The sequence below is a fragment of the Lactuca serriola genome, chromosome 6, assembly GCF_051521515.1.
Source record: "Lactuca serriola cultivar US96UC23 chromosome 6, Lser_US96UC23_V15, whole genome shotgun sequence".
Taxonomy (NCBI): Eukaryota; Viridiplantae; Streptophyta; class Magnoliopsida; order Asterales; family Asteraceae; genus Lactuca; species Lactuca serriola.
In genome coordinates, this window is record NC_136413.1 from 181,975,579 (window position 1) to 182,047,667 (window position 72,089).

At 34.8% G+C, this 72,089-nt stretch overlaps 2 protein-coding genes across 2 annotated transcripts; one reads left to right on the forward strand and one right to left on the reverse strand.

The window, feature by feature from the left end:
• The first annotated feature begins 22,375 nt into the window (after positions 1 to 22,375).
• LOC145060465 (importin subunit alpha-1a-like) lies at positions 22,376 to 24,416 on the forward strand. The gene is made up of 9 exons (XM_079008122.1): positions 22,376 to 22,478; positions 22,829 to 22,897; positions 22,956 to 23,047; positions 23,132 to 23,263; positions 23,349 to 23,534; positions 23,634 to 23,797; positions 23,883 to 23,961; positions 24,068 to 24,196; positions 24,285 to 24,416. Exons 1-9 carry the CDS (start codon positions 22,376 to 22,378, stop codon positions 24,414 to 24,416), a joined length of 1,086 nt encoding a protein of 361 aa, XP_078864248.1.
• An 11,213-nt stretch (positions 24,417 to 35,629) lies between these two features.
• Positions 35,630 to 39,346, reverse strand: LOC145057507 (transcription factor bHLH61-like). The gene is made up of 4 exons (XM_079005369.1): positions 38,629 to 39,346; positions 37,148 to 37,303; positions 36,880 to 37,047; positions 35,630 to 35,929 (listed from the first exon to the last, which is right to left on the reverse strand). The coding sequence occupies exons 1-4, from the start codon at positions 39,244 to 39,246 to the stop codon at positions 35,843 to 35,845; spliced, it is 1,029 nt and encodes a 342-aa protein (XP_078861495.1). The 5' UTR covers positions 39,247 to 39,346; the 3' UTR covers positions 35,630 to 35,842.
• Between the last annotated feature and the right edge of the window lie 32,743 nt (positions 39,347 to 72,089).

Sequence of the window (72,089 nt, forward strand, 5' to 3'; positions counted from 1 at the left end):
AGAGAAGAAGAAAGCTAGAAACTAATGTCCTACCACACCATGGATGAGAATCAAGGGTGGACTATGTCGCTGCTTTTCCTTCTGCTAAGGTCCGTTCCCAGTCTGCATTTCACAATTTAGAAAAAACCCATGGAAAGATTTGGATAATACTCCCTCCGTCCCAAATTGATAGTCCACTTTTGATTTTTGAAGTCTTTTTTCTTCAACTTTGACCTTAAATATTTTTATGTGTGTTATATATTACTTGATAAAACTTATAACAATGAAAAAAGATTTAAAATACAATCCATTCATATATTTTGCATTAAGTATTATCTATCAACAACAAAAATAATTAAGGTCAAAATTGAAGAAAAAAGACTTCAAAAGTCAAAAGTGGACTACCAATTTGGGACGGAGGTAGTATTAGAAAAGTGTTAGATAATTTCATACCTGTTGCTAGATCATTTGTATTTTTATGTGGATGAACCTGACATGCCTGCAGTCATACAAGCGTTAAGAATATGATCAATTAGGATTGCTCATAAACAATCAAATTCATGTTCCAGAAGCTATCTTTACAAACAAATTGTGCTACATATTGGGAGTTCAAATACAAATACAATTTAGAACTGCAAACCTTCATTTTTTGGAGACGATCACTCCCCAGTTCCACCGCTTCTCACCGATTATGTTCCTGTGCTCTTCTCCCCTCTCTCTCTCAGCCTAAATCGGAAACTGAAATTCAGACTTGACGAAGGAAACCCTACTGGAAGATAATGTAGGAATACCAAAAAAAAAATGAAAACTAAAAACACTAAACCTGGAAGACGAATGATTCAAACGAAGTATGAACCTGGTAAAGGAAGTCTGAAGAAGTAACAATGGATAATTCGGGGCACCTGAAAAGCGAAGGGGGCCGACAATGGTGCGTTCCTGGTCACCGTTCAGCTCCAAACCAGAAATTTGACCCTATTCCTTCAATCGATTTAGGGCTGAAGTAAATAAGCCAAGGAATATGTAACCTCGTAGTGGTGTTCTTCAAAAGATGAAAGAGTAGAAGGTCCGATGGATTTTGATTTCGACAAAACAAATCGAATCATCATAAATAGGTATGAGAAACAGACCTGATGCGTTTGTCGATGTCTGTATCTTCTTTCTTAAAGACCGAAATCGCCAATGTTGTGGACCTCATAAGGGGAAACACCGATCTGGTCTCCGGCAAAATACTCACCACTGATTCATATGGCGTGCTGGTCATAATCGATAATATCTGCCCTGAATCGGTGGTTCTAGTGGCGTAATGGTGATAATCTACACCTAACCGGCCGACCGAGTGGAGCAAAAAAAAAACGAAAACATCGAAGTCGTTGATGACTTTGACACGGTGTAGAAGACATCAGATGAAAACGAAGACGGTGGAAGGATCGGCTGCGAACAATCTGAAATGAGTCGGAGGTGTGGCAGTTGTGTTTAGAAGTGTCCTTCAGAAATGGAGAAATCTAGAAAGAAGTGGTGGGAAGCACAGGAAGCCAGACAGAACCGGTGGGGGGAGACATGGGAATGACACGTATCGGATTCCATCTTTATCATTACACTGTTTAATAATTCAGGGGACCAAATATCCATTAGCACAAACTTTAGTGCCAAAAATCTAAACCACTAAAAATATGAAAACTTATGAACCAGTTTTGCCAAAAGACCAGCATGTTCACTATTCATAAAGATGGTCATCTTCAATATATATATATATATATATATATATATATATATATATATATATATATATATATATATATATATATATATATATATATAGGTTTAGGTTTTATGGAAAACAAAAAATCCTAAAAAAAACTCTAAAAATCATAAAAATGCATAAAAAAAAATACTTAGAGATTACAAAAGTTTTTTTGAATTTTTTTATGAAAAAGTCACATGTTTTTAAATAAATTCGCTGGTTTTTTTTTTTTTTGAATTTTTTTTATTATGTTTTTTTAAAAAAAATGATTTTTTATTTTTTTTTTCAGCAAATTTATTAAAAAATATGTGATTTTTTTATAAAAAAAAAATCAAAACAAAGTTTTGTAATCTCTAAGTATTTTTTTTTTATGCATTTTTATGATTTTTAGGGTTTTTTTGTTTTCCAAATAACCCTTCCCTATATATATATATATATATATATATATATATATATATATATATATATATATATATATATATATATATATATATATATATATATATATATATATATATATATATAACTTAATACTACAACTTAAGGGTTTATTTTAACATGTTTATACTTAATGGCAGATGGGAAGACAATTTTTTTAGAATGTTCTTCATAAAATAATTTGCAAACCACACATATACACAAATACATGCCCCCACACCCACACTCACACGCACATGCACGTACACACATAGACACACACAAATATATATATATATATATATATATATATATATATATATATATATATATATATATATATATATATATATTCCTTCATACTTGATTTTATTGTCCTTTTGAACTTGTTATCTAAAATGCATATAAATGGAAGAAAATGTATATTTGATAAAATTTACAAAGTGGAAGATGATTAAAAATGACTTAACATACAATATGTAAATGTATATGATTTTTTGCATGAAACATTCTATTATCAATCTCCAAATAATGATGTTATCTTTATTTTTTTCTTTCCATATATTTTTTGCTTCTATTTTCTTTAAATTGAAAATAAAAAGTTCATGGTTGTAAGTGAATGGTTTTCTTATTTTATTTTGAAAAGTTTTATATCATTATAGTTATTTGATTATCCACAAAATTTTATTTAAATTTAATAAAGTATTTAAGTGATACAGTATTGTAATTTAAATGAACTGAATAGACGTTTTAGAAGATACATTTTTACTTTCAAAAGTTCGTAAATAAATTCATTTGAATCTATATTTATGTTTATGGTTTAAGCTCTAAAAATTCAAATGTTTATACAATATGAACGAATGATATTATATACTTATTTAAATATGTAAAAGAAGACATATGAAGAAATAACATTTAGTTTTATACGGCTGGATTGATACAAAGTAGTTATATCATTTTGATTAGGTGAATGTGGCTAGCAACCTCCTACAAGTAAAAAAAAATGTGAATTTATTTTATGCTGTGCATAAATTGAAATTTTAATATGATTGCATATGTAATATAATTAAAAAGCAAACAGTTATTACAATTAACTATTTAAAAAAATGTAATATAATTCAAAAGCAAACGGTTATTACAATTAACTATTTAAAAAAAAAAATCGATATGATAGAAACTTAAAATTTGAAATTGAAACTATATAAATAAATTAGGTAAAACTCATGTGTTATATGGGTTCATTTTAAAGGAAAAAAATATAAAATTCTAAACATTTGAGAAGTTTGAATTTATAAAAAAATATATATATAAAAATATTGAATTATTAAAATTAAATTATTTGTTTTTTCTTTTAAATTAAACAAATAGTTTAGATAAATATCAAAGAAAATTAATAAAACTTTAATTTAGAAAATTTGAAATTAGAAAGAAGTCAGTTAATGAAACTGTATGCATTTATTATTACATTTAAATATTATGTTGAAATTAATAAAACGAAAAAAACCACAAAATGTCATAAAATGTCATGTGGAAAAAAAATTAATTGAAAATAACCATAAAATTATATGTGGCCAAATCAATGAGAATGTTTCATGTCAAAAAAAATATATATTTATTATGGAGGATGACATTAGTTAAGATTAATGTTCACTCAAAATAATTGCATATGTTTAGAAAATTTAAGTCGGTTATTGTATTTAATTTACTAGAAATAAATGTGTTCTCTAAAATACGATAAAAAAAACATAAAAATATATTATTATTAATGAAATCGCATACATACATGATGATATTAACTAAATCTTCATGATAAAATTAATGATTTTTTTATAGCATAATGTTTAAACATAAAAATTATTATAAAAGAATGATGAATTTTAAATTAATTTGTTATCTATTTTTCCGATTTATTTTTATTAAATACCACTATATATCATTTCAATTAATTGTTTTAGTTTCTAGGCATCTTAATATTTTTTGTTCTTATCTGTAACAAGAAAAAAATGATATGGTTTTTCTAAATATGGATAAGTATACAATACACAAGGTTTTGATTTAAAAATACCCTTTTACTCAGAAACGATATGTGAACACCATAAAGATATCTCGAGTCCATATGTGTATACTAATAGTAATGAAATAGGTTATTTATTTGTATGAAAATGAATTCCTACATATATTAACGTTCACTCAAAATGAATTCCTACATACTAACATTCACTCAAAATAATATTAGCCATATAATTTTACTCATGTGAAACGTGTGTTTATATACCTAATTTATTATAAAACTACTTTATAATCCGTAAAGACCACGATTATAAAATTAATTAAACTTTAATAATAAAAACTCAAAATTCTTAATCAATTATTTCGAATAAATTATTAATTAAAAGAAGATATTATTTAATTATATATAATTATAATCGTTGATTTAAATAAATACATGAAATTATATCACCTTATAAAAGATATTAATTTAATTTTTTATTTTAATGTTATTAATATATGTAATTAAAGTGTGAAATTTAAAATTTAAAATTTGAAATGGAGAATTAATAGGTTGACATGTGGTATGATAGGTGTCATATAATGTTGATGATGATTTCTAGTATTGTGACACTTGTCAATAGAAGAATAAACTTATTAATTTATTAGAATACAAAGAAAAGACTAGCAACAAGTTTGGAAAAATATTATAAAGTAATACATAAAAAGAATTTTAAAGCCATAACCCATCTGGCTTTACTTATTTATATTTTTACTATATGCATCATCCATTCGGAAGAATACGACACAAACTATCAAATTACCACTATATTCTAGGTTTTTTCAAACTAAAGCACAAAATGTTTATGTAATTCCAAATCGACCACCATGTAGTTGCAATGATCGCATGAAGAGCATCATTTTTCAATCTAGACAACATCAGAGAATCCATCCAATCGAACATGTGTCTCACTGAAGTGAAATCGGACAACAACAAATCACACCACTTCTAAAATTCATCCACATCTCCTTTGCCAAATCACAAAATATGAAAATATGGTTCTCATCATTAGGATGGTTTTGACAAATAGAACATAAAGTGCACGTAACATCTTTACATTTGTACTTTAAACCAAGCCTAGAAGGTAGTTGACATAGAAGAATATGCCAAATAAAGATATTGACATTTCTTGGCACATAGTTACACAATCTTGTTGCATAAAAACCATTAGCCAACATATTATTGTCGATTTGTTCAATTACCGAATTCACAATAAATAAACCCAAAATTTTTGGCTTCCATTACCATTTATCTGGATTATCCGAGAAATTAATATATTTTAAAAGTTGATGATACAATGAGGTTTCTCTCTTCAATACACCACCTTAATTGACATCGTCATTCCTAGTTCCATCTACAATCAAGCCTTCTATCATTAATGTAATAATTTTTGTGTTGATTAAGTGTATACAATCTGTTGAACTGAAGACCCAAAGGTATGTCTCTAGTCCAGACTTCTTTCCAAAAAAATATAAGTCTTGTTTCCAACATGCTTCATAATATAATTATGAGAAATTATTCCTTTTTCGTGCAAATTCCAACACGCTTCATCATATGATTAAGAGAAAGTATTTCATTTTCATGCAAATTATTTATAAAACCAGCAATCCCACACATCATTAATCTTTATATCATTGTCGTGTTATATTATCCTTCCAATTTCATCGTCTATGGATTTGATTATTTTCACCCATAAGATACCCTTATTCCTAAGAAATCGTCATCTTTATTTTTTTCAAATTTTTTTCAAAGAGCATTATTGAAATTTTTTAAACTGTCAAGATTAATACCACATTTTTTCTTTGGAATCCATCTACATTTTCCAATTTTATCCAACTAATTTTCTATCACACCCCTACTAACGGCGGAAATGTCGGACGGTGAAACGACATCATAAATCACAGTCATTTGCACACACAAAAAAAACACAACAATAACATAACAGTAGAAATATTATTACTGAAAATGAATTACATTAATACTAGTTTAGAGTTACAATACTTTGATGCCTTGAATAGTAGGTTGCTTAATAAACTAAACTATAGGTGATTGTGAGTTCACGACTTTATTCTATGTGTGTAAACTCCCAGTTTCTTAATTCTCTGAGAATACATATATTTTGAAAGAGCAACAACGTAATGTTGGTGAGTTCACATGTTTGAAATGTTTGCATCAAATATACTTTTAATCCAACAAGTATGTTATCGAATATGCATTAAACCATAAGATGTGTACTTTAAAAAAAGTATGTTTTCACTGTATATAATTGGTTTCCCAATTTATATATAAATATATTTTTATATCAAAAAGTATATTTACTAGAAATTTACCTTCTCAACTCAAACTATGTTCGATAAAAATGTACTTTCTTAACCGAACGTATGTTTGTAAAAAGTATACTTTTTAAACAAAAGTATGTGTTATTGCATATAAGTACGGTTTCAACTTTTATATATATATATATATATATATATATATATATATATATATATATATATATATATATATATATATATATATATATATATTATTTGTACGAAAAGTATGTGTGATTGCATATAAATACTGTTTCAACTTATATATTTGTGTATATAGAACGCTCAAAGTTACAATGAGTCCCTATAACCAAACTGTTGATGAGTGTGTTCCCCTCCCGACGCTTCATCGTACGTCGTAAATGTTTAGACAGTTATCACTCGTGACTTGACCGTCGAAGTAGTAGCTAGCAACCGTATGTAAGGATGTCAACCCATATAGATCTATATATAATTCTCCCATTCACTTAAGATTTAATGGTTATAAGTTAGGGGACTTGCTAAGTGTTACACTTAGGTGATGGAATTTCTCTTGTTAACGATTGAGTGTGTGTTGTTCTAAACGTTTGTAGCCTTAACTTAAATGTCAAGTTATGATGACCAAATTTCAATAATGTATATTTATAGTATATATTTTATAATTATAGCGCATAACTACTACACAAGTTCTGTAATTAGAGTAGCGACAATGCATAACTATTATCCAAGTTATTTGGACAATGTTTCAACAATGTAAAAATCAACTTATTTAAATGACAATTTAACGATGGTTTAACTAATGATTAAATAATGGTTTTGATTTATATAAATAATAATTAACAATTTAATTTTATATAAATAATAAATAACAATGTTAAGCATTTATTTCCTTCCCCTCCCCCCCCCCCCCAAAAAAAAATAGTAAAGGGTTTTAAAATGGGGTCATGAACTCACTTTCGTAGTGTGCTTTCACGATCGGGTTTTTGTATCGAAATCATCAGATCACGTCGTAAAACAAATTGGATAGCGTTTCGTCTATGAGAGGTCAGAAAATGGCTCGAGAAGTGGTCAGATCAGATCTAAAAAATGGTTGAAAATTCACTGACGGCGCTGATAGGTGACAACGCTACGATGGATGGTGATGGTTGGGGAAGGCAGCAGCAGCTGTTGGAGCTGCTCTTGGAAGAATGAAGGTTGTTAGAGCTATATCAGATCTAGTTCACCGGTAGAAGGCAATAAGAGGTGGAGCGCGGTTGCCAATGGAGGAATGCGGCGGTGGATGACAGTTCACGAGAGAGAGAGAGAGAGAGAGAGAGAGAGAGAGACGGGGAGAAATAGAGAGAGGTGGATAGAAAACGAGGAATCAAACCTTGTATTTATAGGCCAAAATTTAGGTAGTTCGAGTGGATGAAAACATGCAGTGTGGCACGTTCTTGAACCACATGCACCAGGCCGAGGACATCTGACATCCCGTGAAATTTCGAAAGTCTTGGGTTATAGTATTCAATTTTATATTCCGTAATATGTAAAAATATTTTCCAAACGAGTTCCATAACTAAGGGAACAAAGTGCTTGAAAGTACGATAACGTTTAAATAGCGGTTTTGATTTATATAAATAATAATTAACAATTTAAGTTTATATAAACAATAAATAATGATGTTAAGCATGTATTCTCCCCCGAAAATAGCAAGGTGTTTAAAAATGGGGTCATGAAATCACTTTCGTAGCGTTCTTTCATGATCTGGTTTTTGTATCGAAGTCGTTAGATCACGTCGTAAAACAAATTGGATAGCATTTCATCTATGAAAGGTCAGAAAATGGATTGAGAAGTAGTGGGATCAGATCTAAAAAATGGTCGAAAAATCACAAGAAAAATCACCGGCAATGGCTGTTGGTGATAGCGCTCTGATGGATGGCGGTAGTTGGCAAAGGCAGCAACAACTTTTAGAGTTGCTATTGGCAGAATGGAGGTTGGTTAGAGCTACATTAGATCTAGTTCATCGGTATGAGGCAATCAAAGGCGGAGCACGATCGCCAATGGTAGAATTCAGACGCCGACGACGGTTCACGACAGAGTGAGGGAGAGAGAGTATGAGAAATGGAGATAGGTGGCTAGAAAATGAGGAATCAACCCTTGTATTTATAGGACAAAATTTAGGTAGTTCGAGTGGATGAAAACACACCGTGTGGCGCATTCTCAAACAACATACGTCACGCGAAGGAAATCTAACATCTTGTGAAATTTTTGAAATTCTTGGGTTATAGTAGCTGATTTTATAGTCCGTAATATGTAAAAATATTTTCCAAACAGGTCCCATAACTAGGCTAACAAAGTGTTTGAAAGTACGATAACAGTGGGTTCGCAATTGCTGCAATTTGGCTAAAATCGTGAAAGCGTTATATCTTCTGTAACACCTCACAATATGAAGGTAAAAATTTCATTTTAAAAACAACCAAAACACCCATTTATTATTTACTAAAACACTTAAAGGTATTTTATAATAAATGCAGTAATGAGAGTACAATCCTAAAATCTCAAGGTTGCATAAAATATGGGTATATGAGCTGCAATCAACCCGAGCCATTCCCTTTCGAACTGGAAATACCTGAAATCATAAACAAAAACTGTAAGCACAAAGCATAGTGAGTTCCCCAAATACCACATACCATACATAACATACGAGTCATACTTATCAAACATGCAATAGGATGTGCTATGTGCCAACCATAGTCTTGCCATTATGCCATGAGCTGTATCATGTTCTTTCCTTGCCAGGTCAGGGACCAAAACCCAGGGTCTTACAAACAAGTTCCAGAAGCCACCTCCTGGTCTTTCATACAAATGTTAAGGGCCACCCCTAGCCTTCCTATAATACATAAACCAATAGGTTGGCGTTTGTGCCTCCGACTCAATAGTACAATGAGGAGACTCACCTCAGATAGTTGAAACCCATGGATAAAAATCTGACTACAAATTCTCCAAAATCAACTCGCTATCAAATACCAAAATGAAAACCCATCAATAACTAGATCCTGACTCACACTAAGAGTCCAAATCAGGGTAAAAGATCTTTTTACCCTTCCTTTAACTTGTTCCAATCGCAAAATCCAGATAGCCCAACATGGCCCAAGGCAACCAAGCCTATCCTAGCCCAAAACCAAAGACCAAAACAATGAAACCCAAGCCTATTAAGTACGCAGGGCATACTCAGCCTGTACGCTCAGCATACTTAATGAAAGGATTATACGCGCAACGTACAAACTTGTACGCCTAGTGTACTCAGCAATCATGGCCAACTTTTTCAATTCAACTCTTAATCCATTAAGACTTTGATCCAAACTCGGATCTGACTTTCCTAAGGTGATTAATCACATAAAGTTGTCAACTTTATGTGCATGCATGACTTAATGGGGCTCTAGAGCTCAAAAGAGCTTAAAAAACGACTTAATACATGCATGAGACCAAAACCACCATAAAGTTTGCAACTTTATGCACAAGGAACCCTTAACATGACCGGATCTATAAGGCTAAGCTCCAAAAACGTCCTTAATTCCTAATCACCAACCAAAAGGACCAAAATGACCAAAGAACTGCTCTTCAAGCTTCTTCTTCTTCTTCTTCTAGATATATGAAACCCTCCAGAAAAACTTCACAAGAGCTCAAGATCACCAAACATAGGCTATGGAATGAATTAGAGTTTTTATGATATGGAGGCTGGCTAGGAAATGATGAAAAGAGGCTAACATATGGCTTATATAGGGTACAACTTGAAAAATTAGGGTTTTCTTACCTCCCCCTCATATGCCCAGCAGACTCCTCGTATGCCCAACGTATGAGGCTACGGACCCGCGACCAACATCCACTAGTACGCTAAGCGTACATCATAGGTACGTCCTGTGTACTAGCTTCTCAGCTTGTACGCCAAGCGTAACCTGTTACAAGGGCTATAACAACCTGTTATTTTCAAATCTATAAAAGTCAAACTTGTTAAATAAAAGTCTAAGTTGTTGAACTGTTAGTTCATTAAAGTTAAATTAATACTTTAATTTGTATAGAACCTTTATTAAATAAAGAAAGAAAAATGCTTCAAAACCAAGAAGTTTAACATAGAGCCACTAAGCCTCAGACCGAAAACAGTCTCAACTGAAAACCTTCGCAAGCCTTATTTACTTCGGACCGAAAACCAGTTTTTGGCAGAGAACCCTTGGACCGCAAACGTTCCTCGGACAACAAACCCTCCTCGGTGGTTTTCCCTTTTCAGCCGAAATCATCTCTCTTCGGGTAGAGTTCCACACCGAGAACCCCTTTCCTCGGATTGTGTTCTTGACCGAAAACAACCATTTTATGGCCGAAAACTCTATAAACCGCCTATCTTTCCTTCATATTTAAAGCACACATTGACCATTTCCTACACTTTTAACCGAAATCCACTCTCTTTTTCTCTCAAGATTTCTTTTCATTTAAAAGAACAAAAACAAACTCAAGAAGCAATTTACTTCCATTCTCTTACAACTGTTGGTAAGTTTTACTCCTAAAACTAGTATATTCAACACTTATATTACTTATATCATGTTAATCACACATTATGTGTTTAAAAATCATTAGGATATGACTATCAATACATGTTCTAAACCGAAGGATACTATTTTCTAACCATTAGCAAAAACCGTTATCACACAAAAGGTGAGTTCATACCCCTACGTTTTCATAATTTTTCATTGTTTTAGGGGGGGGGGGTATACAAGTGTAACACAATAAAATTTGTGTTAATATCTAAATGCTTTCAATATTTTATTAACTGTTCCCATTGTTAAAAATATATATTTGAATATGTATAAATTATATAATTACAGATCAACAGATTTAGAATTGATAATTTGGCTCCATTTCCTGTTCCATGTTTGGTTGTGGGTTTGAGGTAGAATTATTTATTCAACTGTTTATTTAATCATAATTATATAGATATTATATTTATATAAGTATAAAATGATTTCAAAGTTGTTAAACAAAAATATAATTTTTGCAAACTGTTTTAGTACCATTTGGACATAAACATTTAATTTCAAGGAATAACCATATTATAGATTTTACAATTTAAACAAAGATTTTCGTTGGACTAAAACACAAACATATAAACTATAATAGGTAGAGTTTATGAAGCTTACATATCGTTTTCAAAGTTCAGATTACAATACGGATAACAAACATATAAACTATAATAAGTATAGTTTATATACCTTATACACTACTTTACATGTTCAGATACATTACGGAAAACAAACATATAAACTATATTAAATATAGTTTATGAGATATACTTACAGTTTATTCATTACAAAGTAACTTTTCATTATTCTACACGTAACCATCAATATAGCATTTGTGAGACACATTTCAAGTACTTATCTAAGTACTAACCAAGTTCTGAAATTATAACCAGAGTCTCATGGAGGGAAAGCATGACACTTGTGTATAGATCTATACGGGACTGAAAATCCCACACCTTAGCTGCTTGCAAAAGCTAGGCCGGCAGGTATGAGGTGACAAATGCCGTACCGATTATGATGCCGGAAGAATGTTGTGTTCAGGCCATCTTAGGTCATCAAGCATGGTTATGATAACTCAAAATTTGGTATTGAACAAAATGATTAGTGTATGAATAAGTAAACAACCTCACATAGTTTTATTTACTAATAAAACTATAATACAATATTTTACAAGTACAAATGGTGAATCCAGACATTTACAATTACACCATTTTCATATAAGTACAAATATAGAATACTATTCCATTACAGATAAAACATACTTTTCATGGTTTCATGTGAACTAAAACTACATTTTACTATCCCAGAGTACAATAACACTTACACGTGTGATTACAATACATTACTATAGAAAATATAGGATTTTCTAGGAAAATATGTTTACATTTTCAAGGAACATATAACAGATTTCAAATACAAACATGCTTATGAACTCAACTACATAACTGTTGACACTCTTCAAAACTACTTGTATTATCAGGAAATCAATAAACAGCTACATCCACGAGTTTTTGAGAAGACAGGGCTTCATTGAATCATGTCTTTTAACTTTTGTCATACATTTTTGGTGTCAATATACAATGATTTGAACACATATGTAACAACTTATACTTTATCAATACATGGTTGTTATATGATTGCTATTATACAATTGTTGTGATATTGTACATGATATCCTCCGCCCCTGAACGTTTTCGTTGTTCCGGTTTGGGGGTGTGACAAGGGCCAAAACATAATTCTTTCAATTCCGAAGGACAAAAAGGAACATCTCCATTTCCAAGAGTTACGAATGCATGAACGTAAAGTTAGATACTTTATGTAATATTACAGCTCAAGGAAGTTAGATCTATGTTTTGGGGCTATGTCTTAAGGGATTAAGGTCTGAAATCGAGTTTTGCCTGAATAGGTGAGTACATTGGGCGTATAAATAGGTACGCTTAGCGTACAAGCCCTCAAGCGAGTATGTTGCGTGTATGTGTTGGGTACTCCCCGCATACTCAATCTAGTGGACTTTGCATGTTTAGGCTTTGGGTTTGGGTTATCTTTTAGGCTTAGTTTCTTGGGGTGTTGTTAGGCAACCTAAATGTAAGTATTTGGACTACGAAAAATTATTTGGCTTTAGGGTAAGGCCCATGCATGGAATTTTGTCCCAATTTGGAAAATAGGCCATGTGTGGGCCTTGGATGGATAATTGGTTTTGGGGCCTTTTAGATTGAAAGTTTGGGCTTTAGTCTTGGACCAAACTAAGTAAGGCGTAAAATGGTCCTTTTACCCTACGTATGGATTGAAAGATATAGATTTGAATCCAATTGTTAATTGGGTGTTATTTGATATTGATAGCTCGGGGATTTTTCGGACCAACAACCATGGATTATCAGTGTGATTCAGCAGTCTGAGGTGATTTTCCTCACCATGTGTAGCGAGTCGAGGGAACCAATGCCGACCCATGATCTGTTATGTTAGAATACCCGTTGGTTGTGTGATACCGGTATGTATATGTGTTTGTCTACTTATTGGGTGGAGCCCAATGACTACTTTGTATGTTATTACTTTTTATGTACATGTGAATTGTATGTGGGTGGGGCCCGTTATCGAGTTAGGGTGGGGCTTGTTATGTGTTATATGATTTGGTATGCGGTATCTTGGGGAACTCACTAAGCTTTGTGCCTACACTTTTCAGTTTGTGTTTCAGGTACTTCCAGTTCCAAGGGGAAAGGCTCGGGATGATTGAAGAGCACACATCACCTCATTCCGCTTTTTGTGATTCACTTTGATTGATATGTTGTTTGACACATAAATTTTATTTGGTTTGTACCTATGATGTTTTGTAAATACTGATTTTACTAAATTAAAAATGAAATTTCCAAGTCTTATTTTTGGGATGTTTCAAGTTGGTAGGTGGGTTGCACCTGATCCTACATTGGCTGGGAAGGAGGACGAAACGTTCCTTAAAGGGGTGCGGAAACCTTCCTTATTAAAATGTGTTTTAAAGCCATGAGGGCAACAGATCCCATAAGATTTTTACAGTTAAGCGTGCTCGGGGGAGAGCAATTCAGGTATGGGTGACCCCATGAGAAGTTTCCATGACGGGAGACCAAAGCGGACAATATTGTGATACGTGCCAAAAGGGGATGTTACAAATGGTATCAGAGCTGGGGCACGGGTCGATGTGTTCAACGGGTAGGTCCTACCCTATAATGGGGGGTGAAGGTGGGTTGCACCTGATCCCGCATCGGTTGGGAAGGAGAACGAAAAGTTCCTTAAAGGGTGTGGAAAACTTCCCTACCACAACGCGTTTTAAAGCCATGAGGGTAGCAGATCCCATAAGAACTCTACAGCTAAGCGTGCCTGGGCGAGAGCAATTCAGGGATGGGTGACCCGTGGGAAGTTTTCGTGTCGAGAGCCCAAAGCGGACAATATTGTGATACGTTTCATATGGTGATGCTACATCTTCGTGAAACAGAAAAGTTATAAAATAAATCAAATACTAGACTATATGTTGATTTGTAAAATGTCCACATGTTTTTTAAACGAGTTGCTTAGCTTAGCTAACGAATATATTGAAGATTCATTAATGGGAAAGTCGGTATTGCACTGTCCAATGCTTAAAGATTTGTCAGTCAAAATGAGTTAAGGATGAAACCAAATATTAGATCATATCATGATCAAGGGAAAATTGTTTAGAGTTGAAATTTCATTATCTAAAGGCCACTAACGAACTGTTTAAAGTTTCGTGCATTACGCTGTTAGGTGGTTGACTTGTATGTTTTCTTCGAAAAATCATAACTTTTGATTACGAACTCTATTTTCGACGTTGTTTATATCCACGGAATCGTAATAACATGTAGTTCTTGATTTGGGTATTATTTTTACAAAATAATAATTAATACATATATCTATTTCAAAAGTGTGTATTAGTTTACCCTTTCTTGTATAACAAGAAGCATTCGTTCACCTAATTCTTTCGTAATTTGATGACTCAAGTGACAATTTAGATGTATTTTAAGTTTAATATCATATTTAAATCAAAGAGTTCAATAATATACATTAGGTCTACCACATTGATGTTTGATATGTTCGTGGTTGACAATTGTTAACCTAATTTTGACGGTTGTCTTATTTTCCTACCATCTCATTCTAAACAAATGGATCTAAGTGCTTCAAGTTTATTCTTCAAATTAATCGACATCCTAGACTTTGACATTTAATAGATACCGAAAGATACCACTACATACTTAATCAAAGGAGACTGAACCCGATAGAAAATATCTTAAATTTCCAGTTAAAAAGATTTTTTTCTTAAATCTATGAATAAGTACACTCCAGTTATGTACCCTCGACATATTTGATCCCTAATGGATACCTAAATAAGTGAAAGGAAGCTCAATAGAAGAACAACTTATAGATTCTACCAATTTGGTTACCTCCACGATACTAACACCAATACCGAGAATGATTTAACTTCTATCAATTAATCTTGAGTCCATAAGCAAGGCAAAAGCAATTTAAAATATGAGCTAGATTATCTATATTATCATGATCATACTTTACCAAATAAGAGTTTCATCTACATAAAAATGAGAAATAGCAAAACCTTAACCTCCAACTTCTACTATTTAAGAAGACCTTATTCCATTACATCTTCAATCGAAACATGAAAACCTTCCAACACTAATGTCAAGAAGAAAGGAGATAGCGGGTCTCACTATGATAAACCCCTTTCAAGTTTGAATTCACGTGACAAGTTTCCATTCATTAATGTCACAACTAGGAATTTTGATGCTTTGTAACAACAACAATGATAACATTTGTGAACCAAAAATGTGAAAGCATGTATGATGCTTATTCAATAACAACAAAATCTCCATCAAACACTCTATACAAACATTCAAATGGTCAACAAAAGGTTGGAAACCCTAGAAATCCCAGTTTAAGTCCATTGTGGACTAGGATTTCCTTATTGGGCCTAATGGACCAATAAGCTTCCAACTTGACTATTTTGGGCTTAGGACTCTTAAATGGGCTCTAATTGGACCCACTTTCATTTATTTTAACATTTTGGGCCATAATGGGCCTAGAATGAAATAAAATACCCTAATGAGCCATAAAACTCATACTTATATTTAAATTGGGCTGTGAACCATCTCCAAAGACCAAATGGGCCGAAAAACCATCAAATTGGGCCCATAATATGGATTTAAGCACAAAAGGCCCAAAACTCCCTTGTCTTTTCTCTAATTCTCAGCCCAAGTTCAAAACAAAATAAAAATAGAAACTAGTGAAATAAGGAGGGTTAGCCACCTCCTTATTACATTTTGGTCTTCCATGCATCAACACATGTCTCCATGAAAGCATCCACTCACTTCTCTCTCTTCTCCTTCTCTTCTTATCACTCTCGGACAAAGGGAAACACACACACACACACACATAATTCACTTAAACATATCTCAAGAACTCACAACAACCTCTCATTTCTTCCTCAAAATTTTGAGATTAAGAGCTTTTTAAGGAGGTTATTCCACAAAAATCATCATCTTAGGTAAGTCGATGCTTGGATCCATAATCTAGACTCTTTGTTTTATCAAAAATCTTTTCTTAACTCATATAAACTCATGATCATCATCTTAGAAACTTCTAAGATCGAAATCAACTCAAGAAAGCTAGCTAGGGCCGAAAAATAGCATCAAACTTCTTCTATTTCTTCTTCAAATCGAAAACAAAAGGCAAAGGTGAGTTCATACCCCTCTATTTTCGGTTTTCATATGTTTTATGGGGGAGAATACAAGTAAAATGTGTAGATCTATGTGCATGTGTATGTTATGTGTGATTTCATGTGTTTATGTGGTAAATGGGTAACAAAAAGAATAGAAATTTTGTGATCTATGGCTCTAAGAGGAATATAAACATGATCTAAGATATATTACACTAAAACAAGTCATGAAAAATTACCCTCTAAGATTAAAATATACATATTGCAATATAAAACTCATTTTTGGGCTATAATTGTCAAACAAACAAAAGTTGGGTTGAAAAACTGCTATTCACGGTTTTCTCAAGGATTAAAAGAGTCAAAACAGTAAAAATAAGTGTTTTTATGAACATCATACTTTTTTAAGGGCTAGAAATCTAATTTGTAGCTTAATGGGCCAAATTTTGGGCTTTTCGGCCCATTGAGCCAAAAATTGCAAAAAATACAACTTTCAAGGGATTGAAATGGTAAATTTCTCAAAACAGGGGGTAAAAGGGTAAATAAAACTAATTTAGGGGTTAAAATGATGTATTTTCCAAACAAGGATAAAAAATGTAAACTTTTTGGATTTTGGGCCAAAATTGTAAAAATTGTGAAAAGTTTGGGCTTAAACTGAATAACTCTTTACTGGAAGGGGTGAAACTGCCAAGGAGTAAATTTTGAACTAAAAACATCACTTAAACAAGTCTATGGATCAAAAATGTCAAGAAAATGATTTAAGGGCCTAAATTGTCTTTTTTGTTATATAAGGGACTAAAATTGTCATTTTTATTAAAGAAGGGTTGAAAAGTCAAACCAATATTTTAAACCAATTATTTTATTATTAAGATATTTGAGTCAAAAATACCAAACTACAACTCATGAAAATGGAAAGATGAATATACGCATAATTCCAAAAATCGTTATAAACAACCGAACGGCCTCGTGCCGATCCAAAAATAACAATCGTTCAATCAAACTTTCCAACAATTATGCAATACCTAAAACAAGTAAACATTCAAATACTTGGGCTTGAAAGTCTCAAATCATGCTTATTGGGCCTTCGTGACCCATTAACATAACTTTTGAGCCCAACGATAAAAATCAATGTTATTGGGCCTCTTGTGACCCAATTACATGTTGAAGGGACCCTCAATGGCTTTCAAGTGCTATTGGGCCTCAGTGGCCCATTAGCATTTCTGGTAAGGTCTGAATAAATCAAATTCGAAATGAGCCTACGTGTCCTTCGTATACCCAACAGCCTTAAATAATACACGTAATTAGCAGGACTTTGTAATCCTCTTCTTCTCGTTTGTTAGGCTTACCATCAATTCAAGTAAACAAATACAGGTCGGTAATCAATAGTAATCAAATTCATTAGGATTTAGTGAGGAATAACGGGCGGCACCAACGTGTTTCGGTCGTAGTCTGTAGTTATAATCAAAGTCTCCTGGAGGGAGAGCGAGAGTTTGTGTATAGATCTACACGAGGGTGACTCCCCCACACCTCAGCTGTTCGCTACAGTTAGACTCGGCCAGTCTAGGGTGACAAAATCTTAAGATCAATTCCGGCGTTCGTTAGAATGCCAAGACAGACGAACTAGTCATTATCATGCATGGTTATAACGACTCACATAAATAAATCCAAATACTATCCGAGTAATCAAGAAAAAGCATAGTCATTTGTTGTGATGGTATAACAATACGAAACAATTATATTATATTATGTTATCGGAAAGCATCGGGTTTTTCAAGGAAATCAACACCATTCACTCGTACTTTTCAATAACTATCATGTAAAACTTCTCATTTATACATGCTTTGAAATCACTCACGTACAAAACTATGGATTTTCACACTTTGGTATAAACAATTGTCTTTTCAGAAAATATCGGATTTTTCTGGGTTTTATAAACTACACAAACATTTTCAAAACAACCATGCTTATGAACTCACCAACATTCCATATTTTGACGTTTTTCAAAATAACTTGTATTCTCAGGTAACAGGTAGGCTGAGGAGTAGTACCAAGTATGTTAGGGTGTTATGCTTTTGAAAACTATCAAACAATTTATGCTATGGATATGTAATGTTTAAACAATGTACTTGATGTGAACAATGTCAGTTGTAATGTATTAATGCATGGTGATGTTTATGTTATGATTCATGTATATTCATTGTGATGATATTCAATTTAAGTCACGCGAGCCCTCGGACGTTTCTGTCGTCTGGTTCGGGGGTGTGACAATTAACAACGAAGCTTTTGTAGAAGGCAATCAAGTTTTGATCTAACCAATCTATATACGTTTGAAACCAATAATAAAAAAAGGATAGTCTAGATACCCCCAACAAACTATATCAAAGTCAATTTTCAAAATCATAATATTATTTTGTTCATTTTCTTAACTCGATCCACAATCTTTATGATGGCCATTAGACCGTCAAGAATGTGTCGGTCCTTGACTGCTCTACACAAACAATGCTTTCTATAACCTTAGCTAGTCTGCTAGCAAGAATTTTTGCAATAATCCTATTTTGGAGGAAGATCAAAGTTATCGGCCTAAAATCTTTAATATATAAGGATCATCCACTTTAGGGATCAAAATGATAAGAAAAAAAAAGGAATTACATCCATAGGATATTCTACACAAAACGTGATTTTTTTTGAAAGATCTATACCCCCAAGAGTCATTATAGAATTATAATTGCTAATAACACATGATCCTATAGGGGCACACCTTTCAACAAGTTACTACTTATTGATTATTTATTATAATTTGATTAATAACAATATTATAAACACTTGTATTTAATTGGAAAATTGTTACTTATGGAAATTATATTTTCTAGAGAGAAAACTACTAGTAAATAATATTGTATGAATGTATATATGTTGTGTACATGCTTAATAATATATGGAATAAAAGAAAAAACCTCTTTGACTTATTTCTAGTCAAAATCAAATCTGTACCTCGAGGTTGTTTGTTGTCTTTCCCTTTTACCTATCCAATACTTGTCCTTCGGAGCCATGCCTTCATTAAATATAAGTATGGGGCTATGTGAATTTTTGAAAGTATAAAAGGAAGAGTATTTCTAGTTACTTGAATTTGATCTATTCTTCTCTTTCATTTTCACTCTAAGCCAAGAGCAAGTTGGTGCTCTCCCTTCTCATCTCCTCCTTTGTGTAGTGCAGAGTTAAAGTCCTTATAAATTTCTTCTCCTTAAGACTAATTTGGTATTAGTTTTAGTGGCTTAATAAGTGATTAATACAAATGAAGACTAGCATCTCTGGTGATTTTACTCTATCTTGGTGGATACATATAGAGAGCTTCTACTTTGGAGTCTTTGTCATTTTCATTAACTTCCAATCTCCCATGAGAATCAAAGTATTAAAAGGTTGTAGTTCTTTGTCATTTTATGGTTGATTAATCTTTCCATGAATTGCAAAATAATTCTTAGAATTTCTAAAATCATAGTTTATTATAGACCACTTTTGAATAAAACCTAACAATTGGTATCAGAGCCATTTTTGCAAGCTTGGATAGATTATTAGATTATTTGGTATAATATTTGTTTTTGTAAGACATGGATGATTTTCTTTTTATACGAAAATTTCATACATATTTTGCATGACAACTTTAAAATGTTTATACTTGTTACGTTTACGACTAGAAGTTTACATTAATCTTTTTAGTCATAGAAGCTATCTTAGAAAAACAAAGTGTTGTTATATATATATATATATATATATATATATATATATATATATATATATATATATATATATATATATATATATATATATGAGTGTGTGTGTGTGTATGATGTGAATAAACTAGTCATGGACCTCTTGTGATGTTGTTGTGTTGATTTTTTAAAATAGTTGTAATATTTATTTATTCATATGATATGTAATAATTAAATAGATAGTTTTAATTTTGTTTATTTTTGCAAGTAATAGATTAGTTTTAGAAATAGTTTATTTTTTATAATAAATATAATAAAATGAAGATTGTCACCATTTTAAAGATCAAAGGCTCATGCACTTAATTTCATTAAAGTTTTATAAACTTTTCGTTACGCTTTCAAAACTATATTATATTTGTTTGCGGAAAATCCAGCATATTAAGACTTTTTGCAGAAACTGTCCCATTTTATTAAAATATCTTGAATACCGATGTTGTTTCAAAATACAAAAACCCTAAAGATGTCATAATCAATGCACCATATAATTTATAGCGTAAATACCTAACGGTCCTGAATACTATTGTAGGTTGTCTCTTTTTCACTAGGCATCCTTATCAAGTTCCAGCAGCCTTAGCACCACTACATGTAATGCATATAATTTGAGTGGGTCAGGTTCAAGAAAACCTGGTGTGACACATAGGGTTTTCAATCCCAGAATATTATTATTTTGATAATAATGCATAAATAATAATTTTGCAAAACCAACTGTAACCAAACAATATATATATATATATATATATATATATATATATATATATATATATATATATATATATATATATATATATATACAATCCAATGAAGATATCTATAAAACACTACACCCATACATACCCAACCTAATCGATTCTTACAAATCCTAATCCATGATCATCTGGAAAAATCACCTTACGTGATGAATCGTTTAGAACAATGGTTTGACTACATTGCTAGGGGATTCCTTAGCCGATGTAATTCGTAAAGGCAACACAATCCATCAGATTATTTGATAAATATGGTATCCCATTTCATCTACGTCTATGGGTAATACGTCCACACTTGCAACGTAATTAACAAGATTGTCTAAAACGATCAAGTGTTGTCATGTTACACTAGTAGATGCCTAGAGATACCCCCATTTGTCTGATACAGACACATAATTTATGGTACCCACACTACTAGAAAAATAGCCTTTTACGACGCGCGAACCATGACACGCAGTGATTTATGATACGCAAAGGTGAGTGTCTAAAAAATAATGTCATCTCTTCCAAAATTTAAAGGATTTTAGACGCGCATTTTTGCGTGCCCTAACATTAGTGTCTAAACAAAAAAAAAACACGGAGGGCACCTGCGTGTCGTCTACGACCGTCGCTTTATAAATTTTAATAGAACGCGCGCGTTCCATCCGGGGAAAATGAAATCCCAAAAACTTAAAATCCCCGCCTTCCTTTTTTTTTCTCCCTCCACTTTAATTTCCCTAGTAGCTAGGGCTTTTTTTTTCAAGAACTTGCCCCGATTATGCCCTCCTGTACTACTCATTCTCTCTTCAACTTACATTTCTCTCCTTCTCACTTCGACAAACCCTTTCTCTTCTTCTCGGTTCTCGACGTCGACAGCTTCTCCCACCTCCGACGTTTCTCTTGGTGTTGGCGCCTCCCACCTCTGACATCCGTCTAGCCCCGCCCCACCGTCCAACTCTTTCCAGTGTCACCCAGCCGATGGAGCCCCTCATCTCCGACAATCTCACCTCGCCTGCCCTTGCCAGCAACATTAGGTCTGGTGACCTAGACCGAGAAAACTCAGAGCCTTCGGAGGAGTGGTGGCACTACTCAAATCCCAGCGACGGAAGGAAACTCTCTATCACAACAACAAAAAGTCGGAGACTGGAATGGGAGAAAGAGAAATAGAAATCGAGAAATCGACTTATACAGTAAATGGGGAAGAATCGATGATGCACGCAACATGTTTGATAAAATGCCTCATCCGCCATGGTCTTAATCTACAAGTCTCTCTCTCTCTCTCACTCTCTCTCTCTCTCTACCCCATACTGCTTGACAACCACCTAGGCACCCACCACCCTTCGTCTTCTCTCTGGTTCATCACACTTCTCCTTCCTATGTTTGTTAGATTCGTCATCTGATTGGCGAGTGTTCTGTAAAAAATGATTTTTCCGTTTCATATTTTATGGATACCTCAATCTTCCGTGATTATTATGAATGTAGTCATAGAGTACTCGCTCCACTATCATTTTCAATCATTTTAGGGCATGGAGAGGTAATTTTTCTAGTCGGGGAGGGTTTCACTTATATATCTACTATATCTATTTCTAACTTTTTTACAGAGGATCGTTATGATTTAGGTTTCAGTTTAGCTTCCGAGACACCTCACATGATAAGTGAAGCTGTTAAAGGCATAACTCCATTGAGTTATGAGTTTACTTATCTTGTATCCATTACATTTTTAACCAGAACGCAGCCCTCCCATTGAAGAAGTTATTCAATCCGGTGTTGTTCCTCGCTTTGTTGAGTTTCTTGTAAGGGAGGATTTCCCACAACTTCAGGTGAAATTCAACACTCTGTAACATAATATAAAATACACACAATAGTTACATGTATTTTATATAAACAATATATATTCTCTGTAGTTTGAGGCTGCTTGGGCTTTGACTAATATTGCTTCGGGGACATCTGAACACACAAAAGTGGTGATTGATCATGGTGCTGTTCCAATATTTGTAAAGCTTCTTGCATCTCCAAGTGATGATGTTAGAGAACATGTATCTTTTAGAGGTTTTTGTATTTCATAAACTCAATTCACAAATTCATTCTCATGACTTCAATTTCACTTTATCTACATGTTAGGCTGTATGGGCTTTAGGAAATGTTGCTGGTGATTCCCCTAAATGTCGTGACCTTGTACTTGCACAAGGTGCTTTGATTCCTCTACTATCCCAATTAAACGAGCATGCTAAGTTATCCATGTTGCGAAATGCCACATGGACACTTTCAAATTTTTGTAGAGGCAAACCACAGCCTTCTTTTAGTCAGGTTTGTTTCTGAAAAGATTAAACTACCCACATAGTTCTTTTGGCTCTATCTTTTCAACATTTGTAATGATGAATTCTGATTTGTCTTGATTTTTCACAGACAAAACCTGCACTTCTAGCTTTACAGCAACTTATTCATTCAAACGATGAAGAAGTTTTGACAGATGCTTGTTGGGCTCTTTCATATCTTTCAGATGGCACAAATGATAAAATCCAAGCTGTTATTGAAGCAAATGTATGTCCAAGATTGGTTGAGCTATTGAAGTGAGTCTTTTCTTCTTCTTCTTTTGAATAAAGTTAGGATCTTTAAAACTTTTTTTTAAGTTCTAACCTTTTTCTATATTTTTAGTCTCCCTTCTCCATCTGTCCTTATCCCTGCTCTTCGTACTGTTGGTAACATTGTTACAGGAGATGATATGCAAACTCAGGTAGCATTTCTTTTCAAATATTTCTCAAAGAAAATTGTTGCATTTGTTTTTAGATTATAGAAAATAAACATAATATTCGTTTCTCACTTTCATTTGTTTGTTGTAGTATATAATCAATCATCAAGCTTTGCCTTGTCTTCTCAACTTGTTGACCAATAACCACAAAAAAAGTATCAAGAAAGAAGCTTGTTGGACTATATCAAACATAACCGCTGGCAACAAGGAGCAGATTCAAGTGATAATTTTAATTTTTTTAAATCAAGATTTAATCATCAAACCTTATTTTCTTGACTGATATATCATCTACTTTGTGATTTTTACAGACAGTGATTGAAGCAAATATCATTGGCCCTCTTATTCATCTGCTTCAAAATGCAGAATTTGACATCAAGAAGGAGGCTGCATGGGCTATTTCTAATGCTACTTTAGGTGGAAGCCATGACCAAATCAAGTGAGATTCATAAACCTAAAATATTCTCTTCAATTTCCCAATATTTGTGAGCAAATTTCAGGAAATTGCAACACGTTTTTACCCATAATAACTATAAGTTTTGTAGTTACATTGTTTTTTTTACTGATAATAAAATGCAGGTATTTGGTATGTGAGGGATGTATTAAACGTTTGTGTGATTTACTGATATGCCCTGATCCGCAAGTGTTTGCATATACAGTAAATCCGCAAGTGCTTTTTGCCTCGACTGTTAATGTGAAAAAAAGAATCAAAGTATTATGTATCAGAAACATAAATTTAAAAATATATAGAAAATTACAATTATGCCCTTGTATACTGATTGGTTAGTAGCCCAACGTTCATAATAGTGAGTATATCTCTCTAAAGAATTCTTTGCCATTTCACTTCTGTGTTCAGATTCATCATACTACAAATGGAAGTGGAATGAATTACAAGATTAAAGATTTGAGACTTTAAAAAATGAATAATTGTAATGTTTTATTGAATTTAGAGTAAAATACAATTAGTTTTATTACATGATGTTTATAATTCATGCATGTTTACAGCTGCATTTGCAACCTTGTTCTAACAACAAACCCACATGTAGTATTTAATTGTTTATTTACGGTTGTGCCCCTGAACTATTATGTATTAACATCCATAAGCCTTTTGTTCTCATGTTAGTTAAGATTCATAAAGATACTTATGTTCTAGCTGAATATAAATAAGTCTTTCTAGTAGCCCCACCCTTATCCTTAGCAACATAATTACTTACATTAGCATCTAATGTAATTCGGTTCTGCTTACAGTAACAAGGAAGAAGCAAGCCATTATATCTAGTAGTTTTGGAGGAAACGAGACTCAAGCAAAAAGCAAACACACGGAGAGTTGTTGGCAGATAGTAAGCTAGATAATGCAATTGTATATTCTGCTTCTCTTGAGTTAATTTTTTTATAACATTTACTCACTATTGGAATAATTATTTGTATTTGACATATTAGTGAAATGAATTATCTTTGTTATTTATGGTATTTTATTTGTATGACATTAAATTCTATGCAATGGATTGTATTTTTTGTATATGATATTTATTTTCTATTATGAGACATTAAATACAAATTTAATTTGAAAATTAGTAAATCTGTAAATATTTTTTTTAAACAATTAAATTTATGATACGCAAAAATGTGTGTCATCTTCATTTATGACATGACCTTTCTTGACAGGGGCTTTCTTGATACGCATTGCGTGTCATTAACACGCGCGTCATAAGGTTACAACACGCGAATGTGTGTCGTCTTCCTTTATGATAGGGCCTTCCTTGATACGCATTGCGTGTCGTAAACGCGCGTCATAATTGCGCGTTGTAAATGAGCGTCATAAATGCGCGTCGTCTATAGACGACGCGCAAAAGTGCATCGTCTCTCTTTATGACAGGGCCTTCCTTGACACGCATTTGCGCGTCGTCTGAGCCTTTTACGACGCGCAATGAGCGTCGTAAAAGGCTGTTTTTCTAGTAGTGCTAGAAAGATGAGGACTACTACACTCATCTTTAGTCTCACATTTTATCCCAGAATGAGACTACCCGGTTATTCAAATTATTCCGAACTAAGCATCCTTTACAAACTTTAATTTACAACTACACAAGACTACAATACCTGTAATCAACTTCCAATACAAATTTCCTACTTATACAATGTTGTTACAATGAAAGGCATAACAAAGCACTTATTCAACTTATTTTGAACTAAATACATTACATAAGTCTTAGTTTATAACTAGACAAGACCACAATACATGTAATCAACTTCTGAATACAAATTCTATTTCATGAAATACTATCATAAGGCAAGTATACATTTAGCACATAATAGTAAGTATTCAATACACATTTAATATTCTTAAGTAATAATACTTCTATTATGATTATCATATAGTATTAATAGGAATACTTTTAGCACACACACACAGACACACAAATATATATATATATATATATATATATATATATATATATATATATATATATATATGTATGTATCCATTGTTTCGATTTTGATAGTTTGGGGTTTTCATCTTCTTCAGATGGTGGCTCCGGAGCAGAGTCTGAGCAATGCTAATTCCGGCCTGTCCAGTAGCTCTGGCAACAAACACCATATTCGGATCCTTACATCTACCAAAAAAAGAACCCAAAGATGATGGATTACTCACAACTGGAATCAACGATTTCATATCAAAAACCTTCCCGGAGTCGAAATTGAACCGAAATCGATTCTCGGTTTCACCTTATCCGGCAGAAGATACATCGGATTTCTTTGCACATACGATTAATCTCCTAGGGTTTTTGAATGAGCGAAACTGGTGCGAGGTGTAGTGGCAAGGAGAAATGAGTTCGAGGTGAGAGCCAGACATGTATATTACCTTTGAATCTGGTTGCAGGTAACAAAAGGGTATTTTAAAACATGGAAATGAGAGTTTATTACTTTTAATGTGCAAAAAAAATAGTTTAGTGACCTTTTAAAACAAACGCCAAAAGTTTGATGGTCTAATATGACATTTGCCTAACCTAAAATCTACAGGAAAGAACAAAACATAAAAAAAGTTTGTTGAGTCATGTGTTTAACAAAATATCCTTCAAACAAATCCACCGTATATGGGTGTTTTTCTCGTGTGATACAACAGCGGTAAGCAATTCTTCAAGATTGTCTGAACACTTACTAGTGGAATACCTTGGTTGCAGCAATAGGTGGCAGAAGCGTAAAAGAGGAAGAAATGATTTTTGCTTCATCAGATGTAACTCTATCAGTCATAGAGGTGTGGTATTTATACTGCAATATGTAGCTGATGTATTAAAAACGAAGTTGTAAAAATCAAATTAAAGAGCACAATTACGTGAGAAATCAAAAATTAAATATGTAATTAATAGCTCTAAATTCGGGTGTGTAACTATTAATTGAAAAAAAAATCCTTGATCTTTTCTGTTCAACCAATGGTTCATTTGTACCCGGACAAGAAAGAACCTTGGTTCTATAAGTCTTACAAGGGTAAGAACCCCTTGTATTCATATACTCATTTTCTTTTCTTGCTCCCACCTATGTGGGTTGGAACAAAACTCAACTAACTCATTTGTTAATCTCTTTCAACTATCTCACTTTACCAAGTAACTTCTTATTCATTTTCAATCCGTTTTGAATGTATGATATATCAAAACGAAGATGTCACGAAGGAGAACACGAACACAAAATCATTTGTCCATTCTGATTCCATTTAGAATTTAAAATTTATGCTAAAAGATGAGGAAAAACTCATTATTGGAAATTTGTAAAACCAATTTTCCAACAATAATATGATTATAAAAAATGAAGGAAAAACGATATGTCTCTACGACGAAAATGAAGTTTTGCCAAACGTCAAACGATTCTTGGTACTTTTTAACTATTGGAATATTTTTATTTTTGTGTTTGTTAATTATTTTTTATTATATATATTTAATTTTTAAATTATAGGTTTTAAAATAAAATTAATATTATTGTGAAAAATAAAAGTAATAAAACGAAAGGTGACCACTTCCTGAGTTTTGAAAAATGAAAATAGAATGAATGAAAACTGACATGACGTAGAAAACTGAAATTTTAGAAGGTGAATATACTTTTGTACTTTAGAAACAATGAGTCGAGCGAAACAAAACAATGAATGATATTTGTATATAAACAAGATCATAAATACACAATATGAATACAAGACCATGATTACATTTTTCACTAAATATGTATCCATTATGTTGCTGGTACACACGGCTCTAAAAAGCTCGTTATGGCTTCGTCATGACACATCATGACTCAAAAACTTTTATTTACCGCCAAACTTTAATAAAATTCCGCATTAGACCATATATGTCTATAAAAATGAATAATAGTAGAATATATATATATATATATATATATATATATATATATATATATAAGGTTATTGTCACTGTAGCCTAACAATGTTTCATATATTGGTTTAAATGGTCCCTCGTGTTTTTTTTTTATTTGCGTTTAAATGGTACGAACTTGTGTTTTACCGGTTAATGTCGTACATTTACCTATTTTTGAAGGTTACACTTCTTTTTTCACTTTCCAACTAAGAAGGTGAGTCAACAATGACTCAGTGGTGAGTCGACTCATCATTGCCACGTAAGCCAAGAGTCTAAGCACAAAACCGAACTTCATCTTCTTCATCTAAGAGAAAAGAAAAAATTCCCAAACCTTTGGTTCCTTTGTGTTCTTCATCAGAACTCGAAAGACACCTGACTAACACAAACTTCATACCTATTAATCCGAACCCAACGCCAAAATCCACAAAGACACCTGATTCCTCCTTACTGATATCCTAATTACACCTTTAATTCGTCGCCATAAAACCACTGAATACACAACCATCATCACCAACTGTTGCCTATGCTAAAAATAAAAGAAACAAACAGAAGAAACATAGAGGCGATTCAACGAGAAAAGGGAGGTGTCTGCGATTCAACTCAACATGATCAGATTCAGAGCGATTTAGCTCAATATGCTCGGATTCAGGTTATGGCCAATCGAAGGTTGATATGAGTTTTGTGACCCAATCGAAGGTGATTCCATGAGAAAACGGGCAACCACCCTATTGAAACTTCCCGTTTCTCCTGCGGTGAGCACCAAAGCATCGAACACTTCCACCGACAACACCGTCGGGAGTTCCAATCACCCATCAAATTGGAGTATCCAAGTTCTGTGTCGATGAACCTTTCATACCTTCGAGGTTCAGGGGAGTAGGAGGTAGTGCAGATCAATTCGCCATGAGAGGCATGAAGCTTTCTAGTAATTCATTTGGAGGAGGTGTCGGAAGTGGTGGTTCACCCTTTTCTATCAGCGACGGTAGTGGTGGTGTATTCATCTTCTTCAATGGGGGTTCTCAACAGAACTCCATTAGTCTACATAAATCTATCTTCGATTTCGATTTCTTGTATCACCACATCATCGTCAACTACAAATGTTGGACGATTCTGGTGGCAGATAATGGTGGATTAGTGGCGGTGTTGGAACACAAGTTAAAGGGAATAATATAGGCAGTCATCGGTGGAAGGAAACATGGAATTAGGGCTTTCCGACGAGGTGGGGATGAAAGAGAGAGAGAGAGAGACAGAGAGAGAAAGGGGAGAGAGAGAGAGAGAGAGACATCTTAATTGATAAGAGACTTCTGATGAGGTGGCATTTTTTAACTTTAAACCTGCTGACTAGGAAGGGGTTCACCGGGTGACCCCTTCATTTTTTTAAAAGGACTTTTTAAACCTTAAAAACAAGAATTCGTACCCTAAAGGCAAAAACAAAGTCACAAGGGACCATTTAAACAAATATACGAAACATTGTTGGGCTACAGTGACAATAACCTATATATATATATATATATATATATATATATATATATATATAACCTATATATATGTGTGTGTGTATATATATATATATATATATATATATATATATATATATATATATAGAGAGAGAGAGAGAGAGAGTTAGGTTATTGTGTTTTAGGTAAATATTGTGTGAATGTAAGGAGAATTCTAGACCAATAGATAAAAAGAATGTATGGCTATGATTTTAAGGGTGATGATATTACAATGCAATATCATGTACCATAATATCACTCAAATTTAATTAAAAGGTTATTTTAAACAACAAACTATTTTTAAAAAAAGGAAAATTTTGAATTTGAAGGGATAATTCTTATTTAAAAAAAAACTAATTCAATTTCAATTCTAATTTAATTTGTATTCATAACCGATTATAACTTATTTTATTCTGTCAGAATGCGATTATGTTAGAATGAGATTCTGTTTGAATAACAGGTTATGATATTCTTTAAGAATTCATAAATAAAAAGACAAATATGAATAAGTACATTATGAAACAATATACAAAATCAATTCTTGATCTAATAATATATCAAATAATTATATTCTATGATTGTGATAAAAAAAATAACATTCTTGAATAATAACAACATTCTGAAAGCATAACAAATGTAATTCTTAAAAAAAAAAACAATTTTAAACTATGAGTAATTCTCAAAATCCAACAAAAAACACTAATTTATTCTGAAAAAATAATATTGCTAAGATTCATTTTATACATTCTGGCGGACTACATTTTACTATAAGACACTCTTGTTTTCCATATTTTCTTTCTTTTCCACATGAATGAAAAACTCTTCAAAACCTAAAAAGAAAAAAAAAACCATTAAAATCTAACAAAAAAACTAATTCATTCTAAAATAATTTTATTGATAAGATTTGTTTTATAAATTTTGGCAGAATACATAAAATACATTATGCTAGAATACAAACATTATGAAAGAATGGATTTATGTAATTAAATTATGATATAATACATCCAAATCCATTGACACCTCATACTCAACTTTGACATCATAATAGACTAATTTATTCTAAAAAACAATGTGACAACCCTATATTTTTCCAAAATCAATGTAACACTCAAAAGACAAATACAACGAAAACTATTTGGAATCAACGAAATTAACCTCAAAAATAAAGTGTTCAAATATCTAAATTGGGATGCATCAAATGTTAGATATCATGCCAAGGTTTCCAAAAACATAAGGAACATTCGAAACCGGGTTATATTGAAGAAACTATAACCACTCAAATATTTGCGACACACCCGGTAAAACACTATTTAACGTAAAAAGTGAAATTACAATAAAATGCATTTTAGCCTTAACTATCTAAACAAAAGTTGTAGAGTTCGTTAAACTGTAAATGTACATAAAAAGATCGCCCAAATTGGACCTCGTATGAAGAAGTTACGAATTTTCTAAGTTTCGGAACAGTAGTAGAGAGCTAAAAACTCGAGTTGAAGATCGAGCGTTATTTAGCTAACGCAAACTAAACGAAAGTTGAAGGTCTCCACAATAGGAGTAAAATGATAAAAAGACAAACGAAAACCGACGTCGAATAAAGAAACTATGAATTTTTAACGGACTTTAGCAGTCCCGGCCTATTAAAAACATATCATTAAAAATAAAGTCAAAACTAGCCGACGAAGTCTAAATGAAATTTGTAGAGCATAATCTCACCTACGTGTGGATATAAAGAACGCGAAAAACGGAGTCCGTACGCGAAAGTTACGGAATTTAGAAGACGGAAGCCAAGATTACGCCTAGCGTAATGTAGGAGTACGCCCAGCGTACTCAGGTGCAGGGTCGAGTCCCATCGGCTGCAGCTCTACGCCTAGCTAGACTCGAGTCGTAAGCCATGACGCAAAGTTACGCCCAGCGTAACCGAATTACGCCCAGCGTACTCCGGTGGTACGCCCAGCGTACTCGTCTTTCCAGCCCTATAAATAGAAGGCATAAGCTACGGATTTTAGCACACCTCCCACTAAATCTCACTTACTCCCACACACTTTCAAGCACCAGAGGCCGTCCCGACACCCTCGATTTCCGCACCCGAGCCCTCGACGAAGGTTCTACGCTACCGAGATCCCCGAAGAACTCGAAGATGCAGCTTTCCGCGGTTGAAGTTCTGCTCGACCCTAGTCCCACTCTCTTCAAACCAAACAAGTGAGTTCATACCCCTACCTTTTCAGTCTTTTCATGTTTTAGAGGGGGAATACAAGTACAATACAAGTAAACGTATCGTTTTATAAACATAAATGCAACATCTATCTTATTAATTATCGATACCAATATCTTACTTTACGTATAAGGGTTAGTATATCATCAAGTTATTTTCACCAAATGGAACATACTTTCTGAAAAACTATAATTGGTATAGTTAGCAAGTTATTCATACATTCTTACGTATACATCTTGAAAAACGAAATACTTTCAACAACAATGAAGTAAAGTCTTTCTTATCGTAAATCTATTTATACTAAGTGATGTGAGATACTCAAACTTCAACGTACTCTTATGTATGCATTTCAAGTCCTGTATTATATACCATAATCTCTTGGAGGGAGAGCATGATACTTGTGTATAGATCTATACGGGATTGACAACCCCGCACCTAAACTGTTAGCTACAGTTAGACCGACAGGTCTGGGGTGACAAATGTTATAACACTACAACACCTGAAGAATGTTGTTACAGGCAGTCTGTGTCAATAGTATGGTTATAAGACTCACATGAAAGTATAAAAACAAGTTTGATTTACGAGATTCATATATGCATTCAGTTTTTACATTATTTTGAGCACAAAGTTTATCTTTATCATTCAAGTACGAAAAATACTAACGCACTCCAATTTTGGGAACTTTTCAAACTATATATAGAAAATATTGAATTTTCTGAAAACCATGTTCATCGATTTGCTACCAAAAGGACATACTTTTCAATACAAAACACTTATGAACTCACCAACTTAATTGTTGACACTTTTTCGAAACCACTTGTATTTCTCAGGGAATCAGTAATACAGGTAACCACCAGCTTTTGAAGAAGGAACGCTAAGGACGTTTATTATTAAACATTTACATCATCATATTGTAATATTCTTTTGGAAATATGTGTAACGCAACGATATACGTTTTTATTATATATATGATGATTGTGTTACTTTCTTTACAATATTCAATTGTTATGGTACTACGTGAAGTCATCCACCCCCGAATATTTCCGCCATTCTGGTTTGGGGATGTGACAAACAACACCAATTAGGTTTTTTATTACATTGCAAGAGAGAAAAAGTAAAAAAACAAAGACTAATGGTATCCTATTGAGAATTAAAAGTTTAATAATGCATTGATTCTTCAAAATCTTTATATATATTATGGTAGAATACATAGAATTATGGCAAAATACATGGGTGTGTTAGCAATATTTGTTTGGAAATTTCATCCTTACCATAGACACAATTGGTTAAATATTTCACAAGCATGCTGATTGTAAAAATTACTAGAAAATATGTTTTAAATATGAAATTAGTCATTTACCGAGAATTTAGCTTGATACATCTCTTATGCATTCTATCGAACACCTTATGTGCATTATCCAATTGTCATAACTTTACCTTGAAATATAATGTCAAACACCTTCAACAAGTTGTATTAAACATGTTAACCCATAAAAAAAAATCTTATATACTCTAATAATCAATTGATTTGAAAAAGAAAAGAATGTCAAAAATAAAAAATTTCTTACCTGGTAAAAATTTAGAAACAATAAACTGGGATGATTCAACTCAATCAAAAACGATAGTAGATCAATATGAGTGACAATTGAAGGAGATAGACGTCAGGCTGAAGAATTAATCGTTGTCAAGTGAATGGAAATTCTGGCAACGAGCCAATGACCGGTGTGTGGAAGAAGAGGGTCGCATGGATTTTGGTGTCGTTTGATAGGGTTCGCAACAACTGATGGTGGAGGAATAAGATCGTCGGTTCTTGTAGTTGTTGTTGGGTGGAACTCCTCGAAGGTCACACATGGTCGTGTGCTTTTGACGTTGTCGTCGGGTTGGGGAAATAAGCCATAATCGATTGCAGTGGGGTTGGACATCAGTCGACGATGGGAGAAGTATGGTGGGCTCAGTTTAGAAGGGGAGGAGGCCGTGTAAAGGGATCTCTCGTGATTTTGTAGTGTTTATTAACAGAATTTCTATACCTAAAGGTTATTAATGATTTTATTTATTTACGATATTTATCATAATTAAGATTACTATAATACCCTTTTATGATTTATTATTGAATTTATTTTTTCATTCTGATTGGTTATTAGAGACACACAATATTTGTTAAAAACACTTGAACCAATCTTTTCTCTCTCTCTCTGTCTCTCTCTCTCTCTTCATATATATATATATATATATATATATATATATATATATATATATATATATGCTTATGTTCATGTGAAACCACTATATTTTGAGAGTCAAGACACACAATCCTAACCATTCATTATTTAGATAAAAAAACATTTTTAAAATACAAAATAATTGAAATTTTTTGAATTTTTTTTAAATATTATTTTCGTCATTTATATCTTCCAAAAAAAATAAAAATTAATAAAAAACAATTACAGCTTTTTTTTTGAAATATCTTAGAAATATTTTAGTAGAATATTAGAATATTTAATATATCTAACAAATTTAGTAGAATATTAGAATATTATAATATTTTATCACATTAGAATATTTATAGTGTAATATTCTATTAGAATATTTCACGTATTTAAAAAAAACGGTAATTTTTAATTATTTTTTAAAATTTATTTTAGGTAAATAAAATGAACAAAATAACAATTAAAAAAAGAATTTTCGGATTTTTCCTTTTATTTTTTATTTTAAAATTATTTTTACATTGCGTCTTACGGTTTCATAAAATCAATATGGTCTCAGATGAACCTATATATATATATATATATATATATATATATATATATATATATATATATATAGGAAAAATGACACAAATGCCCTACGAACTTTTTAGGGTTTACCCGTTGAGTCCCTAAAGTTTTTGTCAGACTTTATGGGTCCCTAAACTAAGATATGATCTGCTTTTTTAGTCCCTGTCAACCTGTAATAGCGACTTTTTAGACCATAAAAAACTCACATTGTGCCCCTATAAAGCCAAACAAATAAGTTCGGGGATCAATACGAATTGAGTGTGAACCGGCTTTAGAAGAAAATGAGAGGTTTTTTTTATATGAATTGATCCCCGGACTTATTTTTTTGGCTTTATAAGGGGACAATGTGAGTTTTTTTTATCTAAACGGTCACCGAACTAGTTATTACAGGTTGACAGAGACTAAAAGAGCAGGTTATATCCTAGTTTAGGGACCCATAAAACCCGAAAAAAACATTAAGAACTCAACAGGTAAACCCTAAAAAGTTCGTAGGAGATTTATGTTATTTTCCCATATATATATATATATATATATATATATATATATATATATATATATATATATATATATATATATATATAAAATTGTCGCATGAACTTACGCTTTATAAACAAATGGTTTGCTATAGCTCGTAAAATTTTTAGATTTGACGTTGTTTACCCCATTGATCCCTTGCATCTGTACATGTAACCCTAGTCAAAGAATATAACTATTTTTCAAAAGAAACTCATCACAAGTAGGCCTTTGAAAGGGGATATAATTTTAGGATTTAATCAATTGGAATCACATGTAACAAAAGGTATAGGGCAAACAGGAAAAGGGTAAAAAAGGTAGGTAACTTTATTATAAATGACAAAAACCATATCACAAGATATCCAGCTACATCCTCTCTATCCTAACAAAATTACAGTTTTATCCTTCAATAATTATCACATAAATTACAATTTTAAAGTCTATGAATCATTTTATTTTTTAATATCCGAAAAGATAAATAATCAACGTAGCGAAAAGAATGAAGCGTCATATATAGTATCTTTAGAGACACTTTCCTCCATATCCTGCGTTTCTAAATAAAGCTTGTTTTATATCCTCTGAATTTAAAATTACTCTTTGCTCCATTTCCTGTAATTTAAAACCACCAACCATGTAAAAATACAGTTAAATAGGAATAGAAACGGAGAAGAAAATGAGCATGTCTTATAAAAATTACAAACGTTCGATCTTTGTTTTTCCATCATTAACAGGTATTTTAGATTTTTTTTTTATACGTAAAAAAATTGATGCCTAAAATAAATACAAAATCTACAATATTAGTTGACTAGTTGTGAAACCCGTATAATATACGGGTTGATTAAAACAAAATGTTAAATAGAAACGATTAAACGAGAAGTTTATTTGAATTTGAAATTTGAAATAAATAAAAATTATGAGAAAAAAAACATGCAAAAAATAAATAAATTAAAATTATTGTTTAGTTATCAGACCCGTATACTAAATATGTTAATTATAACAAAATGTTAAACACAAAGGTTTAAACTGTAAATTTATTTGAAATTGAAATTGAAATTTAAAATTTAAAATTTGAAATTAATATCATTATGGTATGTGTAATTTATGGAAACTAATTAATAATATATTAGAAATGGAAAGTGAAATAAATGACAAGTGGAAAATAAATATATCTCTAAATTATGACAAAATGACATGTGGCAAATTGAATGAGAGAAAGATATGTGGCAAAATCATTCTTATTTATTAGGGTAGATTACCTATAATATTTTTAGCAAAAAATATGACTATTAAAATAGATGGGTTAATATCATACATATGTAACAAATTATCTATTTTTTACAAAAATATTATTGGTTTAAAAAGGTATGCAATTTGTTTTTTTTTTTTTTTTTTTTTTTTTTTACTAAATACAATTAAAATATTGGCATTTTGTGAACAAAAAGTTTCAATTGCTTAAGTTGTTTACCTTCTAACCGCACTTTTTTAAAACAATGATATTTTATATAAAAAAAACATAATTTGTTGCCTATTATGATACTAAACCTAAGAAAACGTTATACCTCAGTGCAGGAAGCATGCATTGCGAAATCATTGAAGCAGCTTATAACACACTGATGAATCTCGAGGCCCAAAGCTTCAAGTGTTGTTATTGTCGATATCAATAACTCGGGTTTACTTGTACAGCATACTTGAACATGTGTATCTGCATTTCTCCGATCCACGTCAAACTAAAATAGAAAATAAACATATTAAAGAGTTATTAATCCAAATATATTTTTTTTCTCCTAGATATAGAATATAAGATAGTTAAACAAAAATTGTACATACCTTTGGTGAATTTCTGATAAATATTTCTTTAGGCTTTGTAGTCATTAAATTTAATTGATCGGAGGAAATATCCATTTCTTCTTGCATATGATTGATTTTATCAATCAATTCCTTCATGTAGTCTATTGTGTCTCCAAGTATTGATGTTCTATCCATCTTTTTAATTCAAAAAGTAAGAATAAAATTAGATTATAACAATCAAAATTCCCAAATTCAACGTATATTATAAGCTTTAAAGCATGATGAACAAATTGTTAAAGCAACATATGGTAGGATCTACTGTAAAATACATTTCAATTTTATAAAATAAAAAACAAAATTGCAATCGCATTCATCAAGTTGGTGATGCAATCGTGTTTTATATTATTAGGAAAAAAAATATTATTGGTTTAAACAAGTGGTAAATCAATTCAGTTGCATTAATTGATAAAGACATGAGTTCGTTGTATTTAAATCAAATGTTTAATCAAATGTCTATTCCTTTGGATTGTAAAGGATGAAAGATTAACCTTAAAAGACCGTAAATAGAAATAATCAAATTACCAGTCATGAAATAATTTTTTAGATTGAAATGATAAAAATCCTCAACAAAAACATTTTCTAAGATGTGATCTATTTTTAGTTTTTTTTTTTGGGAATGAAAAAATTACTAATTCAATCTCTGTATAAGATTGAATTTGAACTCTCCGCTTCAAATACAAAAAATACAACACTTTACACTAAAAAAAATTTATGATCTTCTTTGAGTATATTATTTGTTTCTAACAATATTGCAATAAAAACATTTTAAAAAAAATCAAACAAACAAACAAACAAAGTTAGAAAAAAAAAAAAACAAAAATCAACAATTTTTTTTTTGTGACAAAGAGACTATTATCGCCAAAAATTATAGAATATCTAAAACTCCATACATCCGCCATGGTTTAGTTACTCCTGATAGAATGACTGTTTATTATTTATTTAGTCAGGAAAAAATGACTTAATAATTCAAAAAATAATGGTTTTAATGTATCAATACATTGGCTATTTACATAATTTTTTAACTTCAAGTTTCTCTGTTATTAAAATGAATTAATATTATTAAAATCGATAAATATTAAGAATTTTTTCTTAAAATTGTAATTTATTAAAGACGGTTTATTTGGTTACAGAAAAAATAGACCTCATATATATAACATTTTACATACAAGAGTTAATGGAAAAAAACAAGAAAAAGAACACCACTCTAATTTTATATATCGTAATTTAGTTGTTAAAAAGATATTTTTTTATATATTCAAAAATAATATGTTTAAGCCAAAATGGAAATTTAAATAAATAAATAAATAAATAAATATATATATATATATATATATATATATATATATATATATATATATATATATATATATATATATATATATATATATATATATATATATATATATATATATATATATATATATATATATATATATATATATATATATCAAGAGTTGCACCTTGCTGATCTTTGGTACAATCGATCGAAGCATGGAGAGTCTATCATTCAATCTCTTCCTCCTCCTTCTCTCGGCCATTAAATTTTTCGAAGGTTGCCCCTCAACTTTACAGTTTTTACTATTCTTCCCCATGTTGATTCCGTTTCGTCTCTGGTGTTCGAGCTCACCCATAGCAACACTCGGGTCCGGTATTTCCAGGTTATCGACCCGATTACCCACATCGTGTAGGAAATGACAGTTTTCTACATCATCCAGCATTGAAAACACAGAGTAGTAATCTTGATGAATCAATGGTGAAGATTCAATCTTGATATTGGTAGTGTCGTCATGAAGGCCAGCGGATGACTGGTCATGGTCAACAAAAGGGTGGATGAAATGTTGACCAAATGAAGAACAATTTAGGGTTTGTGAATCAAAGATGAAGGGTAGTGAAAAGTCATTAGTAGAACAAGAGGTTTGAGAGGTGATGGAAAGAGGTGAGCTTTCAAGAAAAGTGGTAGGTGTAGAGAAGAGGGCATTTTGGTCAAATTGATCATCGATGTCATTGATTCCAAAGGAAATGTTTGAATCTAATATTTCTTCCAAGAATCCATGGGTATGGTGGTGGTGGAACTCCATTGTTGAACTTTCTTAGGATTTGTGGTTGGAAGCATATGAAGAATATGAAGTTGCACCAAGTGGCAGAAGAGCGATGAATATATATAGAGGGGTGAGGAAAAAGAGAAGGTGGTGGCTAGTGAATCTTGTTTAAAAGAAAAATACAACTTGTTTTTTAAATTTCTTTTTCATAATATATGTTTGGAACTAAAGGCCTTCTACCCTCAAATAGAATACGTGATATATATATATATATATATATATATATATATATATATATATATATATATATATATATATATATATATATCAATTTTTGATAAATTTGACAACCTAACAATTTTCTAACAACAATCATCTTACGGGTTGAATTTTGTGGGATTTACTAATGGAAAAATAGATAAAGAACGTAAACAAACACCACAACCCCCAACTTTAAATCATGTGTAGGATAATTTTCCATATGAAGCTTCAAGTGACTTGAAGCGTAAACAATCACATGACCCCAATTCATCAACACTGCACCCAAACCCATGATTAATGCATCACACTACACCTCGCACGACCATAACTCAAACTTGGAGAACTTTGCATAAACCCTCTCTTTCCTCAGAGTCTTCAATACCTCTCACAGACGATCCTCATGTTGCTCCTAGGTCTTGTAATAGACCAGGATGTCATCAATAAACAAAATCACATACCGATCCAACATAGGCATGCATACGTGATTTATGAGATCCATGAATACGACTTGAGCATTGGTGAGCCCGAAGGGAATCTCCACAAAATCGTAATGACCATAACATGTTTGGAAGGCCATTTTTTGTATATCCTCCTCTCTAACCCTCATCTGATGATATCCCGAATGTAGATCAATCTTGGAGAACCAAGATGCATCCTGAAGCTCGTAAAATAAATTGTCAATACTTGGGAGCGGATAACGGTTCTTCACTGTTAGGCTATTCGGCTCCTAGTAGTTAATACACATCTAATGCGATCTGTCCTTCTTTTTCACAAACAAGATTGGCGCACCCCATGGTGAACTACTCGGCCAAATGAATCCTTTTTTTTAACAAATCTTGCAGCTATGTATACAACTCCTACACCTCTGCAGGTGCTAACTGATAAGGTGCTTTAGCAACCAGAGCCGCACCTGGAAACAAGTCAATCCAAAACTCCATTTTCCTTTCCGGAGGAACTCCAGGAAAAACCTTCGGAAATACATCCATGTACTCCCAAACAATCAGTACCTCGTCCATAGTTGCCCTACCCTTCTCATGGGTATCCATCACATAAGCAACAAATCCAAAACAACCATGTTGAAGGTAGCACCTGGCCCTCGTTGCTGAACAGAGAATCGCCCCATGCTAAATAGCCTCCCCCTAAATCACTAACTCTCCCACACTTAGGGTCCGAAAATGCACAGGTTTTGATGGACCAGGCGCACAAGTCGATATTCTCAATTCATCCCGGAGCGACAAATATGTATAGAGATCTTTAGCCTGATTATTGGTAGCCACGTATGAAGCGATATGTGGCCTGGTAAGAGGTGCTTGACTTGTAGGAAAGTCAAGTCTGAGCATCAGCAACCCCACGACAAAATGGAGCTGTTGGAAGTTCCTGTTTGGAAATAGGAAGAGATTATGATGGATTTTTTCACCAAGTTCTCCTGGATGGCACACAAAGTGGATTCGATATTGGTCATCCACCTCACTCTAACCATCAGTCTCTCGGTGGAAAGTTGTTCTGAAGTGCAGATGAGTACCTAAATCCTCGTGCAATATCTTCCAAAACCTGGAAGTAAACCGAAATCCCTATCAGAGACCATAGAAACCGACACCCCATGTTGTACCACTACTTCCTGAATGTAGATATCGGCCAGCTTCTCCGCGAAAATGCTCTCCTAGATGGGAATAAAATATGCGCTCTTGATTAATCAATCCATGATGACCAATATCGAATCCACTTTGTGTGTCGTCTTAGGCAACTTTGTGAAAAAATCCATTATAATCTCTTCCTATTTCCAAACAGAAACTTCCAACAACTTTATTTTCCTGTGGGGTTGTTGATGCTCAGCCTTCACTTTCCTGCAAGTCAAGCACCTCTCTAGATACCAGGCCACATCTCGCTTCATACATGGCTACCAATAATTAGGTCGGAGATCTCTATACATCTTTTTTGCTCTGGGATGAATAGAGAATCTTCACTTATGCGCCTCTTCCATCAAAACTTGACACACACCACCCCAATATGGAACCCATACCCACCGACGTAGGTGTTAGGTTTTGAGCATTCTAACACTCCTATGGTGTACATGCAACCCTAAATACCTTGGATCTATGTTTTCTTTATTATACATGCAAATATCAATTTCCAAGGTATTTATCCTAACTAGCATATTATGAAGTACAAATAATATAAAATCTAGTAGAATGACAAAGCTCTTTGTTGGTGCTTGATTCCATGTGGCTTGAGAGCCTAGTGCCCCAAGTGTGACACCTCAAATGGTTCACACAACATCAAATGCATTTGGAATAACTTAGAGAGAAAATAGATCACTTGAAAATCGGCTTGCCCTCACTTGTTTCACTAGTGGCCGATTTCTTCAATAATAAGATCATTATTTAGTTAGTCACAATTAGGGTAAACCCTAATTGTCATGGCTTTCCATTTCCCTGGATCCTATGGGTTTTAGCCCAACTTGATAATCCATGGAGCATTAGCCCACTATATAAGTATGGATGATTTACACAATCAACCCATATATTTAATTAGTCTTCTTTTGATCACTTAATTAATTCTAGATTAATTCTTGATCAATACTAATTAAATAATCTTATTAATATAGTAGAACTTATAATATATTAATAAACCTTAAGTGTTACTTCTCTCATGTTAGTCTATCCAAACGCATGATGCCATGCAACCCAAATGGACCATGCCGGGTCGGGTCAAGTCTTACCAATTATAGTTATGGACTTAGACATTAATCCAACAGTCTCCCACTTGGATAAGTCTAAAACTATTATTGCAAGTATGACTTCATAACCCGACTAGCAATTGTAGCTCTCAAAAGTCGCTGTCGAACTCTGAACAAATCAATGACGCGTCCATTAGATAAGTGATCATATATTCCTCCATTCTAGATATCATATGGACTGAGACATGGATTATAATCATTATCTCTGTCCATTTGTTGTTTCCCGATTTCCGATTTATGACGACTGACTAATTGAACAAATCAAATCAGTCTAGGCCCGGCCGAGCACTTACGTTTTGTCATCACTAAATCATCGAGGGGCCCACAAATATCGTTGTTACCCCGAAGGTAAAAGGAATGGATAAACTTCGACACATATGGCTTGTTCTACTACTTGTTGAATCATATACAAAGGCACGTTTTATAACATCGAGTTACCGAATGCGTTTTCGTGCAATCAATGTATAACCAACTTATAGTAAAAACTCATATCTCTAGGGTTGAAGAATATAAGATATTATCGTCTCATGATTCACTCGTGATCAAATCCATGAAGTGATTCAAATGAGCGTGGGTTGAATCCAATACTCATAACTTATGAGCACTCATGAATGTTGTAGCAACCATTGTTATGTCTAATGCACCTTAGACAAATCTTACAAGCCAGATTCATGACAGTCTTGATTCATACCTACTTCCAATGTATGATCGACTATGGATGGTTTGAATAACTTAGTCATTCAGGAAGTCAAAACATGCAAAGTGAAACACAAGAATAATACTTAATCCTATATGGCCCCAACAGTTTAAGAGTAAATAAAAACACCTTTTATATAAGCACCATATTGATTACTCATTATTCAATGTTTCGATTTTATCAACTTAATACTTGAATTGAAACAATAGTCATGTCATGCACCAAGCATGCACACTATGTTCGTCCAAACCATAGCTATGCCATCCTCCAAGTATGCACACTATGTTTACATGTTGTCCTCTCTTTGTGAAACAGATCGATTGAAAGCATTTCAATGATGCTCATTTCACAATCCCAAATCCTTTACAATAAATGTAAGAACACCAAATTCTTGTCATTTACCGTAATCCTGTTAGATTCTAAACTTATATGCACTGATCCTCTTGTAATGAATATGCACACAAGTCACAAAGACTTGGCAACAGACATTACAAAGTATTCCAATGGAAAACAATTCCATGGAAATGAAGTCTCACATTCAAAGTACATTTCTTTGAACATCCTTCTTTGCATTAAGTTCTTTAATCTTACACAGATTCAAAGAATAAGTTCCACCTATGGAAACAATTTCATATTCCTATTTTGACCATCACTTTTGAACAAGAGTTGCCTCTTTTCAAAATATGTCAATATGGTCCTTCCTCTATACTTCCAATTGTCCATGAGTAACCTATCTTTGGTAAACCTCAATTTGTCCTCGACAATTGCTTAATCATTTTAGTCATATCCAGTTCTATTCCTTTTTCCATCTTAATGCCCTTGGCATTTGGAAAATTTAGACCGGATTATAGAACATGTAATCGAACCTATACCCAAAACATATGGGACAAGACTCATGCTATAAAATTTTTATTTGCCATATTGTCATAATTCGAACTATGAAGAGGTATGCCGTAATCATAATCGAATTTTGAGAATGCAACATATATAGAATTTCCTTATGTTGAACCATTCCAACATAACATTCTTATATATCCTTGACTAAAGTAGATTAAAATCTCAATCTAAGCTTGTAGAATTGGAATGAAGTATAAAATCATCTCCTTTAATTATATCAAAACAACTTTTTCAAGGCGAATTGAAACTTTTGTTTTCTATAATTAATATTGCTAACTTGCAACACTTAACATAATAATCATGCTCCCACTAGCATAGTGATTATTTTCTTACTATCATAACACTTATGTTCCCACTAGCTTTGACATGTATCCAGAGATCAACTGGACTTCTAGAAATCAATACTTTATTGACTTTCTTACCAAAGTTCAAATTTCTGATACAAGATGCTTTGATAAGACTTTATCAAAATCATACACCTTTCCTTAGATAGTTCACTTGTGTGTCTAAACAATTATAGAACTATGAAAAGGGATGCCGTAATCATAATCTCAATTGTTTAGACCTTTGCCATTTCTCACAAGTCTATGTTAGTGTGCCGATTAACCACACGCGCTCCACTAACGACTTTGAGAATGCAAAGATTACAATTGCTATCTTCTTAGTGACAACGTTTCATCACCATCATTTTCATGAATCGAAGAGAAACCTTATGTCACTTAGATATTTATGGTGTATGTGTTCCTATCCATGTGAATTTTTCATAACCATAATCACAAGACACGGTCAATGACAAATCCAAACACATATGGACTGAACTTGTTCAATCTTAATTTCTTGCCACCCGGCAGCACAAGGGCCTACCATTTCTTCCAGGTTGTTATGCAAAAAATTGAGAACTCATAGAACTCACAAGCATAGTCAACTTTTACTAGAATAGAAACAGAAATAAGAATATGTCAACACGATAGGTTACAGACCTCAAGTCCTGGGCTAGTGATGAACAAAACTCTTGATTAGTTCTTGAAACTATCTCAATACTCCCACTGTCCTCTTGGCATATAAGATTCTCTTTGTCAAGAACCATTCCTTGACAAAACAAATATTCAAGAGTTAGTGCGGTTGTTATCAAGTTAAACACTTCTCACAATTGGTCTTATTTGGTTTTTGTTTTATCCAAAACATTACAACTTACCAATCTCAAATGTACAAGAATAGGAAACATCTTACTCTACATTTGACAAGTGTTAAAAAATTTCTAAAGACTATGTCACTCAAGTTACAATCTTGGAGTATAACTCCAGGATTTGTTTTTGGAACAAAGTATGATTTATCTTTTGATTTAACCATTTCTACAATTCACGATTCCTCTCCTTAGGCAAACAAATGCACTAAGGTGTCCTTAGAGGATCAATTGTGATATGGATCCATAATCATTAAGATAATCATAAAACAGGATACACAATTACTCTCCCATCTCTTCCGATTGGAGAAACTTTTATCTTTCTGCCTTATTTGATTCTTCTTATTCATTCTACCATACATTGAAACTTTTCCAATGTTTTAGAATTACACTTAAACTTGTAAGCATAACCATATTTACTAAAGTTTAGTAAATCATGACGAATAATCTTATCAACCTTTGTGGTGGACCTGACTAGTGCACAACCTAATGTACCCGATCCTTTAGTCCTTCGCTTGACTCACATGCGAATGTGAACAAGGAATTAGTCTTAATTTACCAAAGATGAAAATTCTCATTCATCACGCAATACGACTTGCATGATTCCAAGTTTCTATCCAACTGAAACTTGGATGATGAGAATCTTTCCTTATTTGATAAATTATGACACTTCCATAAACGAAAGAATCAAATTCATTTTCCAATATTGCTTATCAATGGAAACATATAAACAAATGCCATTGTAAGGATACTTAAAAAATAAATAAAACAATTTTTTTTATTTTAAAATTTGCGGAAAACTTATCCTTACAATGAAAATACATATGAAAACTTGTTGTTATCTATTCCTAAGCAATATTTCATCTCTTATACAACGGCTCAAAATTCTGGTCATCGAACCATGCGATCAGAATCATCACACTCTTTCTTTAAGCTTCCTTTAATTCTTCCAAAACATCAAATTGTAATTACATTACATCATGTATTCAGAATCACAAAAGGAGACTTAATAGAGTTAGATAATGGAGTTTACCCGAAGCAAAGTCAAACTTTTGACTTTTACCAACCTTATGAAATTTCAAGTAAATTGGGCAGCTTTGCAACCAATGTCCCTTTTATTGGCAAAAGAAACATATGGACTCTTTGGAAATGGTATACAAGACTATCACAGACTTAGCCTTTCTCTTTACCATTGGGTCAAACGACTTGACCATGGCCGATCCCTTTCCATTGGGAAGAGAAAGTTTTTCTGGACTTCTAGTGTTATCATTGTTAATGTCCATGAAAGTTTGGGAAGTAGATCTTCCAATCTAATTTGCTTTACCAATGCTCCAAATCATTACTGATTCAGCATCATCAAGAAAATAGGTAAGATCATTAAGGGTCATGTCGTGATCTGTCATCAGGGAGTGACTGAAGAACCAAGTCAACAGCCAGCTACCTCAAGGCTTCGACACCCGACTCTCCCGACTTGTCAATATGTGACATAACCTCTAATATGTAAGCACATATAGAATTTTCTTGCCAATAGGGATTGAGTGACTTAGAACTCATCAAGTCTTAAAACTTGTGGGATTGGGAGAATAATAAGAAGAGGTGGAGGAAGTGAAGCATGATTTTCCAGTCCCATTAATGCACAATAAAGGGATTGATCTTTCACCTTGATTGCCATTTGGGATATCATCTTCATTAGGAAAGCTTGTTCCTAAGGATTTGGGAAGACCATAGATGTCTTAACAAGACATCTATAATGGGATAAATTCAAGTTTAGTTGATTTAAAGTCCTTAACATAACACCAAATATGAAATATTAAGGCTAGGACCCAATAATCTGTTTTATAACTTGGAAGAGGGATGCCGTAATCCAAGCTATAGAATATTTGAAGGTAGGTAAATGACGAGTTACCAATTTCCATCATGAAAAATGAAATATAATTAAGTTTTAATTGGATTTGAAACTCCTAGATCTTTTGAGATACATTGAACTTTCAATGGCATGTTTGAATCTCGATTGTGCTCTCTCAAGTTTGTGACTGGGATGCCGAGGATCACAAACAAGGTGTGAATAACCATGCAAATTGACTTGGTACCCTTAATTTTATCACGTAATTGATGTGTCGGTTAACCACACACGTTCCATCGATCTATGATAAAACTTAAGTCACTCTTTGCCACACATTGTCAGTCCCATGTTAGTGCCGGTTAACCACACACGCTCCACTGACGACTTAACAAAGGTGCAAAGTGTAATTTCATGGGTTAGCACCATTTTACATTTTCCTAAGTAACTAAGATTGGGAATTTATAAGTGTTCAGTTACTTAGTATTTATCATTATACTTTTAATGAAGGGGAAATTATAGTCCTTTCCTAGCCGTTCGGCTAACGACCCTCCACCAGTCAAGGAAGCGGTGGGTGAGAGTGGACACCCATTAAACTACCATTTTATAGGCAGTAACCTTATACCCCCCTTATAGACCAGCTTCGTGAATGAGGCATACTAATGGTAAGATTAACTTTATCTTATACATATCTATATAATTAAAATTATAATAATAATAATATAAGGTTGTATTTTAAACATTTAAAATACTTGGTGGTTTAATCTATTATTTAAACTATACTATTAATTTAATTAAACTTAAACCATGTATTTATGGAATTATTAACTCTTTTAATTATACACTTTAATTAATTTAATGAAGTCCATAAAGTTTGAACTTTTAACTTTTAAAATTCTAGGGTTTGGAATTAAAGTGTACATGGGGGGGGGGGGGTGACTTTACAAATTCCAAAACTTGAGGGTAAGTTTTGAAACTTTTCAAAACTCTTCAATTTCATAACATATGAGTTTAATATAGGTTTTTAAAACTTTTAATGAAGAGACTCTTGGAAATCCATAACATGAGGACAAGTTATGGAGGTCATAAAACAATTTATGGAGAAAAGACTTTTCTAGTTCATAACCTATGTTTTTTAATAAAATTCATTAATGAGACTGTTGAGTTGCAGATTCATTTAGTATTGCGTCATTGGGCTCGGTTAATAGTCCAATTATTTTGTACTCCGGTTTGGGCCTGTCCAACCGTGAGCCTGTTAGGTTTACTATATAACAATATGCTTGCATGCATATTAGGTTAACGATCCAGAATACAATAGAGAGAATTACGATAGCTTTGATTTTCTTTATCGTTTCTGTAAACCTTTTAACCCTCTACAGTTGGTGTTCTTGATCGAGCTCTTCTGAGGGTTGTTTTATAATCATTCGACACGTTTGATTCATTCTTGAGTTGTTTATTGTTTTCGTGTTCTTGCTGTTTAATCTTTATTTTACCTGTTTAAGATCTAATCGATCTTCAAGATTAAGTTTTAATCTTATCAATTGGTATCAAAGCAGGAGGCTGTGTAATAGAAACACTTCTTTTCTATGAAAAAGGTTTCAATTAGGGTTTTCTGCAATTACTGATATTTATTGAGCCGTCATCTCATTATTGACGTATCTTGATATTTATTGTTTTGCCCTAATCTGATTTATTACAAGTCTGATCTTTGAACAGGTTATCCGATCATTATGGACGAGTCGCAATCGAATCCCATCAATTTTTCAAACAACATTGGATCAACAACGAAGATTCCCATCCTATACACCCACGATTATGAAGTCTGGGCGCATCACTTTGAAGATTACGTTATAGGATCTGAGGATAATGGATACCTCATCTGGGAAGCAATTATTTCTGGTCCGTTTTCTCATTCTATAACTTCAAGGATTATTAAAACTCAAAAGGAGTATAATGATTTTCTGAAAGATGTTAAAGATATTACGCAAGATGAAAAAGATAAATTTCAGTGTAATATCAAGGCGTTAAGATTGATTAGATTTGCCCTTCAGTCCGACACTTTCAGGTTGGTAAGCTCATGCACGACGGCAAAGGAAATTTGGGATAGGCTTCGTGAATTGTACTCTACAGACGAGGATCTTGAACACTCTATCCAAACCTTACTCTTGTCTGAGTTTGGAGAATTCAGGCAAGGAGCCGAAGAAACTGTGACCCAAACGTTCGATCGCTTCAATCATCTTCTCAGCAAGATGATCAAACATGACATCGAAAGGAAGCTCATTGAGCAGAAGGTTACGTTTTTAAATGGTCTAAGATCAGAGTGGAGAGCAGTGGTGTCTACAGTTAAAGCCCATGAGCAATTTAAATCATATTCGTGGGTATTCTCAAATCTCAGGAGAAGATTGTGTTGCAGGAAAAGAATGTGGTTTCAAGCCTAGGTTCGTTGGCTCTCTTGTCCAAAAGTAAAGCTGTAATGGAGGACGAAGACCTCAACTTGGAGGATTATGACCTCACGTCTGAAGATTATGCTATGATGGTCTCTAACCCCAAGAGGTTCATCAAGAAGAGATTCCTCAACAACAAAAACCGGAACTGGAAGGGAAGTTATAGCTCAGAAAAGGTTAAAGATGAACCGAAGGTTGAAGAGTCTAAGAAGGAACCGAAGGCAGAAGGTGATTCTGGAGTAAGCTGCTACTATTGTGGGGGAAAGAACCACTATGCAAAGGATTGTGTCCTCAAAAAGATGGCTGAAAAGGATGAGGAAGCTTTGCTGCAGAAAAAGCTTGATGAGATAAGGAAGAAGAAATCTACCACTAACACTTCTATGAATGCTCTAATTGTGCAAGTTCGGTTGTTGATGACGAGTTCGGTGGCGTGGAGGTTTGGTCAACCGATTCTGAAGACGATGAAGTGAGGAAGCCCTCTCATGGAAAAGCTTGTGTGGCAAAAGAGGAAAGCAGTGGAGGAAGGTGCTTGATGGTGTCTGATGTATCTCAGATGAGGGGATACAACACTGATGGTGGAAGCAATGAACTGAAGGAGCAGCAGGATATGTGCTTTACAGCCAAACCGCTCAGCGTGCAGTTCAACGAGCTCGATGAACTGATCAAGAAGGTACAATCGGTTTTTGTTTCATTTAAAGTCCCACAATGCTCATATGAAAAAGAACTAAAAAGTGTTAATTCAAGAATTTCTCATCTAGATAGTAGTTTAACTCAAACTCGAGTCACCAATTCTAACCTAACTGATCAATTAAGCAGGGTGTCTTCGAAGAGTGAGGAACGGCGCATGTGGATCGAATTGAAGGAGTCAGAATTAGTCAAAATAAAAGATGAAAACATTTATTTGCAAAGAGACAATTTAAAGCTTTTGAAACAGCGAAATGTTTTTTGTTTGATTGCTAAACGTCTTTACACTAATATTACTCAGCTTCACTTGGATTGTGAAATAGGATAAAAGATTCATCGTATGATTTTGCCCTTTCTTGAGTTTAAGGAAGATGAAATTGATGCTGAAGCTTATAATTGTGAGAGTGTGATATCATCTGATGACGTCAATCCGACCTAAATGTATGGACTGGACAAAATAGAATCTTTCATTAAATCCAAAGACCATAAGGACATGCTTAAAAACCTTTTGGATGAAAATGATAAACTTAAACTGAGAACCAAAACTATACAAAAATTTGACTCTTTAAACTCCAACTTGAGCTCAAAAAACAAAATTGATGTTGAAAATGCATCTGAGCTTAATGAGGATGACAATATGAGTAAAATTTTTGTAGAGGATACGGTTGACTGCTCGGAATTTGTGAAAAGCGAACCTGAAAACCACAAAAATCTAATTTCAGAAAATTCAGTGGAATTCGCTCGATTGTCCCAACAAAAGTCCCTGATCCTAGCAGAGAAGGCCGTTGTGTATCAAAAGGTTAGGACCACTCCAAATCAAGTGTACAAGGTCACAGGAGTAACCGAACATCAGACTGCTGAACTCACAGTAATTGTAAACGAAGACAATGATGATGGCTGCGATGAGTTTTTCTGGTCCGCTCCAATCGATAATGCTGATGAAACGGTAGGGTTATCAGAAAGGACCTCATGGAAAAGTAAAGGTAGATACGTACCAGAACCCTTGAACAAGCCAGATAATTTTGATGTGCCAAGTACTAGTGGTACAAAAGACATTCCTCAAGAAAATGGAAGTCCGGAAAAAGAAGATACTCCATCTAGTGAAACTTCCTCAGTTCAAAGTGAACCAGCCAAAGAGAAACCGAAAATGAAAGCCAACATCCATCATCAACCGAAGCAGATGAGGAATCAGAAACGTCAAAGGAATCAGAGATACAGGAAGAATCTCTCTGAAAGAAAACGATTCTGGTAATCCCAGAATGCTTATTTTTCACATCAAGACAAGAACCTGAAGTATGAGAAAAATCCTGTTGAAATGCACGAGAGCCACAACAACCGAAAGCAAAGGTTCGGTTCTGAGAATGACTCCAACCGAAAGCAAAAGTTCGGTTCAGAGAACGAAACCAACCGAAAGCAAAGGTTCGGTTCTGAGAATAACTCCAACCGAAAGCAAAGGTTCGGTTCAGAGAATGAAACCAACCGCAAGCAAAGGTTCAGTTCTAAAATCAAAAGAGATCAAAACTCTAAGTTCAGTCCCACTAATGATCAAAAGCAAAAGGGTCACCTAGAGTCTCCAGCCAAGAAGTCATCTCAATCTAAGTCCTCTCAATCTCACTCATCTAATTCTTCTAATTCTTCCAATTCCTCTCCACCTCGTTCTAAATTCCATTCCATTCCTTATCGAAAATCTCAATCTTCAGCTGAACAAAAAGGGAAACAGAAGGTTTCGGTGTCTGAACCTGAGTCAAAACCGAACGCAACTAATCCTAATAAAATCAAAATTTTTACCATCAAAAAGAAAGATGAAACAACACTAATAAAACGAACATATCTTGTTGACATCTCTCTTACTATTCCTGTACCTGTGAAAGGCTCACGTGGACCCAAGAAACTTTGGGTTCCTAAATCTGCTTAATTTTTGCAGGTTATAAGTGACGAGGAGTTTGACGAAGAATGGTACATTGATAGTGGCTGCTCGCGTCACATGACAGGGAGGAAAGAAGAGCTCAGGGAATACCGGTCTCTTTCAAATGGTGGAAACGTCAAATTTGGAAATAACTCCTTCGGCACCATAAAAGGCTATGGAATGATTACCAATGGTGATTTCACTATAAGGAAGGTGGCATACGTGGAAGGACTACAACACAACCTCATCAGTGTATCTCAGCTCGTTGGAGGTACTGGTCTCAAAGTCTCATTCGACGATGAGGGTTCTGAAATTATAGAGAAGAAGATGAAGAAAGTTATTCTCAAATCAGAGCGTAAGAGTGAAATGTTTCCTCTAAACCTCAAACCTATCAAAGGAAACCCAGCTATCTGCCTGTTATCAAAAGCACAATTTGACGAAAGCTGGTTGTGGTACCGAAGACTCTCTCATCTCAACTTTAAAGACATCAACAAACTTTTCGTTGGAGGTCTTGTTCGAGGTCTTCCACTTCTCAAGTATGATAGAGATCATTTGTGTGCTGCATGCGAAATGGGGAAGCAGAGTCGTCAAAGTCATCCATCTATAATTAATACTAAAGTTGTTGAACCACTTGAATTACTTCATGTTGATTTGTGTGGTCCATCATCTATCGAAAGCATTGGTGGTAGCAAGTATATACTTGTTATTGTTGATGACTTTTCGCGTTTTACATGGGTGTTCTTTCTAAAGTTTAAATCTGAAGCGACTCACAAGCTAAAGGTGTTTATCAAGCAGATTAAAGTACAACTGAAAAAGGTCGTTCGCAACATCAGGAGCGACAATGGTCTGGAATTCAAAAATAGAGAATTTGAAGAATTCCTGACCGAAAAGGGAATAAGTCATAACTTCTCAGCTCCCTACACACCTCAACAGAACGGAATTGTTGAAACACGAAACCGATCTTTGTGTGAAGCTGCACGAACCATGCTAAGTTTCGCTTCCTTACCTCTTTATTTTTGGGCTGATGCTATTTCTGCTGCTTGTTTTACACAGAACATGTCATATCTCAACAAACGATTCACGCTCACACCTCATGAGATTCTCAACAACAGGAAGCCCAATGTGAAATTTTTCCATGTGTTTGGTTCATGGTGTTTCATCTTTAACTCTAAGGAACACCGCAACAAGTTCGATGTCAAAGCCGACGAGGGAATTTTTCTAGGCTATTCTCTCACTTCTAAAGCGTACAGGGTTTTAAACAAGCGTTCAAAGAAAATTGAAGAGACTTATTACGTGACCTTCGATGATAGCTATGTCAAAAGGCTAAAGGCCAGTGAAAACACTGCAGGGGAAATCTTTCCTCAAACTGGCCAGGTTACGGTCTCGATTGCTAATCTATACGAGAAGTTTCTGGAGCTATTCGACGAACCAGAGAAAGCCACTCTCTCAGAAGCAGGTGCAGCAGATAATAAAGTAGATCACATGAGGTAAATTGTCGAAGAAGCTGCCAGGAGAATAAATGAAGGAGGTTCAAACTCTGACGAACCTCCATCTCCCAATGCTTCAGTCGAGGGGGAGAATCCACCATCATCATCTCAGCCAAGCTCACAAGTTGAGGGGGAGCCAAGCACTTTGGCAACCGAAAGCACTTTGCTAACCGAGAGTGCTTCACCATCCGAAGGTGCATCAACGCCTGAAAGTCCAGCACCACAAGAAACCTCAGAAGCTCAAGATTCTCAAAGTATTCCTGAAAGCTCATCTATCGAGGGGGAGCAAGCTGATATGTCATTCGACTACGAAAGCCAATCCGAGTCAGAAGAAATGATCAATGCTGAACTGGATCCAACCTTTGATCCAAACTACCCTCCCCTCACCAAATGGACCAGAGATCATCCTATCTCTCAAGTTGTTGGTGATGTTTCTGAAAAGGTTCTAACCCGATCACAACTCAAGGCAAAACAGACATCCTTATTTTCCAAAGTTGAATTTTGCATGTTTAACTCATTCGTATCAAAAGTTGAACCGAAGACAGTTAACACTGCTCTTGATCACTCCGATTGGGTTCAAGCAATGCAAGACGAACTGAACGAATTTGAAAGGAACAAAGTCTGGCGCCTCATTCCAACTCCTCCAGAAGCCTCGGTTGTTGGTCTCAAATGGGTATTTAGGAACAAAATGGACAAGGAAGGAAACGTCATAAGGAACAAAGCTCGTCTAGTAGTGAAAGGATATTGTCAAGAGGAAGGGATTGATTATGAAGAGACTTTCGCTCCTGTAGCTAGGCTTGAATCCGTCAGAATATTCCTTGCCTATGCTGCCCACAAAACCTTTGAAGTTTTCCAAATGGACGTCAAGTGTGCATTTCTTAATGGAGAACTCGAAGAAATAGTGTATGTGGAGCAACCTCCTGGGTTCGTGAACGAAAAATATCCAAATCATTGCTACATTCTGGATAAAGCTGTATACGGATTGAAACAAGCTCCGAGAGCCTGGTATGAAACGCTAACTAAATTCTTAAAGATGTCTAAATTCAAACAAGGCTCGGTTGACCCAACCTTCTTTCGCAAAAAGGAAGGTAACCACCTTATGATCGTTCAAATTTATGTCGATGACATCATCTTTGGCTCAACGAATCCCAGCCTAACAGTTGAATTCAGAAAGCTAATGGAGACTAAATTTGAAATGAGCTTAATGGGTCCTATTAACTTTTTCCTTGGCTTAAATATTAGACAGGGAACCGAAGGCATCTTTATTAATCAGGAAGCTTACACGAAAACTCTCCTAGCAAAGTTTGGTATGATGGGAGACTCCAAAGTCAAAGTCCCAATGGCATTCGGCACCAAGCTCACCCCATCCCTGGACAAACCGGTTGTTGATATCACGCTCTATCGACAAATGATAGGCTCACTGATGTATCTCACTGCTAGCAGGCCTGACATTATGTTTTCTGTGTGTTACTGTGCTCGATTTCAAGCAAACCCACGCGAACCTCACATGCTTGCAGTGAAGAACATTCTACGCTATCTCAAGCGAACCACCTCTCTAGATTTATGGTATTCTTCCAACTCAGGCTTCTTCGTTCAAGCCTACTCAGATGCAGACCTTGGAGGATGTGGAATCGACAGGAAAAGCACCACTGGTGGCTGCCAATTCCTTGACGGGAAGTTGGTTAGCTGGCAATCAAAGAAACAAACGTGCGTGCCTTTGTCTACTGCCGAAGCTGAATACATAGCAGCTGCATCCTGCACCTCTCAAGTGATTTGGATCCAGAGTCAACTTCGAGACTATGGACTCAATATGAAGAAGATCCCACTATATTGTGACTTTGAAAGTGAAATTAGGATCTGTCATAACCCAGTGCAACACTCCAAAACCAAACACATAGCACCGAGGTATCATTTCATCAAAGATCATGTGGAAGATGGAAACGTCGAAGTACACTTTGTTAGGTTCACTGATCAACTGGCTGATATCTTTACCAAAGCTCTTCCTGAAGCGTCATTCAACAGAATATTACAAGGGCTAGGTATGATGGAATCAGAGTCAGTACCTCAAACTACCTCTCAACCTCAATCGTAAGAAGCGAAATTGACCGAACGTTCAGGTTCGGTTGAATCATCTCACTCGCTCATCACTTCAAAGGTAGTTTTCTTGCTTGTAAATTTCATGTACAAAGTCGTTTATCTTATTGTCAAAAGTATTTTTCTTATTACTAGCCTTGGTTTTCAAAATTTTCCAAAACCGAACGCTCGGGTTCGTTTTTTCAAAATTTTTCTCAACCGAAACCAACCGAATGCTCGAGTTCGGTTTTTCAAAATTTTCCAAAACCGAAACCAACCGAACGCTCGGGTTCGGTTTTTCAAAATTTTTCCCAACCGAACGCTCGGGTTCGGTTTTTCAAAATTTTCCAAAACCGAAACCAACCGAACGCTCGGGTTCGGTTTTTCAAATTTTTTCTCAACCGAACGTTCGGGTTCGGTTACCAAATTTTTCCAAAGTTTTTTTTTCTCTTTCTAAGTCTTATTTTTTCTTGCTTATTTTATTTTATTTTATTTTATTTTTTTTATATCCAAAACTCCAAAAATATATTTTTTTATTTTCTTTGTGTGTTCGTTCGTCTATGGGGATAAAATTGTTGAATTAGTTAAGTGTCCCTAGAAGCATGCTGCTGTATGTGTCCCAAGCCTCATAAGATTTTGAATAATAGCCTTAATGACCTGGTATAAACAAACCTTGTCTTCCCAATTAGGCTTCCACATTTATTCTAATCGTGAGCTACCTCACTCTTTTCTCATATGAGATAAGAGTTTTCTGCTTGGTCCTTATTTTTGCAGCTGAGGTACTTTAATTTCCTACACCATCTCCATTACATTTCTCCATTACATTCGTTTCATCAATGTAACCCTTGAGACTCTCAGAAATTACCACTGAGGTTTATGGTTACACAACAACTGTGTTTATGATCTTAGTTTCGTGCCACTACGAGCTGAGTGAAACCCAAAATTCAACACCAAATCTGAATTGACGGTGAACAAATAATTTGCTCAAGTTTTCACCAAAGAACTGACGGATGTATCTTGACGAAATCTCAAATCTTATTTTGTGTGATTCCTATGAAATTGTTAAACACCATAACATTTCTTCCCTTGGGATCCCGTTTTTAATTTTTTGTTGAGATTTTATATTTTCCAAGCCATTTTAAAATTCATTCCTACCTACTTGTTCAACAGACTACACCGGTCTCACAAGTACTTTGTTCACTTTCTTTCTTATTTCAAGATTAGAATTGTTGCATCAAAGCGAAAGCCACCCTTAAGTAGCCTAATTAAAAGAAGCATTTCAACATTTATTAATAAGTGTTTGATCGTAATTCAACGGGAAACCACATCAACACTTTAAGGTCTCTCTTGACCTTGAAGGAAGAGATTCGTGCTCGGGATCATTTGTTTCGTGTCATTATTGACATCACATTAATTCCTAAAAAGAGTTGCTTTATTTCTTTTCTTTTTACACTCTTAGCACGAAAATCTTTGATTTTCCAAAATTCTGGTACTAATAATTACAGGCTGTTTTACTGAATTGGAGGTTATTTACAAGTTGTGGTCAAAAATAATCCACGTGGGAGATTTATTCAAAAGATGACATTCAAAAGATAAGATGAAGGGTTGCTGACTCAGGCGGGAGATAAATGGATTGAATTTCAAACGGCGGTAAAAAGGGACGCATGCGAATTTGAAACGCCCATTCTTTAACTGACATAATGGACGCGTGTACAAATTTCAAGCGGTTCCTCTCTGGCACATAAAGGCGTGTGTGGATTTGAAACGGTTTCTTCAGAAACGGCGCTTGTTGGGCGGCGTGTTACAAGGAATCTGACAATCTCTCCTACGTGATCATCGCATGCCTTAACTGTCACGCATCTGTCATTCCGGGAAACCCTTTCGTATTTCGATAGAAGATTTGAACAGATTTTTCTCTCTCCTTTCATCCACTATAAAAGGCAGTCTCCACTCCCATTTACCTCTTTACTGCATCCGAATTCCCAAGAGAGCAAAAATTCCCTTAAACTCTTACTGTTCATCTTCTTCATCCCAACTTCAACAATGGCAGAATCATCATCTGTTCATGCTACCTCACACATCCTTCCCATTCGCCCTCACCAATGTTTGGTGATCGATCTAACCCCTCAGGCGTACGATTCATACATGTTCCCGATTATTGAGTGCCTGAAGTACTCGCCGATCGCTCCTGCACTTTCTAGGGTTGAATCTGTGCCTATGGAGCTCCTCTCGTAGGTGTATGCGACTGCACATTACGATAAAGCAGTCGATAGGGTTTTCTTCGAGGTTTCTGATCACAAGACCTCGATTTCAAAGCAACGATTTGGCGCATTGCTAGGGTTTGCTGCTGACCCTTCCAGGGTTAATCCGGAGACGATTCCGATTGGCCATCTCTACAGTATGTTTTACAACATGGGGTACACGGAGACGCTCACCTCCGTCGCGAAGTTTAAAAAGTCTTGCTTGCCGCCACAGTGGAACGGTATGTTCACTGTTCTTTTTAAAGGTTTATCTGAACGAAGCTCAGGATCCGACGGCTCTAGTCGACTCTTCTTGTCGATCATGTACGGCGTCTACAACGGGCTCAACGTCGATTATGGGTTGGTTCTCTGGCAACAACTCATCCAAAGCCTCTCTTCTTCTTCACGACATTCTGAGGTGTCGTATGCAAGGTTTTGGGCTCTCATCACAAAATGGGCGATGGATAAATTTGATGTCCCCACTGCTGCCGGTGCATCGATGTCTTCGATCGGTACTTTTCATACCACGAAGATTTTCGTCTCAGATGCATCAAAGTTCTCGTTCATTGGCTCTATTCCGGAGACCATGTACAACGACGTTCCATCTGACAGCCGGATCATCCGGACTATTAAGGAGTTCAAGCAGTCAGGATCGAGGGAACTCACACAGGAAATGCTCAAGTCCATCCATGATGCTGATAAGCCTGTTCATAGAGGCAAAAAGGCAGATAAAGGGAATCAAGTGACCAAAGGGGCTAAAGGTTCTTCTCCCAGGAAGCGAAAACCAACCACAGCTGCACAATCCCCGCAACCGAAGAGGCGAAAGACTCAACCGAAACGCAAACTCATAATCGCTTCCTCTTCGAGTGACTCAGAAGGCGAGAGTTCGGATTCGGACGGCTCTCAAAGAGGCGAAACCCCTCCCAGAGGCAACACACCACCCCGATCACCTACCCCAGACATGGAAATCCATATCTCACCCATTCCTTCACCCACTCAAACAATCCCTACTTCCATTCCCACCATAAACCCTTCTACCACCATTCCTAAAACCTCTTTCCCTATACCACCACCCATTTTCACTGATACAACTACAACAGCCACCGCAAAGGTTACAACCAACGTATCTGATACGGGGGTTCATACCGATGCAACCGAACCACCACCTCAAACCGAACCCCTTCATACAACCGAAACTACCCATACTCAACAACCACCCGAACCTACCCCAACTCACACTCAACCTGAACCTACTCAAACTACTACACCTCCAGCTTCACCATTACCCCCATCTCCTAGTCATGCCTCTGACGAAGATAACCCTTTCCTTGGAGGGGAAAATATGACCTTCGATTCGGTCTACTACAGTCCGTTTCAGGTCCAAAGTGACGACGATGAGGAAGCTCCAGTAACAAAGAAACATCTTAAGGAGCTGAATGAGAAGGTTGATCTGCTTATTGCTTCATCCTCCAACTCACAATCCTCTCTCTCTGAAGCCGCTCTTCAGAAGATCGTTGATGCCTTTTCAAGGGCTCAACATGATTCTGTTGCTTCTGCCACTGCAGCAATTGACGCTTCGACAAAAGCTTGCGAGGCAGCGACCGAAAAAGTCGATAAACTATTCTCCGACGCCTCTGCCTTATTACAATCTCTACAGGAGAATGCTACTGCAACCAAGACAACGCTAGAAACGATTGTTCAACAATTATCCACGTTCGTCTCAACAGAGTTGAAGTCGTTCGCTACCCTTCGCCAATCAATCAGTGACGACAACTCTGCTCTTCGGACATCTATCGATGAGCGCCTCTCTAAACTCAAGGAGGATCTTGCTTATGATAACTCATTGATGGATGCTCTCGCAAGAAAGACCACCGCCCTCAAGGTCACGAGTGCTCAACTTTCAAGTTCTCAACAACAACTTGACGCTCTTCGATCCGAACGGGAAGTGATAAGGACGTGTGTTTCGGATGTACACTCCGCAATATCTAACATTCTGGAAGCGCACGATCCCATTCTGAACCACTCTGTGAGGCGAACCCTTGCCGACAAACTTGCCCCTGCCCTAGATCTTCTCAGCAAAATAGAAGGGCTACCTAGTTTCGTGTACACTCCGAAACAAGGGGGAGAAAAGGAGTTCGAATCTCAACCACCTCCTTCCTCAAAAGCTGCTCACACAACCGAACCTCCTCCTACTGGTCAAACTTCGGGTTCGGGTGTCAAGGATAAAGGAAAGAAGATAGCTGAGGAAGAAGATGAAGATGATAAAGAAACCATTGCTGACTTGCTAAAACGCAAAAATAGTCGTAATGTTGAAAAGGATAACATTCGTGTGGCGCAAGAAGCTGAAGAAGCCGAACGCAAGAAGAAAGAAGCCCACGATCTCCTCGAGAGCAGGAAGACTCTTTTCCATGCTTGGACTCGAGAGAGAATGATAAAGGAGGCTATCGATACTCCGAGCATCCTTTGGCTCGAACCGGTGATCTCCTTCGACTGCTACAACTCTGTCGACTCGCAGTTCGACATGCCCTTAACCCGAAAGGCGTTTATCTTCCACGCCTTCTCCAACATTTTTGAAGTCCCTCATCCTAATCCTGAGGTTGATCGAGAGTTAATCGAATTCTATCTGAAGGCTTCTCAACCACAGTACCAAACATGGAGCGCTCAGAAGATCGTTAATGTTAGGGTTTTGAAGCCATATACCGAAGGGAGATTCATCAACGTTCGGTTCAGGGTGATCAGAGGGTCTGCAAGAACCGAACATCTTATATCCTTAGCAGATCTACCGAACCTCAACCCCCATGACTGGATTGTTCTACATAACATCCTCTTGACGAATGAAGCTGAATATGGTCCGATTATAGACCATCTCAAAAGGATGTTAGTATGCTATATCATGGAGGTCGCCTTGATGGATCAGGAGGTAGCCACTGTCTTCAAGAAGAAACCGAAGATCTCTCCTGTTGGCTCGGCTAGTGATCTCAATCAGATGAAGATGGGCAAGATTGATCCAAGGCGTAATTCGGTCATGTTCACTAGAGCAGAAGGACAGAAATGTCTGTTTGCCTTAGCGGATAAACATCTTTATATCACTGCTTGTCTAGAGCATGTGCTGTCGATCATCCATCGGTGTAAAGAGAATGCAGCGGATGATATCAAATACTTCAACGATATGATTCAATGGTACATCAGATTCAGACAAACGATACTTGCTCTTATCTCTCGTCTGTTTCAGACTGTGAAGAATAAGGTACCTGCCGCTGCTACTGGCCCAAGCAAGAAGTGAAGATCTCGCTTCAATTGACGCAAAGGGGGAGATTGTTGGGTTGCAGATTCATTTAGTATTGCGTCATTGGGCTCGGTTAATAGTCCAATTATTTTGTACTCCGGTTTGGGCCTGTCCAACTGTGAGCCTGTTAGGTTTACTATATAACAATATGCTTGCATGCATATTAGGTTAACGATCCAGAATACAATAGAGAGAATTACGATAGCTTTGATTTTCTTTATCGTTTCTGTAGACCTTTTAACCCTCTACAGTTGATGTTCTTGATCGAGCTCTTCTGAGGGTTGTTTTATAATCATTCGACACGTTTGATTCATTCTTCAGTTGTTTATTGTTTTCGTGTTCTTGTTGTTTAATCTTTATTTTACCTGTTTAAGATCTAATCGATCTTCAAGATTAAGTTTTAATCTTATCAGAGACTTTTCATGTACCTTGAAGACAAGTTACAAAAACACATTTTATGAATAAATTTTAGATCAATTTGGATCAAAGACAACTATCACAAACATATCTAGCAATATTCATAGTCTTGATTAAACTCATATGAACAAGACAATTCTAATCAAACAATTTTCATGTAATGAGCCTAAACATTAAACTAATACAAAACATGAAACTTTTGACAATTATCTTTGAAATTGGATTAGAATGAACATTACCACATCAAAAACAGGTTTATAGGTTCAAAAACAGCTTAGGGTAATGATTCTAGTCCAATTCCAGCCTTAAAAGTCAAAAATATGTTGTCTGGGGATCTTACTCGTCGAGTATATGAACCTACTCGACGAGTAGGATGATTTTATTCATGGACTCGGCGAGTCCATCAGTGGACTCGGCGAGTCCAGTGCATAGAAAGCCAGAAAATGGATTTTTTCAGCATTTTTCAGCACTTTGCATCAAGTATAATTGAAAACAAGCCTAGGCTCTGATACCACTGTTGGGTTTTGAGCATTCTAACACTCCTATGGTGTACATGCAACCCTAAATACCTTGGATCTATGTTTTCTCTATTATACATGAAAATATCAATTTCCAAGCTATTTATCCTAACTAGCATATTATGAAGTACAAATAATATAAAATCTAGTAGAATGACATACCTCTTTGTTGGTGATTGATTTCATGTAGGTTGAGAGCCTAGTGCCCCAAGTGTGACACCTCAAATGGTTCACAAAACATCAAATGCATTTGGAAAAACTTAGAGAGAAAATCGAACACTTCAAAATTGGCTTGCCCTCACTTGTTTCACTAGTGGCCGATTTCTACAACAATAAGATCATTATATAGTTAATCACAATTAGGGTAAACCCTAATTGTCATGGCTTTCCATTTCCTTGGATCCATGGGTTCAAATACACCATGGAGCGTCCATGGACCATCCTATGGTTTTTAGCCCAACTTGATAATCCATGGAGCATTAGCCCACTATATAAGTATGGATGATTTACACAATCAACCCATATATTTAATTAGTCTTCTTTTGATCACTTAATTAATTCTAGATTAATTCTTGATCAATACTAATTAAATAATCTTATTAATATATTATAACTTATAATATATTAATAATCCTTAAGTGTTACTTCTCTTATTTTAGTCTATCCAAACGCATGATGCCATGCAACCCAAATGGACCATGTCGGGTCGGGTCAAGTCTTACCAATTATAGTTATGGAATTAGACATTAATCCAACAGTAGGGTCAATAATGCCCAACTATCATAAGCAAAGGAAGCCACCATAATCACTATGCGTTCACTCTTTCAGTTCTCTTCCTTTGTATCCTCGACTTGAGCCACTTGAATCTCCTCTAAGATTGGGGTAATCACTGTCATCCTCAAACACACATCCCTAACCGAAGTAGCAACTACCTTGTGGCTATGAGCATCGACTACCATGTTGGCCTTCCCTGCTTGATAAAGGATCTCACAATCATAATCCTTCACCACATATAACCATCTACGTTGCATCATGTTCAGATTCAACTTATCCATCAGATACATCGGGTTCTTATGATCCGTGTAGATGGTATAACGAACCCAATAGAGGTAATGTCGCCAAATCTTGAGGGTGAACACCACAGCCCCTAACTCTAAATCATGTGTTGGATAATTTGCCCCATGAAGCTTCAACTTACTCGAAGCATAAACAATCACACAACCCCACTTCATCAACATTGCACCCAAACCTATGATTAATGCATCACAATACACCACAAAATACTCAACACCCTCAAGCGGGGTCAGAATCGGTGCCTCACACATTCTCTACGTCAAATCTCCAAAGTTTCCTGCTACTCAGGCCCCCAACAAAACGTGACCGTCTTCTTTTTCAACCTAGGCAAAGGAACCACTATCGTGGAGAAATCCTGAATGAATCTCCGATAGTAACTTGTCAATCCAAGGAAAATCCAGATCTCGGATGGAGATCTCGAAACCTCCTATCTCATCACCACCTCAATCTTGGTCGGGTCGACCACAATACCGTTTTGGTTGACAATGTGCCCCAAAAACGACGCCTCGCGCGACCATAACTCACACTTGGAGAACTTTTCATAAACCCTCTCCTTCCTCAGAGTCTCCAATATCTCTCTTAGATGCTCATCATGTTGCTCCTGGGTCTTGTTATAGACCAGGATGTCATCAATAAACACAATCATAGACCAATTCAGCATAGGCATGCATACAAGATTTATGAGATGCATGGATGCGGCTGGAGCATTGGTGAGCTCGAAGGGAATCACCACGAACTTGTAATGACAATTACAGGTTTGGAAGGCCATTTTTTGCATTTCCTCCTCTCTAACCCTCGTCTAATGATATCCAGAACGTAGATCGATCTTGGAGAACCAAGATGCACATTAAACTAGTCAAATAAATCGTCCATCCTTGGGAGCAGATAACGGTTCTGCACCCTTAGCTTCTTGAACTCCTAGTAGTTAATACACATCTGATGCAATCTATCCTTCTTCTTCACAAAAACAATCGATGCTCCCCACGGTGCACTACTCGGCCAAATGAATCCCTTGTATAATAGATCCTACAGTTGTGTAGACAACTCCTACATCTTTGAGGTGGTAAACGATAAGGTGCTTTGGCAACCAGAGCCACACCTGGAACCAAGTCAATCTGAAACTCTACTTTCCTCTCCGGAGGCACTCCATGCAAATTTTCCAGAAATACGTCCAGGTACTCCCGAACAATCAGTACCTTATCCACAGTTGCCCTACCCTTTTCATGGTATCCATCACATAAGCAACAAATCCAGAACAACCTGGCAGAAGGTATCACTTGGCCCTAGCTGTTGAACAGAGAGTCGCCCCACGCTGAACACCCTCTCCCTAAATCACTAACTCTCCCCCACTTGGGGTCCGGATACGCACTAGCTGATTCTCGTAATCAAGCATTTCCCCATTAAGGCTCAACCAATCCATCCCCATAATAACCTTTTTCTCATGTAGGGGAATAGGAACCAATTCAATCGGATACCGCTCACTAAACAAATCCGAAATACATCCCTAATGACCCTTGATACCCGTACATAAAGATCATTAACAATCTCAAGCTCTAATGGACAATCCAGCTACCTCGGAGCATCGGCAAACCTCTTGATGATCGAAAAAGATACAAAGGATCGGGTAGCCCCCGAATCAAACAAAACCAAAGCAGAGATATCATTCACAAGGAACGATGCTAATAAAAAAATACATAGATATAATCAGGAAAACAAACATAAATAAATTGTTAAGGAGAAGATACATACCTGTCATCACATCAGGTGTTGCATGAGCCTCCTCAGCTATCGGCTGAAATGCTTTACTCCTCACAACAGGCACCTCCGCCTTGCCATAATGGTCATCTGTAATCTGTAAGGTCACCGGTGCGATTGTTATACCTAGTCCTACTGTTGTTAGACTGGAACAGTCATCCTTTTATGGCCCCTCTGATAGAAATGAAAGCAAGTCAGACTCAATCCCTAGGTGGTAGCTGTGTAATCCCGACTAAAGTGCCCAGTCTAGCAACAATTGTAGCAACATGAACCACCTCCCCTGTAAGCTCCATTGTGCATCTTGCCGCACTTGCCACAACGACACCAACCATGTTGGTCCCTCGATCTCGAATCAAAAACCTTGGGCCTTTTGCCTGAACCATCAAAACCATGAACCTGATTTGGCTTCCTCTTCTTCTCCATCTCCAATTTAATATCCCTCTCTCTGGCTCTCACCATCATATCCTCCAATGTCCTACAACTAGATATACTCATAAACCGCCTGATGTTGCTCCTCAGCATATCGTTATGCCTCACCTTCTTCATATCTTCGTCTGCTACATACTGTAGAACTAGAAACACCCTGTCACAAAACATAGCAACCATCTCCTTCACTGTCTCAGTAGTCTGGCGAAGTTCCTGAAACTCCCTTACCAACTGCTAGACCTAAATCACATATGCAAACTTAACCTAAAACCTTGTCAGGAAATCCTCCCAAGTCATCAACTCAACCTCCTCGCCTCCCAAGGCATGTCTAACCACCTCCCAGAAATCTCGAGCTCTGTCTTTCATAAGACAGGAAACAAGTCTGACCTTTGCCCCTCAGGATAATAGCTAGTATGGAAGGCATTCACAACATTCGCTAACTAACGCCTGCTCACAATTGGGTCCATCTTCCCGAAGATCTTTGAAGCCCCACATGCCCAAAACTCTCGAAAAGTCAAAGAGTGGGCTCCTATCATCATCACCATATCAGAAAGAAAAGCGCCCAAGCGCTCATCCAAAATCTCCAAGATACCCTTGTTGAAAATACCAAACATCACAGGAGTCTGCTCAAGAATATTGTGACTAATCTCTGCTAAAATGAATTCCCGCAGCCGATCACCCATAAACCTTGCCCAAAGACTGAACCTGTACTCTCATCGGTACCAGAACCTCCTTGAGTGACCACCATACTGAAAATAAACCATATAAACCATCGTCATATACTCAAAGAATCCTACATTCTACAAGCTTCCTGGTATCATCATAACTCTCCTTGAATCGAGTACGGACCCTCTGCTTCCAGTAGTATAGGCCCATACTACCTTCCACATCTATTTGTACTTTCCTCAAGAATCGTCCCAAATCACCTCCTGGGTTTTCCTAGTGCTACCACCACACCACTCTCCGTTATCAGCCTCATAAGGAACTCCACCTAACACCCTCTAACTTGCTTACAAACACAGTTACATACCACCGATGGCAGATAATTCTTCGAATGAAAGGTCTCACACTATAACGGTTGGACTCAAACAAGAGTTGCGCAATAGGGTTAAACCTAACCTTCTAAAATTATTTAATCTTAGCAATATGCAACTTAGCGTATTCTCTTACTAGTTACCCGATGTTATTGAAAACTCCTAAAAGCACAAAACAAGCAGCATTTGAGCAATGAATAATCATAATCAAAGCATAACCTAAACATGACATCGTATCACTAACTAATAAGCACTAGCATGCAAGTCTACAAGCTCATACCGTAGACATATAAAGGCATTTGTCTTAGTATTCTATCATGCAATACTGAGAACACCCTTAGCCCTAACCTAGCATGCATTTCACAAATTCACAATTCAAAGCATATCACATAACATGTATAGGTATTCTGGGCAACTTACTTGAGATTGGTCGATTGCATGCACCACACATCGCTTTTTTTATAAAAATTTCCTTTATAAAACATTTCTTATTATGAAAAATCTACAAAATCCTCAGTTTGAGTTTAGGAACACCCGAGAGTATGCCCAAATCCCTCAAACCACAGCTCTGATACCAACTAGTAACATCCCAAAATTCAGCACTAAATTTTTTTTGTTTTTATATTGAATGAACCATCAACCCAACATATTTATCAAAACCATAAAGTATTCATAGAAAATCAAATAACATCCCAAAAGTACATCAGAATCAATAAGCGTGAAAAATCATGGTGTGATGTGCAATGCGATCATCTCGAGCTCTTCCCCTTCAAACTGGAAGTAGCTAAAAAATAAACTGAAAGCCATAAGCACAAAGCTTAGTGGGTTCCCCAAAATACCACATACCATAATATGTCAGGTCAAGGCTATACGGGGTCTATTTCACCCCCGAGTGTATTTCAACTCATGTGTCAGCACAAGGCTGTACCCACTCTATTTCACCCCCGATTCTATTTCAAATCATATATCAGCACAAGGTTGTACTAGGTCTATTTTACCCCCGGGTGTATTTCACCCCACATACATATAGAAAACAGGCACACAACATACGACAAGAGTCACAAAGACTACAAGCACATATGATCCCTAATGTCCTATACTATAGTGAGCAAACTCACCTCGCAAAGCAGCTCAAAATTCGACACGTCCTCGAAATCCCAAAATAGGTGCTAAATGTCACAAAGGTCCAGAAGAGTCCTAAGGTGAATAATAGAGAGTTGCATGTTTGATGTATTCTTCCTTCTTCCTCCTTCTTCCTTCTTTAGCTTCAAAGAACACCAAACTAGCTCAATAATGGAGGAAAACTATTAGGGTTTTCTTTTGGGTTTAAGGGAGTTGATGGAGGTTGAGGATGAGCAAACCCTAGCCTCTTCATTCCTTTAAATAGGGAGTAAACCCGGAAAAATATGGTTTCTCATTAAACAACTACCACACCATAGCCATAAGATGTCATGTCGTGGTAGTCATTTAAAACATGTGGTACATCAACCATTACCATGTCGTGGAGTGCCTCCACCACGATGTGGCACCACTGAAAATCCAAAATATATTAAATTGAAATATCTCCAAGGATCCAGATGTTACAATTACAGTGATGTTACTTTCTCTAGTGATTTCACCTTCTTCATTCTCCACCTCCACATCGCCAGATTTATGATGACATCCTTATATTTCTCTATGTCTATCCATTGAACCACCAGATATGCATCAGATCTCGCCATTTCTAATGACTTTGTGTATTTTTCATGTAAGATCCAGCTAACCATCACCTCTACCTATCTCTTACCACCAAATAACCACCCCGTCGCTTTCTCCGACCGCCAGAGGACCAGATATCTATATCAATGGAGTTTTGAACGCTAAATTTGCTACCTAACACCATATATATATATATATATATATATATATATATATATATATATATATATCAAATATGATGTATTTGATGCATTTTATATATGGATTTGGTGTGTGTGGAGCATTTCATGGTGGATTTGCATCAGATATGAATTCTCTAGTTAATCTTCTATTAACATCAGGTATGTTGATTTTTAGAGATAAATATTGTTTAATCTTTTTTTCTTCTATCATATCCTATAGATCTTTATGATGCAAAAAACAGTTGTTTTTTCTTATCATTTTCCTTTTGTTAATGTGTGCTTTAATGGTTTAATCTCTCATTTGTTGCTTATTTTTGTTAATTTTAGTGTCAACTATTACTAAGTTGTGCATCCAAGTTTTTTTATATTTTTTATAGTATTTGTATAAAATATTAGTCATAACTTAAGTTTTATGGTTCACAATTTGTGAGTTAAATATAGAATGTGTGTATTATGTTAGTGTCTTCTCAAATAATGTGAATTTAAGTTTTTTTTTAAGTTATGAATTGTAATGAGTCCCTAAACTGCTATCTAATACAACCTCCAAACACCACCAAATGTAAGATTTGACCTGTGAATGAGTTATTAATGTACTTTATTAAACTGTGAATTTTATGTATTAACTATAAATTGACAGGATTAAGCTGTGAATTTTTTTTATGAGTTTTATGTTTTCTTTTAAAAAGTGAGATGAAGTAAGCATGATACATATATTTGGTTTTCTCGAATTTTTAATAATGTATTTAAAAAATAAACTATGAATATTGTGTAATTTAAACATAAAATAACACTAGCCTCCATATATAAAGATATAAATATAACTTTTAAGTTGAAAATATGGTTGTGAATGTATAATTGTTGTGTATTAAAATGTGAACTTATTATATTAAGTTGTGAACTGTGTGCATTTAATTGTAATTAAACTGTGAATCGTCTGTATTAAGCTATGGAGTTTTTATGAATTTTGTGTTTGCTTCTGAAATATGAGTGAAAGACACATTATACGCAAATATGATTTTCTCTAATTTCAAATAAAGTATTTAAAATTTAAACTATGAATATATTCTAAATTAAACTTTGAAAGATGCATTAGCCACCAAATCTGATGGTATAAATGTAAGTTTTAAGTTGAGACTATGGTTGTGAATGTATAATTTGTGTATTAAACTGTGAATTGATTGTATTAAGTTGTGAATTAATTGTATTAAACTATATTTTTTTAATTTTATGTTAAATTTTGAATGATTTATTTATAAATATTTTTATTAATTTCTTGTGAATATATTTATTTTTTATAATGTATAAATATATAAGAACGTATTACTTTTGATAATTGTTTTGCATTAAACTTTAAATGAGTGAACTAGTACATTTATTAAACTGTAAATGTTGTATTTAAGTGGTTAACGTATGATTTTATGTACAAATCTTATTTGGAATGAAGAATGATTGCGACGGTGGCACATGTGTTTGGTAACAGCGTGTAATAGTTAGTGGTGGTAAAGTTTGTGTATGACATCTTTGAATATTTGAATTAGTGTAAAATGTATTGTATTAAGTTGTGAATTTTATGTAATACACTGTAAATTGAGTGTATTAAATTGTGTATTTTATATAAAGTTTGGGTTAAAATATGGATGAAAGTGATGGGTATTATGCAAAACATATAAAACCTATGTGTGCATTCAACCCTAAATAATTGATCTATGTTTTCTCTAATTAGACATACAACTTGAACAACAAAATAGAAACCCTAGAACACTAGCATATTTTCAGAAAATACAAATAGAGCTAGAAGAATTATATGTTGATTGCTACTTAGTAATAACAATGTAAATCCTTTTGTTGTTGGAGCCTTGAGAGCAAGCGTCTCAAATGTCACGCCTCTAGTGGTTCACACCCAACACTATCAAAGGAAGATGATTAAGAAGGAGGAGAGAGGGTAGAAAATTTAGCTAGGTCTTCCAAGAAGCAAGTGGCTGAAAATTCTAATTTATAGTGCAGTCAATAAACCCTAAATAAGCCCAAATCCAAGATTATCTTAAACCTAGTAATTATCCACTTTCTTGTTTATCCACCAGGGATTATTCTAGAACCTCTTAGGCTACAAGAAACTGTCCAAGCCTAATGGAGGGTTCTTGATTGCCTCTTACTCAACTATTGAACAATTTCACTTTAGTCCCTACACTTTTAATTATATCATTTAATCCCAAAAATTAATTCCAATTAATTTCTAATTAAATATTACTATTTCTAATTAATATAGTATTCTCATGATATATTGACAAATTATTTATTTTAATTTATTAATCAGATAATAAATCAACCTCTCTCTCCAAAATCCTACTGTCTAGGTGCTAGTCTTGAAGGCAACCCAAAAGGACTGTGTTACTATCAATTTAAGTGTATACCAATTATAGTTATAGCCTTAGACACCTAATCCAATAGTATCCCACTTGGATAAGTCAAATAACTATATTTTCCAGTATAACTTCTAAATCTGATTAGCAAATTGTAGCTCTCAAAACCCGTTGTCGAACTCTGACCTAGTCAGTTACGTGTCCTAATATAAGTGATAAAATATTCCTCCATTCTACAAGATATTGTATAGACATGAGACGTGAATTATGATTAATCTCATTGTCTAAGTTTTGTTTCCTGATTTTTGATTTATGACGACTAAAATATGACTACCAATTGAACACATCAATTCAATCCAGGCTTGGCCAAGCACTTTACATGTCATCATTAAATCATCGAGGGGCCCAAAGATATTATTTTTCTCGTTAGGCCAAAAGTAAACGAATAAACTTTGACTTATATGCTTGAACTATTTACTCATCAAATCATGCACACTAGTACATTTTATAACATCAAGTTACTAATGTGTTACACATTATCAATGCATAACAGACTTGTAAAAAACAAATCATATAACTTCGTTTAAAGAATATAAGATATTATCATCTCAAAATTACTCGTGATAAAATCCATGAAGTAATTCTCTATTCATGATAGTCTTAATTCTCTACTTACTTCCAAAAGTACGAGTAACTGTGGAGTTTAGAATAATCAAATTATTCAGGACGTAAAACATGCAAAGTGAAACACAATAATAACCTAATTAACTACGGTCTCAAAATATTGAATATAAATAAAACTCTTATTATTTAATCACCATATTAATTAGACTTTATTCATTGTATAATGTTTCGAGTAATCAACCATGCACTTGAATTAACACATCAGTCATGCCATGTTATAAACATCCATACTATGTCTCTTTATGGTCCTTCCTTTGTGAACAGATCGACTGGATACTATTCCAATGAAGCTCATTTCAAAATTCCCAATTCTTGTCATTACTTAGAATGTGTTAGAGTTTAACCTTACATGCATTGTCCTTTTGTGATGTTGTGGCGTCAAAGTCATCGAGACTTAGCCAATGATATTACAAAATGTTCCATTGAAAGTTTGTTACTAAATATAATTCTAAAGTAATGAAGTTTCAAATTCAAGGCATACTCCTCAAACACGTTCCTTGCATTAAAGTTTCTAACTCACATGTAGATTTTAATAAATAACTCCCACTATGGAGACATTTCCATATTCCCATATGACCATCAATTTTGACCAAGAATCATCTAAAGAATGTCAATATGCTTATCTCAAACCATACTATACTTCCAACTGTCCATAAGTAACCGATCCTTTGGAAAACCTCAGAATTTTTCTGACAGTTATTTAAAAACTTTAGTCACACCAAGTTCTAATCCTTTATCCCTCTCAATGCTCAAGGCATTTGGAAAAAATCAGAACAAGTGAATATTATAGCATACATAATCAATCCTATATTCGAAGCATATGAGACTCGATTCATTATATCTTACATAAGGATATGATATATGTTCAGCCCCTTGCTATAATATTATCCATATATCGAATTTCCTATGCTGAACCATTTGAACATGATATTTATATATGTTTATAAATAAGTTCTATTAAAATCTTCAATATAAACCTTTAGATTTTAAAAGAAGTAT

Excerpts from the sequence above, each read along its gene's own strand:
- LOC145057507 (XM_079005369.1), bottom strand. The coding sequence starts at position 39,246 with ATGGAGTTCCACCACCACCATACCCATGGATTCTTGGAAGAAATATTA. Across the intron at positions 37,304-38,628 it reads TTGTACCAAAGATCAGCAAG|ATGGATAGAACATCAATACT; the intron begins GTGCAACTCTTG and ends TGAATTAAAAAG. Across the intron at positions 35,930-36,879 it reads TGCATGCTTCCTGCACTGAG|GAAATGGAGCAAAGAGTAAT; the intron begins GTATAACGTTTT and ends TTTAAATTACAG.
- LOC145060465 (XM_079008122.1), top strand. The coding sequence starts at position 22,376 with ATGGGAGAAAGAGAAATAGAAATCGAGAAATCGACTTATACAGTAAAT. Across the intron at positions 23,264-23,348 it reads GTGATGATGTTAGAGAACAT|GCTGTATGGGCTTTAGGAAA; the intron begins GTATCTTTTAGA and ends TCTACATGTTAG. Across the intron at positions 24,197-24,284 it reads GCAACAAGGAGCAGATTCAA|ACAGTGATTGAAGCAAATAT; the intron begins GTGATAATTTTA and ends TGATTTTTACAG.